We start from the raw sequence: 54,966 nt of genomic DNA, 5'->3' as shown, positions 1-54,966 counted from the left end.
AATGGATCAAATCATGACGTAGTTCAAATGTTTTTTTTTTTTTTTTTTGTTTGCTGAACTGAACTTGAAGTTTGTTTCAAGCTTCCTACGTACCCTTCATAATGATAGGGATCAAGTCATAATGTAGTTCAAAAAGAATATTTTTTTATGCACGACTAAACTTAAATTCTCTAAGTTACCTACGTACCCTTTATAATGACAGGAATCAAGTCGTAACATAGTTCGTACAAAGATTTTTTTTTTGGCGCATTGTTCACATTTTAAGCTCATGCGGGCTAGAAGCATCATGCAGTTTAGGCTCTTACAATGAGGAGCTTTTTCATTTAAACTTCAGAAGCTCTTATTTCAGCATGGTTTTGATCATTCTCTTCATTTGTAGGATTCGTCAATATGATGAGTTTTGGCTTCACTATCAAGGAACCTTATGTACTTATGTCAACAGAAAATTTCCACTTCTTGCGTGAAGGGACACGACTGTGAATCTTTTTGTCGTTGTTTTCTTCATGGAATGACGTCGCCATTAAGATTTTCATCCTTCCTTTATGTTGATCGCTTGTTGTTGTGAGAGGATCAAAAGAAGAAGCTGAAGGTCGATCTTTCTTTGATGTGGATATACTTAGCCTTTTGAAGGCTAAAGTTCGAGTAGAAGTAGTCGTTGGACATTGGTCTTCTTCTCCTACCATGGCCATACTCAATCTTTGAAAGACTGAAGATCGAGCACTTGAAGACTTGACACGATCAAAGACAAAGTTCTTTGCTTCATTTCTTCTAAGTTGTTGACTTCTTCGGCATCTATATGATTGTAATTGACTTCCACTATGCCGACAGTGTGATATCCAATAACTTCTGATACTTTCTCTGAATGATTATTTAGAAATCTTTTTTAGAGAAATTCTGCCAAAGTTACCGGCTGTCGAAGTTGAGGTCCCTGTCTTCTTTTTTAGCAGGTTTAGACTTCCATGTCATCTTTTTGCCTTTCTTTTTATGAGTCTTGTTCCTTCTTCTATAGTTTCGATAGGAGCACGACTCTTTTTTGGTGGAGTTTGGCTATCTTCTTTTTCTACAAGTCACAACTATCCACCCTTTGTCGTTATCTTCAAAAGACTCATCTTTCTTCTGAGAGTCTGTCGTTTGAATCTCTTCTTGGAACCAAACAGCTATACGGTGTTGGGACACTTGAAGTCATTACTACTGCCGCGTGATTTGTTTGAGCTATTTCATCAAGCTCCATCTCAATCTTCTTTTCATGAGCTAACTTTAGAATCAACTCCTTCAGCACGAAGCGCTTCTCAACTGGATGACTAACAACTCGATGATACTTACAGTAGTTAGGAACATTTACTTTTCTTGCTTGCTCTGGTCGTTTGCATTCCGGCAATTGAATAAGTTGCTTCTCTAGCAGTTGCTCCAACATGTCTGCCACATCAGAGTTGGGGAATGGATAAACCTTCTCATGTCTTTCTTGAAGAGTTGGACGACGCTTCTCGCCCTTATTGTGCCTTCTTTTAAATTTTGTTTGTTTTCCTTTGGAGGAAAATTTCAATGGGACTATAGATCCTTTTGTGGCACTATCCATGATCTTTTCAATGCCCTTGGCTTCATTCTTGTATTTTCTCTCTTTAGGGACTAGAAAATATTTAGTTCCCCTATTGGCGATGCTCAGCTCCATATTATCAGCGTTTGTTGCTAACTCCTCAAATGTACCAGGCTTTATCCCTTGTAAAATGTAGAGAAGTTCCCAATGTATGCCTTGGGTGCACATCTCCACTGTAGATAATTCAGTGAGTCTATCTTTGCAATCCATACTCAGAGCTCTCCATCGGTTGATGTAATCGATGACCGACTCTTCCTTCCACTGTTTTGTGTTCACCAACTCTATCATGCTAACGGTGCGCCTTATGCTATAAAAACGGTTGAGGAACTCTCTTTCTAACTGTTCCCAACTTTCAATCGCTTCAGGTTCTATATCAGTAAACCAATCAAAAGCATTTCCTTTCAAGGTATGAACGAACTGCTTAACTAGTTGGTCTTCTCTAGTTCCAGCATTTTTGCAGGTTTCAATGAAGTGAGTAACATGTTGTTTCAGATTTCCCTTTCCATCGAACATAGGTCGAGAGTGGGAACTAAGTTTCCGTCTGGGTATGCGTCCTTGGAAACAAAAAAGGGATCCGCCTCAAATCAAAACTCTTTCTCCTTAGTTGCTGGAACTTAGGAGGTTGATACCCAGTTGGCATTCTCAAGTTGTCGATTCTCTTGGTGTACGGCTTGGAGTACAAAAAAAAAGTTTGTGAGGTTCTCTATATTGAGCTCTTATGGAGTTTGTGATCATATCCTGCAGCTATTGAACTGACAGGGTGGCAACAGAGGTAAATTGTTGCGGCTAGTCTTTTTGCAAGACAGCCTTTGCTTTGTCATTGGCTTTTGTAGCTAGGGATTGACTCGACTTAGTAGTTTCTTGAGCTTGTATTTGATCTCTTAAAGCAGCGATTTCATGATCTCGCTTCTTTACGACCTTCATTAGAAGATTTATCTTCCTTTCCATATCTACCATGGCTAACTCAGTCGTTACATCAGCCATCATGACAGACACTACGTCAAGGTATGATTCTTCCTTCGATTGGTCAGAAGCAAAGGCAAACTTATCAAACTAGGGATTTTTTCTTATGATGATCTCGCCTTTAAAAGATTCCATCATCTGCTCCCAGATTTTCTCTGCGAAGACAAAACCTTGTTCTTGTCCTGCATGCTCTCCTTTGAATGGTTGCAGGTGACAAGTCCTGTGTAGGTGTTGCTTGCCGCAGTTGCTTTGGATGCAACTTTCTTTGGTGCCATTATTTTACTTGAATGTTGAGAGAGAGATAAGATGTAAAGAGGTCCCACCGGGCGTGCCAATCTGTTCGCACGAGATTTCAATAGAAATTTATTTTGTGGAACTTAAACTTTGTAGTTGTATTAATTTTGTGGAAAGTGAGTACAATCTCTAATACATAATATTTTGATGCTTTCAAAATAAACTATAGTCTTTAAGTTGATTGATCTTCATGAGTGATCAGCCTTTGCGCTTGTTGATCTTCTTGGATGATCGGCATTTGGGCTTGATGATCTTCTTAGACGATTGGCCTTTGGGTTGTTGATCTTCTTGGATGATCGGCCTTTGAGCTTGATGATCTTCTTGGATGATCGGCCTTTGGGCTTTTTGATCTTCTTGGATGATCGGCCTTTGGGCTTGATAATATTTTTGGATGATCGGCCTTTGGGCTTGACGATCTTCTTGGACGATCGGCCTTTGGGCTTTTTTATCTTTTTAGATGATCGGCCTTTGGGCTTGATGATCTTCTTGGACGATCGGCCTTTGGGCTTGATGATCTTCTTCGAGGATTAGTGTTATGAAACGGCCTTTGGACTTGTTGGTCTTCTAGGATGATCGACCTTCGGGCTTATTAAACTTCTTGGATGATCGGCCTTTGGGCTTAATGATTTTCTTAGACGATTGGCCTTTGGGTTGTTGATCTTCTTGGATGAACAGGCTTTGGGCTTGACGATCTTCTTGGACGATTGGCCTTTGGGCTTTTTGATCTTTTTAGATGATCGGCCTTTGGGCTTGATGATCTTCTTGGACGATCGGCCTTTGGGCTTGATGATCTTCTTCGAGGATTAGTGTTCACATGAGGTTTCGGAAGAAAGTTGTTTCGCGGAGTTGAACTTGAGTTGGTGTTGATGTTGATTTTGATTTGATGCAATGTGGTTCGATCTCTAGTACTTAATCCTCTGATTCTCTCTCAGTCGAATGCGTACGCTTGATTTGAGAAAGCGAAGCGCGGGATGATCTTGGAGTTGAAGTCTTGGAAGAATACTTGTATCTTTAAAGGACTTCGATCTTCAAAATGCTTGTATCTCCAAAGAATTTCAGTCTTCAAGCATGATCAGATTGCTTATATCTTCAGAGGACTTCGGTCTTCAGAACTTTGATATGTTTTCTGATCTTTAGAGCTTTGATATGTCTTCTAATCTTCAAAGCTTTAGTGTCTTTTGATCTTTAAAGCTTTGGAGGAGTTTTGTTCTTCAGATCCTTGAAGATTCAGACTTCAGATCTTCAGAGAAATTTTGCCTTTAATTCCTCCTCCCCAAATGAATAGATAGGGTCTCTATTTATAGAGGTTTCTCATGGGCCTTACATGAGCTTTGGCCTAATTACTTTATTGGGCCCAAATTGGGTTTGGGCTAAAGTTGGGCTTGGATCCATTTGTTGTTGGATTGAAATACTGGGCTTGAACTTAATCTTTAATTTTAACCCAAAATTTCACCATGAGTTTGAATTGGGTTGAGCCCGAGCGACTTTAATTATTTGGCATAATCCAACTTATAATTTTTCTGATAGGCTCGGACTTTCATTGATGATGTGGCAACTTATGATTCGCCAAAATTTCTCATTCAACAGTAAGTTTTCTCTTTTTTCCTTGAAATTGATGCTCAATCTACTGTTTTCTAGACTTTAATTTAAATCGAAAAGCGATCCTTCGCTTCCACTGTAGGAATCGAGAACCCATCATTGGTGCATAACCACTTGGCTAGGCTTGAAACATCATTTCAGAAACACGTTCTTGTACCTAAATCAAGATCAATTAGATTTAGACAACAAAATCAAAGCCAAAATTCTCAATCTCTATTAAAATTTATAAACATGGAGATCAATAGAGGCCGCAACAAGAAAAGTTATATCAATAATGCCAAAGACCCAAAACTTAAAGTAACAACTGAAACATATCACAGAGCAGTTCTCATTTCAAGAAGAAAAGAAAGGAACATATCACTTTAAGAAAGAATTATGTTATAGATGAATTATATTCTATAGAAAGAGAAAAATAAAAAGGCAACAAGGTCAACGAGTGCACATTATGCATTGCAAAATATCATTGAGATGCAGCAACTTATGTTTGAAGAATGAAAAACATAAGTGAAGCCACTCATTTGTCATCAATTTCAAACACTCATTTGAAACACCTTGGGAATGATGAACAAGTCTTCTATGAAAATTATAGCTCTTTGTTTGGTGATATTAAAAAAAACAAACACAAATATTTAAGTAACATAATTCTACCACAGGCTAATAGGCGAGAGTAAAGATGTTAAAGATGTCTAATGTGAGGGAAAATCCCCACCCTTCGAATTGTAAAAGAAAATAAAGTGTCTTTCACTATGTATTAAGATTATAATAAAAACAAGAACAAGGGAAAGTGGGAGCCATATTCTCAATCCACTACATGCATTTATTCTCTCTAAGAAGAAAAATTAAATATAGCTGCATAAATTATGTGCAGTCTTCCATTGGAATACAACTTACCTGAGACTTTGAAGTGGAAATTTATTAGCTAATAGACGACCTGTTGCTTAGCCAACAGACTCGCTCACATCCAAGGTGTCGTCGATTACCACTTGCAAGTCGAATTTGAAGGTGGTAATGGCAATAGTATTGTCTTTGGGACCTCTGCAAACAATAAGAATGAAGTTGAACCACTGGCTTTGAAGGCACTCTTCTAGACGTATTCATAGACAGAACCAACATTAGAATGCAAAAATATAGAAAATAATTCAAAATACAAAAGGGAAAGAAGGCATATTTTGGCGTTTCGGTCCCATCTCCAAGGTAGAATCGATGCCGCAGCGACCTTGCCTGAAGTGCTCTCTGGTTAGGACACCACGCATAGTGTCGTGCAATGCAGTGACACCCCCTTACTTTGGGCAAAGTAGCTCTTTTTCATCCCTCTTTTGAAGTTTCGGCCTCTTCTTGACTTCGTTCTTGTGCTCTAACTCTGAAAAACACTAGCAAACGTCATCAAATCTAATAAAATTTAGTGAAAATCATTCTAAATACAAGACAAATAATGCAGGTTTTAGGTGTATTTCATCACTAAAAACTTAGAAATATGCTAGTCTCGAGCAAAAATAAAACAAGACCATAGGGAAGTTCTAAATAAGTATGCAAATGATTCAAGCCTCAATATTAAATATAACATGTTAGATCCATAAGTAGAAACATTCAAGCACATCCCTTGTTAAGAAATTTCAATGTCAAATTTTTTCATCCGTCATGTGTGTGCAAGTCACATTTAATTCAAAACTCATAAACTAACTTTTAGACTTAACAGAGCTTCTCCAATTTTTCCCAAGCATCCAAATAACTCAAGAAGTTAACACACCAACTAAGATGCTTGAAATAACACTCCAAGGGCTCTAGACTTGCATTTCTTTTACCTAAGGACACTAGCTTTCACACATTTACCAAAGGAACTCCTACCCATAATTTTAATGGGTGTCCTAATTGATCATAACAAAAGCAGTTCTTTATACCCCTAATCATGCATACACCTTACAAGTTCATTTTTTTTCTCAAATTTCTTTCTTTTGATATTCTTTTTGTCTCATTTATGTACACACTACTCACTTTTAGCAGGCAAATAAAACTCTTTTTTCCCTTAGTATAACATTGCCAACTATCATGAACGTGCCAACCAAATTGACTCAAACTAACTTCTTTTTCAATTAACGTTTCTAAATTAAAGTGGCTACATGCTCAGAATATGAGAGACTCCAAAAGGGACTTAAATAGATCATAACTCAAGAGTATGCTATTTTATTTCCGTAACAAATCATCTAACATGCATATTTAAACTGCATCATAGACTATCATCATCAAAAGCATACATACAAATCTTTTCAACATATTATTTGACTCAAATCGAAAAAATTACTCCAAATTTCAACATATTAAATTAGCATGCATAACATTCATAACTGCTCATTAACATGCATAACAGGATAAAAAAACACAAAAGTACAAAGTATGTCTCCCACCCCAAACTTAGATTGACATATTGTCCCCAATGCATGAAAAAGATAGGAACAATCACTTAAAGAAAGTGATACAAACCTGGAAGCATGTGGGAGTGCACCAAGCAGGCTGGCGGAATGAGTACTTTATGTTGGATATTTCTCGGAAAATATTAACAACAATAAGAGTGGGCTCTATTTAAAATTAAAAAACAAAAAGAAAATGAAAATGAAAAAGAAAAAGAAAGCAATAAACATGGGTTGCCTCCCAAAAAGCGTTGATTTTAATGTCTTTCAGCTTGATGTGGCTTTCGCTTCATGTTGGATCCTAAGGTAGTATTGCTCAATCATCCTATCTATCACATCCTGGAATCAAATAATTAGCATAACCTTGCCCACAGGAAGCAACTACAATCAGAAATATCATCAATCAGCTCATAAGCATTAGGGTCAATGGAAGTAGACCCCTCTTCTTCTTCTTAGAAGGATCAACATATACAACAATGTTATGCTTGAAAGGAGTCTCATCTATACTATTAACACTATGATACATACGTACCTCATTTGAACTCTTAAAGGATCGATAAATGATGAAAATTACTTGTTTTTCATTGACCCTAATGGTCAACTTAGATTCCTCCACATTGATCAAGTTTCTTCTGGTGGCCAAGAATGGTCTTCCCAGGATGATGGAGACCTCATAATCTAGATGATTTGATTTTGAAAATAAAGGAAAACAATAGTACAAACAAGATTGGGATTCAAGAAACCAAGATATTTAAGGGTCTGTTGATTTTCTTATTTGTTTCATTAAGTCATGCAAAAGTTTCTACAGAATATTATATCAATAATATGTTTAACACTAGAAACTATTTTTCAGATTAATACCTTTCAACAACGATCTTTTCTTGTTATACTGATGGGCTTTGAGAAAATAAAAAACCTTATTGATTTGGGCTTTGCAAAAAGTAAAGTCTGGCCCGAAGAAGAAAACCACTTACTGCCTTTCAATCAGCTGGAAGCTAATACTTTGTGCTAAAAGCACAATCCACATGAAGGAGGATCTTGACCACACATGTTGACGACCACAATTAATCTCAAGCACTCATTGAAAATGGGATGATTTTGAAGACTAACAAAAGTTATTCTTTTCTTACAGAAACAAATCGAGAGAGAAGAAAATTAAGGAAGAATTGCCGAAATGCTGCAAGAATGGTGATGGAGCTAAAGATTTGGAGCAAGAAGATAAAGTAGATGAAGATAAGATGCAAGAACACCAAGGATTAACGTGGTTTGGCCCAAAATTAGCCTACATCCACGGAGAGAAGCTGATCATTAAGAGATAGAGAGCTTATGTTTCTTTACAGAGATGAGTTTCCTTACAGAGATGAGTTTCTTTCTTTTCTACTTTTCTGATGTAATTTTTCTAAGTACACAAGTAAAAAGTACAAAAGTATTTATAGACACTTTTATGTATAACTAAATCAACAAACTTTGAAGTTGATTTCACCTTCTTTTAATAACAATCTCCACCTTGAGAGAAAACTTCAAATAGTTTCTTCAGCTTCTCTTTGCTAACCCTCTTCTTCTTCAACATTTGTCTCTCAGCTCAAACCCTATAATATCAAGACATTTTTTAAGTTTGAGTTGAGTGACAGTCTTGGTTAACATATCGAAAGCATTCTCTAAGGTATGTACTTTTAACACTTCAATCTGTATATTTTCAATCTGTTCTCATATGAAATGAAATTTCACATCTATGTGCTTTGTTCTATTGTGATATTTAGGATGCTTAGACAAATGTATAGTACTTTGATTATCACAAAAAATCTTTACTGTATCTTACTTGATCCCAAAATCACGTAGGAGTCCTTTTAGCCATAGTCTCTCCTTTACTACTTCTGAAAGGGCAATGAATTCAGCTTCAGTAGTGGAGAGTGCTACTACTGACTGTAATGTAGCCTTCCAACTTAGAACACACCTTCCATATAGGAAGATATAACCTGATAGGGATCACCTCTTGTCTAAGTCTCCAGCATAGTCAAAGTCAACATACCCTACTAATTCCAGTTCTTTGTCTGATAATTGTTGATACAGTAGTCTGGCACTTGAAGTGCCTTTAAGGTACCTCATTATCCATTTAGTTGCCTCCCAATACCTCTTACCCAGATTAGCCTTGTACCTACTTACCAGACTTGTAGCATAAGCAATATCTGGCCTTGTGGATACGATTAGGTACATTAAACTTCCCACAACTTGGTAATGGGGAATAATTGACATTATCTTCAAGTGTTCAATGTCTGATTCTTTTAGTGAGTTCTCTGCTGAAAGTTTGAAATGATTTGCAATAGGAGTACAAACTAATTTAGCTTCTGTCATATGATATTTCTTGAGTAACGTTTGATAATATTGAGACTAATCAATGCTAAGTACGCATGATTTTCTGTTTCTGATTATGTCAATGCCTAATATTCTGTTTGCATTACCCATGTCCTTCATTTCAAATTCTGATTTGAGTAGATCTTTAACTTTATTTAAGTCTTGTATAGTTGTTCCTGATATCAACATATCATCCACATAGATAAGTAGATAGATAGGATGTGAGTATGTGTTAGTGTTTATATAAACTCAACTATCATAAGAACTCTTGGTAAAACCATTCTTTTGCACAAAATCACTGAATCTTCTGTTCCAACACCTAGGGGACTGTTTAAGGCCATATATTGACCTTTTAAGTAAGAAGAAATGATCTTCTTTCCCTCTGACTTCATACCCTTTAGGTTGACTCATGTAAATGACTTCATCTAGGAAACCATGTAGGAAAGTTGTTTTAACATCAAGTTGCTCCAGCTCTAGTTCATTCTAAGCCATAATAGACAATAAGAGTCTGATAGAAGTTTGCTTGGCCACAGGGGAAAATATCTCATTGTAGTCAACACTTGGTCTTTGAGTAAATCCTTTAGCTACCAACCTAGCCTTATATATAGGTCCTTGACCATCAGGGAATCCTTCCTTGTACTTATAAACCCATTTGGATGCAATTGGTTTGCACCCTTTAAGCAAGAGATCCAACTCCCAAGTGTCATTTTTAACAAGTGAATCAACTTCTTCATTCATTGCCTCTATCCACAATTTAGCTTTAGGACAGCTTATTGCTTCTTCAAAAGTAAAGGGTTCAGCTTCATTATTTAGGTCTGAAGCATTTAGAGCTAAATTGATATAGTCATCATATCTTGAAGGTGGTACAATAGTTCTTTTTTGCCTATCTCTTGCTAGGCTATAACCCCTTAGATCTGGTTCCTCTTGCTCTGGATCAGAAATAGCATCTTCTACATCTTCTTCATGATGAGGTAGTAGATCAAAATGTGATTCTAAGCTTGAGGGATCAGTAGTAGGGTTAAGAACTTGCTCCACCTCAATTGTATCATACTTTCCTTGAGGTGCTGTAACAGTTGGAGTAGATTTTTACATGAACATCTCAGTCTCCCTGAAAATAACATCTCTACTAGTAATACACCTTTTTTCTGTAGGATGCCACATTCTGAAACCCTTCACTCCTTTTGTGAAACCCAAGAACATACATTTCATAGTTCGGGCAGCCAACTTCCTCTTGTTCTGATAAACAAAACCTGTGCAACTAAACACCATTAGATTATTTAGGTTAGGAGGTTATTTGGTCCACTTTTCTTCTGGAGTTAGCAAATCAAGAGAGGCATGAGAGCATCTATTAAGAGTATAGACAGTGTAGAATGCTGCCTCAGCCCAAAACTTCTCAGGACGAATAGCATCTGACAAGAGACTTCTCACTCTTTCCATGATTGTTCTATTCAATCTCTCTGCCACCCCATTTTGCTGAGGTGTATACCTAACAGTCTCGTGTCTAATAATCCCCTGTTGTCTACAAAAAACATTAAACTTTTCTGCACATAACTCAAGCCCATTATAAATTCTAAGACATTTTATTTGGCTATTAGACAGTTTTTCAACCATAGTCTTCCATTCTTTGAATTTATCAAACACCAAGTCCTTAGATTTAAGGGAAAATATCCAAAATTTTCTAGAATAATCATCTACAAAGGTTAAAAAGTACCTGGTTCTACTCAAAGATTGGAAAGGTGAAAGACCCCATAGGTCCGAATGCATATAATCAAGGATGGCCTTGGTTGTATGCTGAGCCTTTACAAAACTCTGCCTTGTAGCTTTGCCTATCACATAATGCTCACAAAAAGATAGGCTTTGATGAATTCCCTTAGGTAGAATTCCTAGATTGGCAAGAGCTTGTAGATCTTTGGCACTAATATGAGAAAGTCTTTTGTGCCAAATATCTCCTTCAATAGGCTATTTGGAAGTCACAACTAAGGCTGAATGTAGTTTCTGAACTCCTTGAACAACATAGACCCTATTTATCTTGATCCTCTGAAAAATAGGCTTACTATTCTTCAAAACTTCACAGTAGCCTTCCTTTCCTCTATATTCACAGCCAATTGAGTCAAGCATGCCTAGTGAAATCAAATTTTCCATCAACTTAGGCACATGTCTGACATTTCTTATAATTTGACTGATCCATCTTTAAGCTTGAGTGACACAGAACCAATACCAACCACTGGACATGAGTTATTATTACCCATGTATACTGAGCCTCCATCCAGACCTCTGTATGTGCTGAACCTATCCTTATGGGGTGTCATATGAAAAGAACACCCTGAGTCTAGAACCCAATCTAGGTTCTTATCTGATCCTTCATCTGCCTTTAGATTTGATGTAGCTAGGGCATCTGAATAGAAATAAGAGTCCTTACAGACTAAGGCTTCTCCTGACTGACTTTGCTGATTTTTCTATTGAGGCTGTGATTGTGATTACTTATTCTTCTGTCCATTTTTCCATTTCAAGGTTCTACAATCCTTGATTAGATGTCCCAACTTCTTACAATATTTACATCTAATCTTGGTTTTTTCTTTACTTTTTTCTATTGAGTTTTGCTTCCCTTTTTCCTTGTTGCTCTGTTTAGACTTCCCTTTAACAAATAAATCCTCAGCACTGGGTTTATCTTCTTTGTTGGCTAGAAGCTCCATTTCTCTGATTTTAAGAGTTGAAATTATTATATCAGTTGTTAAAGAGTCTCTACCATACTTTAAGGCAGTCTTAACATCTTTATAAGAATTTGGTAATGAGTTAAGAAGCACAAAAGCTTCATTGTCGACTCCAATCTCTTCACCTTAAGTCTTAAATTTAGTTGTAATCCTCTTGAAGTCATCTAAATTTTCTGTTAAGGACTTTGAGGAGCTCATTTTGAAGGTGAAAAACCTTTCCCTCAGGAAAAGCTTGTTAGGCAGGTTCTTTGTCTCATACAACTCATTCAACTTAGTCCACATCTTGAATGTTGTTTCTTGGTCGATTACTTGTCTTAATACAATGTTTGAAAAATTAAGAACAAGAGTGCCATGAGCAATTAACTCCATATTCTCCCTTTCTTCTTTTGTTGTTGTAGTAGGTAGCTTGGTTGGATCTTCAAGAGTCTTTTGAGTCCTTTGTTGCCCCAAGATTACTTTGATCTTGGCTTTCCATAAGTCAAAATCTTCTTTCCCATCAAATTTTTCAATATCATATCTTGCTACTGCCATTTTTTTTCTCTTTGTTTTCGAAAAGCTCCAAGTTTCACTTTCTTTTAGTTCTTGATTAATCTTGAAGTTTTCTTGCAGGCTCTGATACCACTTGTTACACTGATGGGCTTTAAGAAAATAAAAAAACCTGATTGATTTGGGCTTTGCAAAAAGTAAAGTCCGGCACGAAGAAGAAAATCACTTATTGCCTTTCAATCAGCTAGAAGCTAATACCTTGTGCTAAAAGAAAAATCCACGTGAAGGAGGATCTTGACCACACACGTTGACGACCACAATTAATCTCAAGCACTCACTAAAAATGGGATGATTTTGAAGACTAACAAAAGTTATTCTTTTCTTATAGAAACAAACCAAGAGAGAAAAGAAAATTAAGGAAGAATTGTCGAAATGCTGCAAGAATGGCGATGGAGCTGAAGATATGGAGCAAGAAGATAAAGTAGATGAAGATAAGATGCAAGAACACCAAGGATTGACATGGTTCGATCCAAAATTAGCCGACATCCACGTAGAGAAGCTGATCATTAAGAGATGGAGAGCTTATGTTTCTTTACAGAGATGAGTTTCTTTCTTTTCTACTTTTCTGATGTAATTTTTCCAAGTACACAAGTAAAAATTACAAAAGTATTTATAGACAATTCTGTGTATAACTGAATCAACAAACTTTGAAGTTGATTTCACCTTCTTTTAATAACATTTCTCATGCAAACATAACTGATTGCTAATATCTTCAAATCAAATTAAGAAGCATGACATTAGGCATAGTCATGATCAACTTTCATTTTCAACCTAACTATTTTCAGGTCCAATTAAATAAACAATCTTTTTTATTGAATACTTAATCTAACATGCATTGATGATCAATCAATATAAGAAGCACAATAATATTGGAAAGTATCAAAACCACAACATCCATAGAAATTGTTAAACATTAACTTAAATTCATAAAGAAGTTTATCAATACCTTAGAACTAAAACATTTAGCCACTCATTGTCATAACAAATATATTTCATACATTGCAATAGCTATGAAAAATGGAAAGCAAAGGAAAATAGGAAACCACTATTGGGATTTATGTCCTAAATCTCATAGTTTGTAAATTGTAAACAAATTATTGCATAAATAAAGTATTATTTATTTTCATAAATAAAGTGTTATTTATTATTTGAATAACTCAAATCTAATAAATTAAGATCCAATGTTATTTGTTGTAACGTGAATAGTGAGTAGTTGACATACAAGTGGATTGTATTCAAGTAATAACCTAAAAGGTCTATAGTATATGGATAAGGTTATGTATCTTATCCTGGTAATAATATGGATATGGCCCACTTTATAAGTGTTATAAACGTTGTAATTGTTACAAACGACTTGATCCAAATCGTTCATGTGGAGACATGTGAAAGGAGGTATCTTATACAATGAGATTGTATGAGACTGGACCACGAAAATATATAATCTCTCTTTGTAACACCGTTAACTGAAGAGATTAATATTTCAAATGATAACCATGTAACTCGATCTGAACCCTAGGTGAGTTATGAACTTCTTCTCATGAGGATCGCCCTTTGATTTGTATGGGTGGAGTGGCCCGAGTCGTCGACCAAATAAGTCTACCATTTTGGGAAGATACTGAATGAGAAGCTAAGAACATAGCTTCACAAGATGAAACTCACTTCTTCTTGCCTTTAGGTTAAGTAGATAAGTTATTCCCTTAAGTGCTGTCTCCGGGACTTGAAAAATTAGGCCTCACCCTCTCACTAGCTGAGAGGGACTTTGTTTATGGTAGGACCATAAATAGATTATTCATTAAAGAACTAGTGGTACTTAAGGAGCAAGAGGTAATTATAGGGGTAAAATGGTAATTTGACCCAACTGTAATTACGAACAACTTGTAAATGATTGACTTACGTAAAATGGTTGAATCAATGGACATATAAATATTCTACAGTTCATAAAAGTGCAACTATGAATCTTTAGTGGAGTGCTTCATAGTTAATAGATGTTGATTAATTTAATTAACGAGTTTAATTAATTAATCTAGCTTATAACTGAAGGTCCATTAAGTCTCTCTGCTAGCTCACAATGGATCAAAAAAGGATATTTAGTGTTGAAATAATTTGACGTATTCAAATTATTTTTAATGGAATTAATGTTAATTGTATATGATAATATTAATATAATGTGTATATAGATACATTATAATATAAATTTAATACTGAATTATTTTCAAATTTAAACTTTACAAAATGAAAGAATTAATATTTGAATAAGATTCAAATATTAAATTAATGTGAATAAGATTCATTTTAAAACTATAGGTTATAGGAGAATATGTATGTTAGAATATAATTCATTTATACATAATGTTAAATATATGATATTTAATGAAATATTTAAATAATTTGATTAATTAAATAAATAAATAATTTAATTATATTTTAATATAATTAAATTAGATAACTGTGGGCTCTCCCCTATAGTTATAGGGGACTGGAGAAGGAGTGGAGTGGGGGAGTTAACTCCACTCACATATCTCTTAAGACTAATGTGATTTGCACTACAATGATTTTTTATTTTCTTCACTCTTTGTATTTGGTGAAAAGATCACTAAGAAGGAAAAACTCTCCATCTCTCTCGGTATTCTTAAATTTCAACAGAGAAGAGTTATCTATGACATTAAAAATTCTCTATTACTTGTATTGGATCCCACAATCCATCTTTGTCTCAGATGATAATAGAGAAGACTTTTTTTGGTCGTGTCTTGCTCATGATATTTGTTCATGCAGTGTTGAGCATTTTCTTTTACAAGACCAAGAGAAGATTTGTTGAAGAGTTCTTCAAAGGTAATTGTCTTTCCACCTAATAACTACCGTGAATGCATGCTTAACTTTAGTTATGTTCCTGTTTTGTATGAAATTCTTGTAACAAAATTAGGGCAAAAAGCGATCACATGCTTTCACTCAGGAATTCGATTCCTTCAAACACTACTGTCGTCATGAATCTCGTCAATGGAAAACATTAGAAACTCCTTAATCTTTATACCGGAATCAATGAACGGCTTCCAAACAAATCCCTCACTTCCTCTCACTTTTCTATAGCTTAAACACCCTCTAAGGCTCTAATATTTTATGAAGAGACCAACTAAAAACCCGAAATTAAATAGACAAAAAATTTCTAAAAGTTGAATTGTTTTTCCTGAAATACCTCGTCGTCGTGGCGCCACAGAACAACTCTGTGTCTCCCTTGCTTAGTGTCACATCACTATGGTCTGGTGTCTGCGCGCACAACATCACAACGCTATAGCATTGACTTCAACGCTGCAGTGCCCTTGCTTGAGATGCTCTTTGTTTAAGGCACGCACGTAGCATCGCAGTGTCCCCTACTTTGGATAAAATAGCTCTTTTTCATCTCTCTTTTGGAGTTCTAGCCTCTTCTTGACTTTTTTGGTCAAAATTGGTCCATTTTAACTCTTTTTTTACTTTGAATTTCGTTCGTGTGCTCTAACTCTAACAAAACACTTGCAAACGACATCAAATCTAATAAAATCAAGTGAAAATCATTCTAAAACAAGCAAATAACCCATTTTGTAGGTGCATTTCAGTGCTACCTGTAAGTAGTCGTCATGGTGCTTTCCTATATCTTAAAGCAAGAGTTAGATTATTGTAGGATGTGATTCTTTCCTAATTAGAACTATTCGTTTAATTAGGATGGGAGCATTCATGTAATGAATTAGGATGTTTAACTTGATGCTTCCGCATTAAGTAGGTTGCATGCTTCAGTAACGAATTGCATTATCATGAGTTCCTATGATCAAGTTTCGCTACAGTGACCTCTCTTCATCTAGGCTACATCACTTGGTTTGATTATATGACCTTTTTATAGCACCAAAAATGTGTTATCTCCCTCTCCTTAATTCGAGATCGTTCGGCTATTTAATGAGTTTAATTGATTTTTTTATAGGTCTCGTGTGTACAAGTGGTTGAAGAAAGCGTTCAGTGTGAAAAGACGATAAAATAGCCAAGTTTAGAGCTAAATTGCACAAAAAGGAAAGAAAGCTTAGAAATTACCATTATGCCCCTAATCGAAGCATTGCACAATGCTCAAAGCAGTAGCCTTACATTCTCGCAAAGACAGGGCAATGTTACAACGCTACATACTACAAACTTTGATAGAGGTGTGTCGCTGTCTTACACAGCGTTACGACACTCTTGCGTAGCGCTGTCACGTTGCGACACCTGCTTTATAACGCATTTCAGTCCGAAATGTTTAGGTTATCACACCGTCTTTTTCATTTTTTTCACTTTTTTTCTTCTCCTCTCGAGCGTAAACACTAATTCCTTACCCTTTTTATCATCTTGGAGCTTGATTATTGTCATTTTAGAGGATGATTTGTGGCTAAGATGCAAGTGTTTAGCTTGGGTCTTGTAGTTTATTTCCATTCCTTCTTCATTCTTGAGACTTGATTTGTATTCTTGTTGGGATTATTCTGAATTTTAGAGGTTTCATCTTGAATTTATTCTTCAATTTATCTTGCATGGGATAATCGGACAAACTATCCATGTTGGTATGATTGATTGCTTTTGATTAGCCCTAATTTATAATCATTAGGTAGTTAATCACCTAGAAGCAAAGATTAAGTAAGTTTGTGAAGTCAATTTGGAATTCCATTTGATAAACATACTTTCTAATCAAATAAATCTCACTTGAATAGTTGGTTAAACGATGGAAATCGATTATTCGACTTAGCATGCCCAACTTAATGCATGTTATTTTATCGATTAGTGGAGGATTCTCGCTCAAACTATAAATTAACTTGATCCTAAGGACTACCGGTTAGTATTATAAGCGAGTAGGCTAAGTGGTGTGATGATGCGCTAGATCGTATCGCATCCCAAATTAATTTATGTGTCTTACTTTACTAAGTATAGCAAGGGAAGTACGGAGTCGATGCCATATAGCCGACTAGATTTCTTAACTTCAAAACTTATAGAATGTAACGGAGGAGGGAGGTGTTGTGAAGATGGTTAATGTAAATTGCATGAAAATTGAAATGCACGGAGTGAATTGAGTGAATTTTGTGTAAAAATAATCTATTAAACAAAATACTTAGCTTGGGTCGTTCTAATTTATTTCATTCACTTTTATATCTATCATAGACTTAGTCATAAAATTAGTGTGAGATTTTTTTAATTAAAACTTAGCCTACTCGTTTAGAATCCTAACCGATAGTCCGTCAAATCAAATTAAAAAAAAAGAAAAGTGAGAATCCTCCACTAATCAATAAAACAACAAGCATTAAGATTAAGGGCAATGCTAAGCTAAACAATTGATTTCCATCGTCTAATCAACTGTTCGAGTGAGATTTATCTAGATTAGAAAGTAATACTTATCAAATGGAATCCCAATTTGACTTCAAAAACTTACTTAACCCTTGCTCCTAGGTGATTATTACCTAACGATTACAAACTAGGGCCAAACAAAGCAATCAATCACACTAATATAGCCAATGTATCAGAATATCCCATGCAAGGTAGATTGTAGATTAAATTCAAGATAAAGTCTCATAAAATTTAGAACAATCTCAGCAAAATTACAACCTAAATCTCAAGAGTAAAGAAGGAAGGAGATAAACTACAAGACCCAATCTAAATACTTACCTCTTAACCAAAAATCATGCTCAAAAACCAATGATCAAGCTCTATGATGCTAAAAATGGCAAGAAATTACAGTATTCAATGGGAGGGAGAAGGAAAACAAGCCCAAAAATGGAAAAAGGCATTATAACCTAAGCTTTGGACAAAAAAACAAATTTATATCAGGTGTCGCAGCATTGCAACGCTGTGCATGGCCATCGCATTGTTGCGCAAGTCATCCAGCACACCTCTGTCTCAAGTTTGTAGCGTTGCAACATTGTCCTGTTTCTTCAAGAAATAGGTAGCTTTTGTCTCTTAGCGTTACGCAACACTCCGGCTGGACAGATTTGCAATTCTCTTGGCCTTCTTTCTCTTTTTGTGCAATTTAGCTCCTATCTTGGCCTTCTTAGTCTTTTCACCCCGAACGCTTCATTTGACCCTTTGTACACTTAAGACCTATAAAGATATCAATTAAACACATTAAATAGCTTAACGATCCCAAATTAAGTAGGGGGAGATAGCACATTTTCGGTGTTATCAAACACCCCCCACCTTAGCTCTTAATCGTCCTCAAGTAAGGTAGAACAAGTAAGCACGCATAAATGATCAGTTTGCCAAGCTACAATTTTCCCTACTCAAGCCTCAACAGTCGACTAGAATCATACATACATTTGATTAGGCAATCAAAAGACATTCAACCAATTTAAGAAAAATTTGGAAAATCATTTCATATTTTGTCATACATGCATAAGCACAAAGTTATCTAAAGCAGACCCGGAATAGCCTTATGAACCCTCGGTTTTTTTTCCTCCTACTCTGGCTCGAAAGATCCGACATTAAGTTTCCTAAGCTTAAAGTGGCAATGTCATTCAATCGGAATGGTCAAAATCAATTTACTCATCACCCTTATTACATGTTTTCTTTTCTCTTCCTCTTTTTTTTCTTCAAATAGAGGCTTTCGTTTTGGCTTTCCCAAACGGGTTACGTGAAAGACATCCAACTATAGGTCGACTTCCTTACAAAAGTGCCTAAGCTTACTGATGACTAAAATTTAGGGTGAATGCAATATGCGATGCATGTCTTAGGTTATGTGTTGGTTCACATGCGTCGGTGGTCATGCGTTGATCTCATATGCAATGACCATGCATTCCTGTCATAAGTTTTCTTGCGCTCTCGCCAAGTATAACGAGGACGCAAGTTTCTCGGGTGATCCAAGGTCGAACTCAGGGACTTGTAGCTAAAGGGTATGTGGTGATGTGTTTGTGACGGATGAATAAAAGAATGATGGGGGTGATAAGCTAAGCACTACTCCTACTCCTAACTAACAGACAAAGCAGTGGAAATACGCATGAGAGGTAGAGACACAGCAACTATTGACGAGTAGTAAAATGCATGGAAAAATAGATAAAATGGTGAGGATGTCTTCATCACAACCCTAAGCTTGACCGCAAGGGCAACCCCAGCCATCACAAGCTATGCAATCATGCTACACACACTTGTGCCTAATTCTAGGACGCATGCAATGAATTTGCAATAGTGTCGAGAAGCCTATTTCTAAGCCTCCATAACCAGCTCACGCGCTCTCACACATAAGCGAGATGACTGCATACCACCGTATCCTACTTCTGGATGCATGCAATATCCTATACGTAGGGTGCATACGCTGTGTAATAGCAAACGGAGCTTATCTCTAAGTTTCCCATTCTTGCTTATGCGATCCAATCCGCTCTCTCGAGTCTTAGATCTAGTTTTTAGACTACTCTCCCAAGTATGCCTAAATGATGAATGATGCGCTCATTCGACAAGGTAATTGCATACACTTAGCTGACGTAAGATTATTCCTATCTCTAGTGAACACTTGCGTACATTGCTTAATGCGACCAACCACTTACCCTCTCAGGCAGTTAGTTACTATTGACTTTACTCATAAACAAGCATTGCGTCCGCCTATAGACAAGCGTTGCTACAGCTTCACACTAAGCAGATAAGGTTTTCTCGCAACACTCGCGCAACGCACACCTCCCGTGGTTTGCTACATGTTTCATATTCCTATACCACATGATTAAGTATACGATACTCTAACAGTCTCACTCAGTGATGCAATGAAAGTTATGGATGCTAAGTAAAAGAAGATGGAGATGGAATTGAAAGAAATATAAAAATGCATTGATCACAAAATGTATTAATTCCTTAAGCCAAAATGTAATACAATACAAGAAAAGAAGAGAAATGGAAGGATCAACTGGAAGCAATGTCTTTCTTCCAGTAGATGTGTGTCAAGGCTGCCGGTGGTGCCATGGATGGGCGGTGGAGCAGACTCTCTCTCGAGCTCTAACTCTGACGAAGGCTCTGGTCGTCACTTGGAATGGACGAAAGAGATAAAGAACTCTCAAGCTATCTTCTCACACTTTAGTCTGGATCACAAGGATCCGCCCTAAGGCGAGAAGCCTCAGGCGAAAAACCTTGGATGAATTGAAATTCTGCTCAAAGGCTTCTATTTATAGGGCTGGATCGCCGGCAGCATTAATGGACCTGCTCTGATTTTGACATTCGCAGTGCGATGGTCCTTTTCTGAATCTCGACTGCTAACGACGTGGTAGGTGAAATGTCAACATCATCTTTTGATTCTCCCAAGGTATGTGTTCATGTTTGCATTCCACCTACCTTGCGTTCATCCTTTTATTATGGTTATCATTATGTAGCCACAACTTCTCTGGGATGACCACATTCGCTTGACGGCCCCAACTTCTCGGCAATGACCTCATTTGCTTAACGACTGCAACTTCTATGCGATAGACGCATGCGGTTGATGATCACAACATCCATGCATCAAACGTATGTGTTCGCCTCTGCGATGGAGAGATTCCCCGCATACGATCGTCTTTGAGATAGCCTGGCTTCCGCACATGCGATCGCTTCCTGCATTAGCTACAAAGATAGACAATTGAACGCATAATAATGCATAGTAGTGGGTTAGCCGAGATTCTTAATGCTGATCGACGCAAACTCGTTTTCTCGTGAATTCCTAACATATTCATCGCATATTCTACTTAAAAGCCCTCATAATTCTAAATAAAAGACCTATAATGATGTGCATTTCTGTCCGTCATCACTTACTCATTTCTCTAGGGTACTTTAGCTCAGAGGGAAACTACATGTGTCATAGTCACCTCAGGTTAGTCATACCCTTGAAGGAGAGGAGTAAACCCCTCCTTATTCCTACTTCTTTCTTTTTTCTCTCTCCTTTTTTTAATTTTTTCTTCATTCTTTTAAGGTGAATGGTGATGTCAATTGGCTACATCTCAAAACATACATTACTAAATTGAACTTAGAAAGACTAATGTCTATCACTGAGGCCTTTCGCAAAGACAACAAACCTATGGCCTCATAATTTAATTCTAAGAAAGCAAGAGTCAAGATAATATGCAAAGGTCTTGAAGATGCATGAAAAAAATCAAGCAAAATTTTCACAAGTGCCTAGAAAATTATGAATCCTTTCATCCGACCTATTCTTATGCAAAAACAATTCATACGAGTGCATCATAGACTGGTCATAGCAAGGAACAAACAGCAAAGGAAACAACAAACAAGCAAGCATCATCATCAAACATAGTCCAAGCACAATGTTCAAGGACCACAAATAGTATTATCACGAAAAGAAAAGTTCTATTCCAAAATCCGAACACCCACCCCCAACTTTTAAAGAATACATTGTCCCCAATGTGATTGAAAATAAAGCACGAGGAATCCGAAAACTTCCCTGAACAACGGAGTGAATGAAGAATCTGGGACACTCGAATCAACTCTTCTCTACCACCAGTCCTAGTAATTCAAGAATGATAGAAAGAATTAAGCTTAATGAGAAAGGAAAAATTATAGAAATGAAATCTAATCTAGGAAAGAAAGTAAATTTAAAGCTGACTGCCTTTAGAAAGCGCAAATTTTTAGTGTCGATTGCTCGACCGTGGTGGCTCATTGTAAAATGTAAACTAGCGAGTCCAACCGGTAGGTGATGTCAAAGCAGTCTAAAGACTCGCCATCATGAAGGACCTTTAACCTATGCTCGTTCACTTTTAAAATTTTTCCTGTCTCAAGATTTATAATGTCTATTGCACCATAAGGGTAAACGTAAGCAATGCCAAATGGCCCAACCACTTAGATCTGAGTTTTCTAGGCATAAATTTCAAACGAGAATTATGTAAAAGAATCTTTTGCCCTACCTGGAACTCCTTAGGTGCGATCATTCAGTCATGAAATCTTTTCGTCCTTTCTTTGTAAATCAGAGAGTTGTCAAAGGATTCCAACCTGAGCTCTTCCAATTCTTAAAGCTGCAAAAGTGTGGCCTCATCAGTTGCCTCATGGTTTCGGTTACACTGTTTTACTGCCCAATACGCCTTATTTTGAACTCAACTAGAAGGTGGCAAGTTTTTTCGTAGACCATCCTATAGGGAGACATCCCAATAAGGGTCTTGAAGGTCGTTCTATAGGCCCACAAAGCATCGTTAAGACAAAGGCTCCAATCTTTCCTTCTCGGGTTGACCACTGTCTCCAAAATAGTCTTCACCTCCCTGTTCGACACCTTCGCCTGCCCGTTCGTTTGAGGGTGGTACAAGGTGGCAATATGATGTTGTACACCATAATTTTTCAGTAAGGAAGCAATGACTCGATTACAAAAATATGATCCTCGATTGCTGATGATTTCCTTGGGGAAGTCCTATCTACATAAGATGTTAGACTTCAAGAACCCTGCAACAACCTTAGCATCATCAGTAATAGTGACCTTTGCTTCCACTCATTTGGAAACATAGTATACTGCCAATAAAATGTACTTAAACCCACAAGATGAAGGAAATGGTCCCATAAAATCTATCCTCTATACATCAAATATATCACAGAAAGAATTGGGACTTGTGGCATTTCATTCCTATGGGACAAACCTCCTAATTTTTTACAACGTTCACAAGTATTACAGAGAAAATATGCATCCCTAAACAAAGTATCCCAATATAAACCAGAATCCAAGACCTTTTTTGCGGTTCATTTGGGACTAAAGTGTCCACCACGTGCATGCTTATGATAGAATTCTAAAACAGAAAAGAATTCGTCATTAGGGACACACCTCCTAACAACCTTATCTGAACAGAATTTCCATAAATAAGGTTCTTTCCAGACATAATATTTTGACTCACTTTTGATTTTATCACTTCTATGCTTAGTCTATGCTTATTCATTCCATAAGGGAACTCATATGTGGTTAAATAATTAACGAGGTCAGCATACCAGAGAGTCATGGAAATACCGTCTGCCTACATCAGTGAATGGTCAAGGAAGTCTCCATCAGAACTGAGACAACCACCTTCTGCTACAAATATGCTCAAGTGATCTGTGACAGCATTTTCACATCCCTTTTTGTCTTGAAGCTTTAGGTTAAACTCCTGGAGAAGAAGAACCCACATCAATAATCTGGGCTTGGACTTCTTCTTAGACATCAAATAGCGCAAAGCTACATGATCAAAAAAACAACTACTTCAGATCCAACAATATAAAAAAAAGATTTTTCAAGAGCAAAGACAACCGTTAAAAACTCCTTTTCCTTCGTGGTGTAGCCTCATTGAGCCGGGTTCAGGATCTTTGAAGCATAGTAGATCACATGTTGTTTCTTATCAACCTTGTGGCCCAAAACCACTCCAATAGCATGGTCGCTTGCGTCGCACATGATCTCGAAGGGAAGATCCCAACGAGGAGCCTGAATAACTGGAACACACGACAAGGCGTTCTTTAGCACGTCAAAGCTTGCCTTGCATTCATCATTAAACTCGAAAGCCACGTCCTTGTGAAGAAGAGAGGTCATCGGTTGAGCAATTTTGCTGAAATCTTTGATAAACCTACGGTAGAAACCTGCATGCCCAAGAAAAAATCAAATCTCCCTCATGTTTGTAGGGTAAGGGAGCTTAGGAATAACATTAACTTAGCATGATCAACCTCTATACCATGCTCATAAATAATATGTCCAAGTACAATCCCATGCGAGGCCATAAAATGACGTTTTTCAAAATTAAGCATAAGGTTAGACTCAATACATCGCTCTAGCACCCTAGACAAGTTTGACAAACAGTCATGAAATGAGGCCCCATAAACATTGAAGCCATCCATAAACACCTTCATACAATTCTCAATAAATTTAGAGAAGATACTCATCATGCAGTGCTGGAAAGTACATGGAGCGTTACATAGCCCAAACAGCATCCTTCTGAAAGTAAAGGTGCCATAAAGACATGTAAAGGTCATCTTCTATTGATCTTCCTAGTTAATCAAGATCTGATAGAAACCTGAAAACCCAACAAGAAAACAGAACAAAGGCTTTCTAGCTCGCCTCTCAAGAATTTGATCTATGAATAGGATGAGGAAGTGATCTTTCCTAGTGACTACATTTAACCTTCTAAAATCAAAACACATTCTCCACCATTTTGAATTCTAACAGGAATTGAACTTCCCACCTCACTTTTAACTATAAAACCTATTTTCTTAGGCACTACGTATATAGGATTGACCCATTCACTATCAGCAATAGGGTAGATAATACCTTGATCAAGAAGTTTAAAAACCTCTTTCATAATAACCTCCTTCAAAATAGGGTTCAAAAACCGTTGGGGTTGCTAACAAGGTTTAGCTCCTTTTTCCAGAGAAATCTGATGCATACACACAACAGGGCTAATACCTTTTATGTTGGCCAACTTCCACCCAAATGGCTAGCTTGTATTTTTGCAACACTTCTACCAACTGTTCCTCTTGCTCATCAGTCACGTTCTTTGAAATAACCACGAGCAATGTTTCAACTTCTCCCAAATAGGCATACTTCAGATGGTTAGGAAGCTCCTTCGGCCCCACTTTAGGTGCCTGCATAACAGAAGGAAGCACCTTTTCAATTGAATCATTATTAGACAAGAAGGCATACATACCGGTTCTGTCATGGATAAAGTAGTAAGTTTCTCGAGTGAGATCAAATTGCCTGAATCATCCTCGACATCATCATAGACTCCCACATTACTTCCTGCTCTAGACAATCAAACACGTCAATCTGGCACAAAGAATGCACATGCCCAATAGTGGGAGATCTCATAGCACCAAAAATATTAAATTTAACTACTTCACCATCAAACTCAACAGACAAAGTACCTTCATCCATATCGATCTTGGTTTTGGTTGTTTTCATGAAAGGTCGGCCAAGCAAGATTGATGCAGACGAAATGGATGTAGGTTCTTCCATTTTAAGAATGTAAAAGTCAGTAGGGAAAAAAAGATCATTAACTTACATAATGACATCTTCTATAATTCCTAACAGATGAATAAAAGATCTATCAGCTAAATGAATTACTAATTTTGTCTCAGTTAGGTCTTTTAATTTTAATTCTCGGTATATCTGGCATTACGTTAATGGATGCACCAATATCTAACATCGCTCTCTATTTTTATCTTCCCGATCACACAAGGTAGAGAGAACATACTTGGATCCTTTTGTTTTTTAGGCAAGTTCTTTTGAAGGATCGCAGACACAAATTAACTTACCACCATCTTCTCTTTTTCTTTAACTTTTCTCTTCCTCATGCATAGTTCCTTGAGAAATTTGGCATACTTTGGAATTTGTTTTACAACATCAAGGAAGGAAATGTTGATTTCCACCCTCTTGAACATCTCCAATAGTTCTTTATCCTTGTCTCCCACGAGCTCCTTTGGCCTTGCAAGCTTGGAAGGAAAAGGTGTTTTAGGCACATAAGCATTTAATAGAGGAAGAGGGTTAAAGGATATTAATATTCCATTTCTCTTATCTTGTTGTGTTTTCATTGCGGAGCCTGAAGAAGTGCTTTCTTGTTCTTTCAACTTTTGCTTTTTCGTTGTTTCAATTCGTGGGTCCAACTCTTTACCAAATCTAAGCGTTATTGCTCTCACATTCTCCCTAGGGTTTAATTTTAATTAAGATGGGTGCTTTTTAGACTATCTCTCCAACTTGCTCAGTGAGGTGGCTAGCTGAGAGACTTGGGTCCCCAAAGCGTCAAGGGCATTCTTTATGTCCTACTGAAATTTAATAGAATGGTCAACTACACTTTTCTCAATATCTTCCATGGACATACCGAAGGTAGATGAAGCTCCATGACTAGGTTGAGCTTGCTCGTTCTGTCCGCCCCATTTGAAATTTGGGTGATCTCACCACCCAGGATTGTATGTTTGACTAAATGGGTCTCGCGTCTATCTTGTCCATTGAAATTATATCTTCCAATAGCATTTACTTCAGGTATCGTCCCTTGTTGAGTGCTTGGGAAAATATCAACTGTATGTCTCGCTCCATGACACATTTGGAAAACCACGGTAGGTTGTCCCTTTTCTATCTTTGCTAACTGTTTCACAATAAAAACTAAATCAGATACTTCCTTGTGAAGGTCACTTACCTCATTGGCTAATTTTACACTGACTGAAACTCTAGTGCCAAACTGTTGAGAGTTGGCAACCATGGTTGCTATCAGTTTCATCGCCTCAGTAGGGGTTTTGTTGATTAAGGCTCCTCCTACAACTACATCAATGTTGCTCTTGTCAATCTACATTAGACCCTCATAGAAATACTGAATCAGTAGCTGGTCTAAAATCTGATGGTGGGGAAATTTTGCACAGGTCTTCTTGAAACGTTCCCAATACTCATGAAGTGTCTCCCCATCAAACTATATTATACTGTAAATCTCTTTTCTGATGCTAGTAGCTTGAGATTCTGGGAAAAATTTCTCCAAGAACTACCTCTACAACTCCTCCAAAAATGTAATACTCATTGGTAGAAGGATGTAAAGCCACTCCTTGGTGTATTCCTTCAACGAGAAGGGGAATGCCATCATGTTGATTTGCTCTTATGTAACCCAGTTCGGTCTCATGCCATCGCACACAACACAGAATTCCTTCAGGTGCTTGTGCGGGTCTTCACCTGGTAGACCAGAAAAGAAAAGGAGTAAGTGAATTAATCCAAATTAGTTCAGATAGGCAATGCAAAGAGGCTATTGAGTGAAATCAGGTGTTGCGAGCTCCCTAAGCGTTTTTTCACGTTCAACCATGATTGGTGGTGTGTTTTCAAGAACACCTTCTTTTTCAGACTCTTCTTCTGGAGTGTCTTCAACAAATATATTTCTTTCAAGCACAGCTTGTTCTCTTCTCTCTCTTCTGATTCTTCACTCCTCTCGATAAATTTCTACAAAATAGAATAGTCTAGACCCCTTGAGAGGGTCGATCATGCATCAAAAAAAGAAAACAAATTAGCAAGGAAGGAACTATAAGCCCTAAAAAATTAAGAATTTGTTGGCTCCCTAGCAATGGCACCAAATTTGGTGTGATGATGCGCTAGGTCGTATCACACCCCAAATTAATTTTTGTGCCTTACTTTACTAAATATAGCAAGGGAAGTACGGAGTCGATTCACAGAAAGCCGATATAGATTTCTTAACTTTGAAACTTATAGAATGTAACCGAGGGGGTTTGTGAAGATGGTTAATGTAAATTGCATGAAAATTGAAATGCACGGAGTGAATTGAGTGAATTTTGTGTAAAAATAATCAATTGAACAAAATACTTAGCTTGGATCGCTCTAATTTATTTCATTCCCTTTCAAATCTATCATAGACTTACTCATACAATTAGTGTGAGATTTTTGAATTAAAATTTAGCCTACTCGTTTAGAATCCTAACCGGTAGTCCGTAAAATCAAATTAAATTAAAGAAAAGTGAGAATCCTCTACTAATCAATAAAACAACAAGCATTAAGATTAAGGGCAATGCTAAGCCAAACAATTGATTTCTATCGTTTAATCAATTGTTCGAGCGAGATTTATCTAGATTAGAAAGTAATGCTTATCAAATGGAATCCCAATTTGACTTCAAATACTTACTTAACCCTTGCTTCTAGGTGATTACTACCTAACAATTACAAATTAAGGTTAACCAAAGCAATCAATCACACTAATATAGCCAATTTATCAGATTATCCCATGCAAGATAGATTGTAGATTAAATTCAAGATAAAGTCTCATAAAATTCAGAACAATCTCAGCAGAATTACAACTTAAATCTCAAGAGTGGAAAAAAAATGGAGATAAACTACAAGACCCAAGCTAAGTATTTACCTCTTAGCCACAATTCATACTCTAAAACCAATAATCAAGCTCTATGATGCTAAAAATGGCAAGAAATTCCAGTATTATGTGGAAGGGAGAAGGAAAACAAAAATGGCAAAACAGCGTTATAACCTAAGCTTCAAATAGAAAAATCAATTTATATCAGACATCGGAACATTGTAACGTTGCGCATGGGCGTTGCAGCACTGTGCAAGTTATCCAACGTGCCCCCATCTCAAGTTCGTAGCATTACAACGCTATATAGAGCGTTGCAACGCTGTCCTGTTTCTTCATGAAATAGGCAGCTTCTGTCTCTTAGCGTTGCGCAATGCTCTTTTCGAGCGTTGCAACTCTCTGGCTAGGCAGATTTGCAATTCTCTTGGCTTTTTTTCTCTTTTTGTGCAATTTAGTTCCTATCTTGGCCTCCTTATCATCTTTTTGCCCCAAACACTTCATTCCACCCCTTGTACACTCGAGACCTATAAAGATATCGATTTAACACATTAAATAGTTTAACGATCCTGAATTAAGTAGAGGGAGATGGCACATTTTCGGTGTTATCCTTAAGTTTTAGTGGAAAAATCTCACACTAATTTTATGATTAAGTCCATGATAGAATTAAAATAAATGGGATAAACTATTCCGACCCAAGCTAAGTGTTTTGTTTCGATTGATAAATTTTCACACTAAAATTCACTCAATTCATTTCGTGCATTTAATTTACTTCGCATCATTTTCATTTTCATGCAATTTACGCTAATTAGTTTCGCAACCCCCCCACCCCCCAGTTTACACTTTATAAATTTCGAGGTTAAGAAATCTTAATCGGCTCTCTAAGTATGACTCCCTACTTACCTTGCTGTATTTAGTAGAGTAAGGCACGAAAATTAATTTGGTGCAATAAACCTAATGTTTACCACCTTTATCCTTTACTTTCATATATTTATTTTTCTGCATTTTCTCTTTCCACACTAAATCCCTTCACTTCACCCCATTTTTCGCTTTAATTAGAGAATTGATCTGCACAAAACTACCCTAGGTTTCCTTGTGCTTTGATGTAGTCTTACCACTAATACTACCAAGTTTTACAAGATATTGATCATCAGTTTATAAATTCCATTTGAGTCTAGACCCCTAAATTTATCCAAAATTTTATTTCATCATTTTTATTTTATGCAATTTTGTATCTTTTTCATAATTTATAATTCACCAACTTTTAAGAAAAATAAACAAAAAATAAGTTTCATTTCCTTCTCTTTCTTTAAATAAATAAAATAAAAGATTTCTTTTTTATATCTTTGCATTTATCTTTGCATTTTAGGGAGGATGAAATTTTGAAATTTAAATTTTCATATTTTGTAAGATGAAATAAGGATTTTTTGTGTAGGGAGAATATGAATGTTCAATTTTTTTTTTTTTTTTTTTAATGAAAATTGTATTTAATCAACTTTGGAATGACCAAATTATGTCAAACATTTTTCTAAATCAATCAAATAATCCTCATTTAGTTTTCTTTTAATTTCTTCTCATTTATTTTTTTTTTAATTTCTTTCTTTTAAATTTGATTTAATTTATTTTTTTCCTAATCAAGAAAGATTTGGAATTTCTATAAATGGGAGGTTCTCGGACACATACCCAATGAAAATTTCGGTCGAAATGTCGAATTTCAAATTTTCGCGCAGAGAATTTCAATTTTCTCCCAATTTCTCAAAATTTTGAAATTTCCATCGATATTTTGAGTTTTTTTTTATTGTTTTTTTTTAATTAGCTATGCTAGCTCAATGTAAGTTTTTTCTCTTATAAAAATTTTTCATTTTCAAGAAACCACATTTATTTTTAACTTCATTCAAAAAAAAATTCGTTGAATTTTTACATCATTTCACTTTAAAATTGAATTGGAGTGAGTTTTGTTTCTTTTACCATCCAAAGCTTTCATCTTCAAGAAATCAAAATTAAGAAAAATCACATATATTTATTTTTCACTTCATTCAAACCTTTTCTATTGAATTTTCATACCATTTCACCTCAAAATTGAATTAACGTGAGTTTTTTCTTCTTTTACCATCCAAAACTTTCATTTCCAAGAAATTAAAATTTTCACTTCATTCAAGTCTTTTTCATTCAATTTTTACATCATTTCACCTCAAACTTTAAATGACATGAGTTTTCTAATATTCATCTCATTTTCTCTCGAGCTCTATCTACTTGTAGAGTTTTCTTTTTCTACTTTATTTTCTATTATGTTATATTATGTTTAATGTTATGCTTTTTGTATCCCTCATATATTTAATGTTATCATTTTTATATCTTTATTATGTTATGTTAGGTAAGTTTATTGCTATAATTTTCCAATTTTTTTATCCACTTCCTTGTATAATAAACAATTTACAATTATTTTGTATGTAAATATTTTGTATCTTTTAATTTTGTAATTAGATACCAATATTTGATATTATTTTATAATTTTTTTATTTCTTTTTTAAATTTCTGCTCTTGCATCAACATTTACATTAATATTCCGCAATATACATCAATACTATCTTACTTTATAGAAATAATGATTAAAAATGGTTAATAATAGTCTAGTTTAGCAACAATCAAAGTTTCATTAATTACAATACCTTTAAGGTTCAAACTATCGACCTCGAGGTTTAAGGTTTGATTCCCCCAACCCACACTTTAATTACAATGCTTTTCAAAAAAAAAAAAAGTTTCATTAACAAAGCCTAACAATTCTCATCAATTTTCATAAAATTTTCCAAAATTTTCATCAATATTTCCATAAAGTTGGAACCTTGATATTTCCATCAACATTGATTTTTTGAATTTTGCACATACTCCCAATACCTAAAAAAAACAAAACAAAACAAAACCCCAAAAAATATTTTTTAGTGGTTTTTTTCACAATTGTTTTCCTCTCACATTTTCTCTCTCTTGATATTTTTTTATAGCCTCTCTCTTGATATTTTTTGTAGCCTCTCTCTTTTTCTCCTCCAACAATCCATCGACCTCTTAACTTCTCTCCACCTTTTCTCTTGCTTTTTTCCTTCTTCTCTCTCTCCACATTCCTCTCCATAAACCAAAAATCTATCTCAGAATCTTTTCTTTTCCTCTCATTCTCAATTTTTTGAACAATAATTCTTTTTTCACAGTTTGTTTTCTCATCTTCATATTGTCTCCAATTCCTTCAAAGACGTTGTTTTATTTCTTAGTATTTTTGTTTCTTTTATTTAATATGCTAGCATGTTTAAATCTATGTTAATATGTGCTTCTTTATCTTTTTAAATCTTCAAGTAAGATACTTCTTTGAATATTGATCATAAAACACTTTTTTATATGTATTTAATCATATGTCCATATTAAGTTTGTTAAATCTCAAGTATATTTGACTTATGTGTTTGTTGTGTGTTAACCTTTAAATTGTTTTATTTCCTGAAAACCACTTGAAAAGTATTTTCTTTGCTTCTTATTTTGAGGTCTTTTTGTTAGATTGTATGTGTTTGCTGGTGTTTTTCAATTAAAAGGCAAGAAAACAAGATTCGGGAGTCAAAAGAATCAAATCGGACCAAATCCCCTAAAAAAGAGATGAAATTTTGAAAATTGGCAAAAAAAAAGGAGTGAGAGCGCCGCGAGCTACAGAAACAAAGCCCTCGAAGTTTTGTCGCAGCACACGGCGACCTAGAGTGTCACAATGCTACCTTTCCTAATGTGATTTTCTACATTTTTGGAAAGTTTTTCCTATAAATTCAAATGTTCATCAGCCGTCCAAATTATGAAGTTTCATTCCTAAAGTGAGTTTTCCTACAAAAAAGAGTAACAAGTGTGATGGGAAGAGTTGGAGGTCGTTCAAGATCCCAAGGTAAAAATCAAGACAAGATTGATGAATTTTGACGATAGAGAATCACTTCGACAGTAGCGTTTTCTTGTTCTTTCATGTTTTCTTGTTCTTTTCATTCTCTTTGTTGTGTATGTTTGTCAACTTGTATGAAAATATATGTTGGACGACTACGAATGGCTAAACTCTATAGTTTTAAGGTGTTGATGAATTTACTTATGAAGTTAAGTTGATGCTTAGTACCTTTATGGATATTGTAGAATGATATGTTTTTCAACGTTATTATACTTATGTTTTTGTTTATTGGTCATCAACGCATGTTCAGTTAGATGTATAACTGAGAGATTGCATGTCTAATCGGATCTATAGCCACTATAAGAAATAATACATTTTATAGCCTTTAACTATACTGATGGCTCTCAAAAAGAGCTATTATTCCTAGCTTAATTTGGGCTCATTATTGGATTTTATGTGTTTATTTTTCTATTTTTGTAGGTATTGAGCAACTAAGAGGTAGAATTGACAATTTGGAGTTGAATGGGGTTAATTTGAATCAATTTGGAGGTGATTGGAGCATTCGGGCTTCAAAGGAGTCAAAAAGACCAAAAGGCCCCTGCTTCAGCGCCGCGACGCGCGTAAATTGCATTGACCTGATGCTCGCCCAATGCTGTAAGACAGAATACGTAGCATTGCAATGCTCACAAACAACGTTGCAACACTACGATGTTGAAGGTTGGGAAACCCTCACATGCGCGCAAGTGAGTGTCAGCCTACTATTGGACTTCTGTGCCTGACGCTCGAAACCAGCTGCAACAGTGTTGCACTGCTCCACATAGCATCGTGACGCTGTCCCTTTTTCTATAAATATATTCTTCCGATTTAGGTTAAAAGGAGAGTCAAAAATTAATAGGGATAGGCTGAATTTCGATGGAGGCTGAGGAGAGATTCTATTTTCTTCCTTTCTCTCTTTATTTTTAGTATCATTAGGATAGTTTTTAGTTTGGTTTTGGATTATGAACATGTATTGGATCGTATCTCATTGGTTTATCTATGAATCGGTGAAGTAATCTTTCTATCTAGTTTTTGGATCGAGCATTAATGTAAATTATTGAGTTTTCTGCCCAACTTTGTGTTTTAATTCAGAATTGTGTTTTCTTTGAATCTTGCTTGATTTTGAATTGCATTTGTGTGTTGGATTGATGCCCCTATCATGATTGCAATTTTATTGCTAGTTAATCTCAAGCTCGCATGTATCCTAGTAGTTCGCCCATGCTTTGAGTTTATTCTAGTAGCATCGATTAAATGTGTATGCTTAAGTTTATAGGTTGACCTTGAATGTTCGCAATTGCATGTTTAACTTAGAGTTGAAGAATATATGGTTAATTGAACATGGTTTTTCCTGACAATTAATTGACATAGTTGAATCCTAAAGCTTAATGCATGTGTTTCTAGTTCTTTATGACCTCTAGGAACCCAATTGAATCTAGAAGCATGTAGGTTAGTTAGGGCACGGTCTTTCCAGCCTTAATTATTTAATTAGGAGGCTTGATTGGTTTTGAATTAATTGATTGTCGGCCTTTGTAGAGATTAGTTCATTCGCATCAATTGGGTAGCTATGCACGCATAATTCGATGACATGATTCGTTGGCAGAAATCGATTTTAAATTATATTGAATGGCTACTTGATTCAAAAACTAGATGAACCAATTATTGTTTTATTTATCCTTGCAATTTATCTTTCTTGCATTTTTTCAAATTTCAACTAAAAACAAAAATCCCCTTTTATTGTTTTTCCAAAGTCAATTTTAACTTAAAAGAAATTAAGTCTCGCTTCTCTGTGGATCGACCTTGTACTTACCATTGTTCCTACGTTTTAGTAGTAATAGGAGTAGTTTGGTGTATACAAATTTTCTTTTGTTTCAGTTTGGAGTCGAATCAACGACATCAATTCTCAAGCCGAACAAAAATGGTGCCATTGTTGGAGAGCACTCCAATTAATATCTTTTAGTTAAAATTGACTGTTAAAACTTAAAAATCCAAAAATATTTTTCTTTTCTTGTGTCTACTTGTTTTTTCATGGCAAATAACATGAACATCTATCATGCTCTCCCAACGGCACAACGAGAAACACAAGAAGTAAGGGAGATTAGTGAGCTTAGAAATCAAGTATCCAATCTAACCTCTATTGTTCAAGATATGGCTACTATACAGATACAGAATTCGCGTGGACCTGAGCGCGAATATTATTCTCCTTGGGAGATGCCTAGCTAAATGTCGTTGTCGATGCCATTTCTGTCTGCTAATACAGGTATTTCTTTAGAGGATATAGTTAGAGAACTTTCTAATCGCTCTGGTGAGTTTGTGCAGAAATGTCCCTACTGTTATCAAACACCTCTGAGTTTCCAACAAGATAACTTCTATTCTGGACATGAAGTTATAGTTGAGCTTCGGAGTCTGAGTGACTGCATTGCACAGATTACTGAGTTAGTTAAGAGTCTTGGGAACCATCATCTTTTGAGGATGCCAAGTTGAGCAGTGGAGATATTCGCATCGGTTAGTCTGCTGAGTAGCTGGTTCCTAGAATTTGACGAAGGTAAGACGTTGGATTTCTTAATGTGTTAACGTGCTAATGATTTTTCTGAATGTGAGCAAGAGTCTATTGGGTTTCACCTTGAAACTCAAGCCCCCATGCTGACGTCAGAAAATCATTCAGAGCCTTCCCACTTCTGTGGCACCGAGGTCGACCTTATGAAAGAGTTCGCATGGATGGGACGTGTTTCGTCAATGCCCATCTATATTCATTCCAAGGGTAGTGAAGGGGTTTTACCAAGGCAACCTGCATGAAATGGAAGATGCGGTAATCATTGATGGCAAGGTCGTGCCATTCAGCACCCAGGACATCAATCAACTCTATAAGTCAAAAGACTTTTCAGGAGCACCCGGCAATAGGTTGATTGATAGTCCTAATGATGAACATTTGGAAGACACACTGAGAATATTGGCGTAACCTGGCACCCAGTGGACCATCTCTTTGACCGGCATCCAAATGCTTGCATCCAACCGTCTACTACCTGAAGCGCACCTTTGGCTCTATTTGGTGAAGAAAAGACTCCTCCCAACAATGCACAATAAAACCATCTCAAGGGGCAGAGTCATGCCCGCATACTACATTGCGTGCGACATTTCTATTGATGTTGGACGCCTGATTGCAAGGCAAATATGAGGGTATGTTGGGAGGATTCGTGGACAGTTTTTTTTTTCCATGGACTATCACAATTTTGTGCCTTTCAGTGGGTTATGGAATTGAAGACGTACCCATGGCTGAAGTCCATGGCCTAATCAACACAAAGATTTTGCGAATCCTGTTGAAGGATTCGCCATACTGCCCATAGCCTCCACCCAAGCGTCCCATCATCGATCTGAATGCACACAACCTCCTCGACCCATAAGGGAAAGGAGGTTGTGCAAAGAAGTTTTGAGCGCAACCTCCCTGATGAGCCCACTGATCAATCTTCACCTTTGGTCATCCTCCCTCCTAGCCCAACTATCCCTTTATCCCCTCTCCCTGAAGCTCTCACAAATATCCTTCTCATCCCTGACTCAGATCCCTAATCACCAACAATTTCACCCCACTAACAATCACCAACCCACTCCTCACAGCGTACTTTGCCTAATGTTAATGACCCACACGATTTGAGTGCTGGTCCCTCGACTCAGCCCCAAAACGATGCTAGCGAGACATCAAAAGCATCCCCACCCCATCACCCTTCCATCGAATCCTTAGTTGTTGTCGTTGATGAGACACAAGCCCTTCTATCCCACGAGTTCTCCTTCTTCTGAAAATCACTTATGGAGTTATGCACCAACAATGATATGTTGCGTTAGGCGCTGGTCAACGTACAACGCAACCTCTTTACTATTCGACAGAACCAGCAAAGTACAACGCCAAGTTGAGTCCGTGGAACTGAAAAACTTTGAGTAAAGGAAGATCGAAATTCATCAGGGACGCAAGTTTTAGGAATCATAGAATCTTCAACTTTTCTCTACTACTCTGAACTTTCATTTCACTATATCTTTTCAGTTCTTTATCTATATGCTATTCAAAAAAAAAATGTTTCGTTTAAAATCATTTGACCCTCTCACTGTTTTTCTTGCAACGATCGAGGCGCAGGATTGCGGAGGTGATACACGAAGAAGCAACTTATCTATTTCGTCATCGCAATCCAAATAAGATAAATCGTCGCAAAGAAGGATGCATCAACATACAATGCGGGCGATAACGCAAATTTGGGGGTTGTGTTCTTCCTTAACTTTATTTCAAATTTTGCACTATCGCATCGCATTTTTCGCATTTTGATTTTAAAAGTTTTATCACCGCATCCTCTTTAACTACTGCAATCACTTAATATTAATAAATTTAGTGAGTCGCCGCATGAGTTCTTTGTCAATTATGATTTCAATGATGAAACACATGCTTCTATTTTTTTTCATATATACTAGAATCAACTTAATCTTAGAAAAGTCACCTAATAAAATATTTCTAGAAGTTAGAGGTCTGCTAGCTTTCTTTAAAACTCTCTTTACGTAGCATCCTAAGAACATTGCATGACTTCTTTCAATCTTTTGGCAATGAGAACATTTTCGCATTTTAAATTTGGGGGTGAGGTATTTATTTTTGACCTTGCTATTTTTAGCTTTAAAAAAATATATTGAGAATAACAACTCTACTGTCAACGCAATGGAAAAACCCATGTTGATAAGAGTTAAGTTGTGAAGGGAACTTACCCATAGTTGAATGTCTGCATGACATACGTGGGGGCAAGCCAAAATGAAAGTAAGTCGCAAGGATCAACGCATAAATACAATGACCTAACTCTGCTGCCAAGAAGGTATGAGTTTAGTCTGAGAAAGAGCGCCTTGCTCGAAGTTGGATGTCCGCATAACCACGTGGGGGCAAGCCAAAACGAAGGCAAGGCACTTAGATCAGCGCAAGGTCAGAAAAAAATAATAATATCAAGAAATATGCAAGGATAAAAATCATTTGACACCCCGATGGAAAAGTTTTCTTTTTGAAATAAATCATGCAATGTCCCGGAAGTTAATAAAGTCCTTTTGAAGGTTAAGCTTGCGGTCCCTAGGTCTTAGAAATATTTTCATAGGAGACTTGAATAAGACTTGAGAAAATTTTGGTGTATAGGATTAGAATGAAGTATCCTTGAGAAATCTAGGAAAAGAAAATTGTGGTCGACTTGCTAAAGGAAATCTTTAGCTTATGCTTGAGGACAAGCATTGTTTAAATTTGGGGGTGTGATAACAGGCAGAAATTCACGTTATTACAGTGTTAAGTTCTTAAATAATGTTGGCTTACATTGATAAAATATGTTAGATTGTGTCCAAAAAGCATTTAAGTTTATAACATTGCGGTCGCATGCGTTCATCGCATAAGAACAGTTCATTTTTGTATTTTTTATGCAGAATATGCATTACCGCAATGCGAAAAGCACGATTACAAGAGATCACGGACGAGCGTAGCATTACTGCAAGGCTTTGCGGAGATTTATGTTCGAGAACATCTGCTCAAGAAGGATTGCCGCATGGAGTCGGCACAAGTTGGTGGGCGAATCTGGGTGAAAGGCATAATTAATCACGATGGGACAGAAAGTTGATGACGGTCGAATCTGAATTAAGTTGACAGTAGCTAACGATAACAAGTACATTCAACTTTTCGGTGACAAATATTTAGTGCATCAGTTGGGGAATTAAAGCCATCCCATTTGTGCAATCATAAGAGAGAAGCCGCCCTTCACCCCGGAGCTCTATAAATACCAAAGGTATCCTTCAGAAAAGGGGTTAACAAGTTCACCTGCTCACCAATTTAGGAGCTTTAGCCATGTTCATAGTTTTCTTTTATTTTTAAGGCGGAGCAAGGGAAGAGTAGAGACATCGGAAGATCGCTCAGGGAAACTCGATACAGAACCCGAAGGCGTAAAAGCAGAGAGTGGACCGACTCTTGCGAGAGCTAGATTATCTTTTGAACAAGAATAGAAAAACCGTGTAAAAGTCTGGGAAGCAAGAGATTGCTACCAGGCTCTTTATACTCTTCTTACATGGTTATTTTGTACTTCATCTTTATATTTATACAATGGAAGTTCTTATTCTACATCTATTCACTCTCTTTGCACGCATGAGTAGCTAAATTTGTCGAATGGATTGAGAAGAACTAAGATAACATGACCTAAGATGTTCATTGCTAATGATTATCTTGTGTCATGCTATGCCGAACATCCTTTTAGAGCTACTCGAGAGAGAGTCTAAAGAAAGAACCTAAGACTTGAGAGAGCTAGGTTAGAATCTAGATTCGAGAGAGCAAGATTTGAATTGCATAAACAAGAGATAGAGACTTAGAGATGAGCTCTGTTTGCCAACCTGCATCGCATGCATCCTAGAGATAGGAATGATATTATGTGGTCGCCTTATTTTTGTGTGTGTCATTTTGTCATCACATAAATAAGAATAGAGGCTTATGTGTAGGTCCTATAGACTTATCACATATATCGCATGCGTTCTAGCATTAGAAGCTGTAGCATTCGCATCGAGAGATGGTTTACTATGGTATGTGTGTTGCATGATCGCATAGCATGAACGCATCCTAGGAAGTGTTAGCCGAAACCCTTCTCAACCTGTTCACCACATATTCATCGTATCTTCCATTTTATCAAACTCCGCCGCATTCATTTATTTTCATTACCGCAACAAACAAAACCAACAACTATTTGAGTCACCGGTTACCGCAAAGTCTTCTGAAAAATTACCACCGCAACCTGTTTTCCCAAGTCCCTGAGTTCGACCCTGGACTTACCAGGAAACTCAGTGGGGTTTACACTTGGATTCCACTGAGAAACCTTAAGTGCTCAACACATTTTCATCATCGCATTTCATCCATAATTTCACATCATAAAATAATGCATCAAGCACCATGTTGTTATTCTTTATTCTCAGTCTCTGATCACTCTCTCTCCAATCCTCGTGGTTTTTAGAGATGCGATCCAAGATGTTCTTAGCCTCATCATACGTCTTGTCTAGCAGACCACCAGCGGCTGCTGCATTGGCAACGGTCTGCGAAGTGGGATTTAAACCGTGATAAAAGATTTCCATCTGAAGGTAGCCTGGCAATCCATTGTGTGGACAGTCCCTGACCAACCTCTTAAACCTCGCCCAGGCATCATTGAGCGATTCATCCATGTCTTGTTCAAAATTGGTGATTAGTTTCCTTCGTCGAGCATTCTCAGTAGATGGAAAGTATTTCTTCATAAATTTCTCTACGACCTATTCTCATGAAGTGATCTCTCCTGGCTCCAGGGAATACGCCCATTTTCTTGCCTAATCACACAGAGAAAATGGAAACAGAGTTAGTCGAACTTCTTTGGCAGAGATGTTCGGGAACACAAAAGTATTGCAGATTTCTATAAAGCTACAGAGGTGGGCGTGCGGGTCCTCGCCACGCCTTCCTTCGAATTATCCTGCAGTCTGGATCATCTGCAGCATCACCGGTTTCATTTCGAATCGGCTTCCATCAAGGGAATGCCTCATGATTCCTGGGGAGAAATCATAGAGGTTTGGCGATGCATAGTCCCTAATGGCCCTATTACGATCGTTTTCCAAGAGGATTGGATTCACCATGACGTTGTTTTCGTTTGGTGCACCGTTTCCAAGCTGCTCCGCCATATCTTTTTTATCTAGTTGTTGTTGTCGGCGGTCTCTTAATCTTCTTCTGAACGTCCTCTCAATCTCTGGATCGTAATTATCCAGAGATTGAGAGTCTGCAAAGTAATCAGAAAAATTACCGTTAGCACTCTGCTTTGCCGAAGTCCCCGGCAACGGCGCCAAAAACTTAGTGTGTTATTTTATCATGTGGAATTATGGATGAAATGCGGTGATAGTAATGCGTTGAGTACTCAAGTTTTCTCAGTGGAATCCAAGTGTAAATCCCACTGAGTTTCCTGGTAAGTTTAGGGTCGAACTCAGGGACTTGGGAAAACAATATGCGATGGTAATTTTCAGAAGACTTTGCGGTAACCAAATAAATCAAGTAGTTGTTGGAAATGTTGTTTGCAGTAATAAAATAAACAAATGCGGCGGAATTCGAAAAAAGTTGATAAATAGAAGATGCGATGAGTATGCGGTGAACGGGTTGAGAAGGGTTTCGGCTAACACTTCTTAGGATGCGTTCATGCTATGCGATCATGCAACACACATACAATAGTAAACTATCTCTCGATGCGAATGCTACGGCTTCTAACGCTAGAATGTATGCGATATATGCGATAAGTCTATAGGACCTACATATAACCCTCTATTCTTATTTATGCAATGACCAAATGACACACACAAACAAGGCGACCACATAATACCATACCTATCTCTAGGATGCATGCGATGCAAGTTGACAAATAGAGTTTCTCTCTAAGTCCCTATCTCTTGTTTATGCAGATCTAATCTTGCTCTCTTAAGTCTACATTCTAACCTAGCTTTCTAGGTTCTTTCTTTAGACTCTCTCTCGAGTAGCTCTAAAGGGATGTTAGGCATAGCATAGAACAAGATAATCGCATGTGATGAAGATCCTAGGTCATGTTAGCTTAGTTCTTCTCAACCCATTCGATAAGTTTAGCTACTTATGCGTGCTAAGAGAGTGAACAAATGTAGAATAAGAACTTCCATTGTATAAATATAAAGTTGAAGTACAAAATAACAATGCAAGAAAAGAATAAAGAGCCTAGTAGCAATCTCTTGCTTCCCAGACTTTTACACTTGTTTTTCTACTCGTGTTCAAAAGATAATCTCGCTCTCGCGAGAGTCGGCCCGCTCTCTGCTTTCTACGCCTCCGAGTTCTCTCTCGAGTTGCTCTGAGCAATCTTCTGGCGTCTCGGCTCTTCTCTTCCTCCGCCTTAAAATAAAAAGGAAAACTATGTACAAGGCTAAACTATGGAGAAATTTATCTAAGTATCCGAACTTGCTGAACCCGTGAACCTTTTTCTGAAGGATGCCTTCAGTTTTTATAGAGCTTTAGGGTGAAAGGCGGCTTCTCTCTTATGATTGCACAGATGGGATGGCTTTAATTCTCTGGCTGATGCGTCGAATATTTTTCACCGAAAAGCTGAATGTACTTGTTATCGTTAGCGGCTTGTCAACTTAATTCGGATTCGACCATCATCAGCTTTCTGTTCCATCGTGATTAATTATGCCTTTCACCCAGATGCACCCACCAAGTTGCACCGACTCTATGTGGCAATCCTTCTTAAGCAGATGTATGCGAACACAAATCACCGCAAAGCCTTGCGGTAATGTTGCTCTCGTCCGTTGATTTCTTGTGATCGCGTTTTTCGCCTTGCGTCAATGCATATTCTACATAAAAATACAAAAATTAACTATTTCTATACGATGAACGCATGCAACCGCAATGTTATGAACTTAATGCTTTTTTGACGCAATCTAACATATTTTATCAACACAAGCCAGCATTGTTTAAGAACTTAGCACTATAATAACGTGCATTTCTACCCGTTATCAGATATCTTCCAGCTTTGTAATCTTTATAAATTTTTCCATGACTATGAAATTTCTTCAATATGTATATTTGGCCTTATGAATTATTTTCTCGTGAAATTCATTCTTTCCATTTGTTCTTTTGTGTTGATAGTTTCGCAGTTATGATGATATCTATGTAATCAGTTAACAAATCTTCTTTTACATCGCATGTTTCCTGTTCATCTTAGAACCTTCTTCATTTTGACTAAGTGTGTTTCCTATCCCCTTCAACAGTGCAACGAGGACCTTGAACACCTCAAAAATTTAGGGGTGGGAGAGGTATGAGAAGATGCATTCAACCAGGAATTTGCAAAATCATCTCTATTAAATAATCTCAAAATAATAATAATAATAATAATAATAATAATATAAAACTTTGTTGTCAGTACAAAGGAAAAATCCTAACCTGATAAGAGTTAAGGTGAGAAAGGAACTTGCCCATAGTTGGATACTTTGCATGACACTCATGCAGGTATGCCAAAACGAAGGTAAGTCACCAAGATCAATGCAATTTAAATAATAAAGGAAAAGACAACTCTACTGTCTGGTTGAAGTAAAGGCTTAGCTAAAATATAAGAGTTGAGTTGAGCTTGGAACACAACCGTAGTTTGATGTTCGCAAGACACCCATGGAAGCCAAAACGAAGGTGTAACCACGATCAGTGTTCTTTAAGACAAATTGCAAACCATGCTCCCCTATAAGTAATGCATCCTATTTTAAAAAAGGAAAGGAAAGCAATAAGATTGTAAAAATAAGTAAAGAACTTTTGAACAGAAATTTGTCAAAACTTAGACTAAGAAAGACCTTTTTGAAGAAGCATCCAAGTGCTAAAAGGAACAAATGATCCTAAAGAGATTGGTTAAAGTAGAAGCATTCTGAGCAGCTAGTTGGCGCATTATAATGATTTAGGTTGAGTTTGAATTTCCTAAGTATAGGATATGCTTGAGGACAAGCATAACTCTAAATTTGAGAGTGTGATAACTTGTATAAATACAAGTTATTTGTGCTCCATTTTTATACTATGCAACAATAAAAGGAAGAAAATGCACCAGTCATGGTTAAGTTTATACAAAAAAAACCAAAGTTGCGCTAAGATACTTCGAATGCACCCGCTGACTGTTGGGTTTTATATCCTAAAACTCGCAGTTTGTAAAATGATAAACATTTTCTATAATCAATGAACTTATTATTGATTTTATAAATTATATATATGAAACTCTAAATCCAATAAACTAAGACCCATGACTATTACATGAGTACTTGAACTTTATGTGGAGACATAAGAGTGGATAGGTTCGAGTAAATAGTCAAAATGATATATAGTACATGAATAAGGTTGGATACCTTATTCTGGTAACACTATTGGATGCGGCCTACTCTGTAATTGTTACAAAGAGTTGTAAAGTGCTACATACGATGTGATCCTAATTCGTACATGTTATGACATAAGGAGTGGGGGCACCTATACAATGAGTTTGGACCAAAGAAATAAGTCACTCTTACTTTATAACGTTGTTTACTGTATAAGACTGATTATTTCACTTAAATGACCTAGGCAACTCGATCTTAATCCTGAGCTAACTATGAACTTCTGGTTATTCGGGATTATTCTTAGATTTGCATAGGTAAGGGTTGGCTCAACAACTTCGGCTCAATAAGCCTCCCATTTTAGGGGTAAGACCTAATAGATAGCTTGGGACATAAGGTGCAAGACGGAGTTCACGCCTACCCGATTTAAGAATAGGAAAAAGGTTGTTCTCTTAAGTACTGAATCCAAGTCTTGAATAAAGGGCCCCACCCTCTCACTGGTCTGAGGGAGTTTGGTTTAGTTATTGGATCACAAACTAGTTGTTCATTAGAGAATCAGTAGAAATTTGAGGAATAAGACGTAATATCAGGGGTAAAACATATATTTGACCCAGTCGTTATTACAAAAAACCTGCGAAGGGTCGACTTGCTGATTATGATTAAATCATGTGGACATAATATATCTACAGTGAGGGGAGTGCAATTATGGGCTTTAATAGAGTGACCCAATAGTTAATGAATGGGGATTAATCTGGTCTAATGAGTTTAGTCAATTAATCTCGGATTGTTGGAGCCTACGATGTGTAGGTCCACGAGGTCCCCCTACTAGCTCATAATTGGATTAGCTCTAGAGTAACGTGATAAATTAATTTGAAACGTTCAAATTAGAACGAAGAGAATTAGTAGTTATATGAGATATAATTACTTGTTTAATTTGAGAATTAAACGAAATATGAGAATTTATATTTAAATATGATTTAAATATATAAAGATGGATATGTGTAAAAATTAATTTATATTTGATATTAAATTAATTAAGTTTTATTTTAAAAATTAATTTATGAAATTAATTTTATAAAATTAAATTTTTCAGTTTTAAAATCAAAATGGATTTTAAATATCAAGTTTTGATTTTGAGATAAATTGGAAATTGGAAAAACCCATGCATAAATGGAATATTGAGATATTCCATTATCCATTTTCTTCATGCTCACGCAATACCCATTTCCTCTTCTTCATTAACTCCAAGCATGAGTTGTGCAACTCTCTTCCTTGCATGATGATCTACAATATATTGAAGAGATTGGAGTAAATTTGAGGCATGCAATCAAGAGAATTTTAGCTGAAAATTCGTGCTGAAGAAAGGGTTCTTCAATAAGATTGTTGCTGTGAGCAATTCTCCATAATCTATTAATTCAAGCTTGTTTTGAGCCCCACAACTCAATCTAGAATACCAAGAGAATAGTGGGGAATATCTTGAGGTGGTCTGCAATGAGATTCAGAGAAGATTGCAGCTAGAGATCGAGCTTTGAAGAAGTTCAACAAAGGTATGTCATAAAACTCACTTGTTTCTGCAAAAGCATGCTTTATTTTTTGCCAAATTTAATGAATTAGAGTGCTTAATGATCCTTGTTGCTTCCGTTGTTGCTGATATAATCCTACATTGACCGCATTCATTGGCAAAGTGTGCCAAAGGTTGCGTCTTGCAGGAAAACAAGGATCATCGCATGCACCAATCCTTCAAAAGAAATACTCAAACAACGCATGCCTCAGGGATTTCTGAAATCATACAGTAAATATTCTAACGTATGTCCTGATCGTTGACCATGATGCAGCATTGACATTCTCACCTACCTCGAAAAATGATAGAAATTAATCAGAGCGAGAGTTTCAAGCCTAACTATGCAGGGAACCTTCAATTCCAAAATTCCCAATCCTTTTATAGAAAACCACTGGAGAATCAACCTATGAAGGAAGTTCACCACTCCATTCCACTCGTCGCATCAAACCGGCAAAATTTCAACATCAATCTTTTATGTCAAGAGATCAACAATGATCACACAGCCATTCCAATTTATCTATGTTATTGTGTTGTAGAACGTCATTAGCTAAGACATTAGCTAATTTGTATCTGAACTATTTACTATCTTAATATTATCGCCATGTTCATCTCTATTCTTATCCATATTCATCCATCTTTCATTTCTTCACTTATGAGTCACTAAACCCTTAGGGTAAGGGAGAAGGTTAATCTCATGATTTAACCCACATATTAAAATGCTATCGTGTTTGCTTAATATATGTTGGAAGGTATACTCACCTGCAAAAGCAAGGATGAGTATGATGATCAACATTTCGAAAGAGAAAGATGATAGAACTTGTTAAACAAAGCAAAAAGTACTTCTAGAGATAGAAATAACCTTGCTTTCCACATCACTTCCTTGATCACATCATAGAAATATGACCAATAAGGTAACCACTGAGAGGTGTGCTCCAATTGGAAGTAGGAACCATGATGGTATCTTCAGTGTGGTTTATTGATTTTTAAACCGCCTTCCCCCTAACTCGTCCATGTTCATAGAATCTGTTCATTAGTTTGCTGCATCATTCATCCATTTACCTCTTACATTTATCAAGTTTTTTGAGACTTAACATTTTATTAACACATTTTAATTATCGTATCACCAAATCAACGCATCTTTTGACATCATCGGATGATTTACTATCTTTCAACACTATCGCATCAAAGCCCCGTGTTCGACCTTAGGTCATCCTAAGATACTCGTTGTTAGGTTATACTTGGCTTACTAACGAGAAAACTTGTGATAAGTGCATGACCCTTGAGATTGATTTCACACAATTGTTATCACATAGACTTGTTAACTTCAAGATTAAAAGCATCTATTTATAGAACAACAAACGATGTTTACTATTTAAGAATAACTATTTCACAACGATGACCTAGGTAACTTGACCTTAATCCTGAGCTAACTATGAACTCTTGTTTATTTGGGATTATCCTTAGATTTGCATAGGTGAGGGTTGGCTCAACAGCCTCGGCTCGATAAGCCTCCCATTTCAGGGGTAAGACTGGGTAGATAGTTGGGGACATAAGGTGCAAGATGGAATTCATTCGTACCCGCTTATAGGGATAGTAGAGAGGTCATTCCCTTAAGTGCTGACTCCAGGTCTTGAACAAGGGGATCAACCCTCTCGTTGGCCTGAGAGGGACTCGGTTTGATGGTCGAATCACAAACCAATTGTTCATTAGAGGATCAGTGAGACTGAAGGAATAAGAGGTAATCTCCAGGGTAAAATAGCCTTTTGACCCAGCCATTATTACGATCAACCTGTGAAGGGTTAACTTACTAATTATGATTATATCGAGTGGACACAATATATCTACAGTGAGGGGAGTGCAACTACTGGGCTTTAGTGGAGTGATCCAGTAGTTAACAAATGGGGGTTAATTCGGTGTAAAGAGTTTAGCCAATTAATCTCAAATTGTTGGAGCTCATGATCTGTAGGTTCATTAGGTCCTCTTACTAGCTCACAAATGGATAAACCTTAGAATAGCATGATAAGTTAATTTGAATCGTTCAAATTCGAATTAAGAAATTAGTAATTATATGTGATATAATTACACGGTTAATTTTGGAATTAAACAGAATTGGAGAATTGATTAATATTTAAATATGATTTAAATATTAATTTCATGAATAGGGATTCTTGGTAGTGGAACTCGTGATTAATTAATTTAATATTTGATATTAAATTAATTAGAATTAATTAAATTATTTAATTAATTATTAATTTTATTAGAAAAATTAATTCTGAATTAATTTTTAATAAATTTTCAGTTTTAGTTATGAAATTAAAAATTTTGAAAATGACATTTGATTTTAAAAATGGATTCGAAATTAATTGAAAAATGAAAAATTGGAAAATGGAAAAGCCCACCAAAAGTGGAATTTTTCCACTTTCTAACCAAGCACCTTATTCACTTCTCATTACCAAAAATTGGAGTTGAAGCTGGCAGAATTTGATACAATTGGATTGCATGATATTCCAGGATATATCACATAAGTTTCAGCTGAAAGACTCCCATGCAATTGACTGAATTTGCTGAGAAATTTTGGAGGTTAAAGAGGTCTTCAAGCTTGGTAAATAAGTGACCTTTCTATTTTTCCCTAATTCAAGCTTGTTTTGAGTCCCACAACTCAATCTAAGGCTCCAAGAGAATAGCAGAGAAGACCTTGTGGTAGTTCACAACCAAAGAAAATGGAGATTGTAGCTGAAGATCAAGATTCAAAAGGTTTTTCAAAGGTATGTGTTGAAACCCTCTTCATTCTCTGTGAACATGATTATTTTGATGTCAAAATTAATGAATTAGAATGCTTAATGATCTTGTTTTCTTCCGCTGCATGTATCTGTAAACCAACATTTTGTGCTTTGATAAGGGAACAGGTCACATAGAGCAACCGATGTTAAAAATTTGTGCTTCCTAAAAGCAACCAGGTTTTAAATTTTTTTCCTTTTTTTTTCTTATTTTTTATTTTTAGTTTACATTTTTAGTTAGTTTTTCTTTTCTTTCCTTTAGGATAGATTTTTAATTCAAAAAAAAATTAGGACACAATGTTGCAACGCTACAACGATTGCAGCGTTGCGAGGCAGAATTGCATTAAAGTGCAGTTCTGCAGCAGCCTCTTCACTTTCTTCTCCACTTTTCTCTTCACTTCTAACTCCTCTTCTCCCATTCTCTCCAATTTTCTTTACATTTCTTTCACCTAAATCACAATTTCCCCTACCTTTTCTTCTAGATCTTCAAGTTTCTCCCTAATTCATCGTTAATTTTGCGATTTTTTCTCCCAAATTCGAAATCTAGGCAAGTTTTTGGGCATTTTGAGATTTCTCCATCTAAGGTAAGATTTTTGCCATTCTTTGTTTATTATTTCATATATTTGCTGAATGGTTGTAAGATTTCTCGATTTGCATGATTTTCTTGCTTGTTTTGCATGGGTTTAAAGATTTGTGAATGGTGAACATTGAATGTATGAATAAGATGTTGGGATTTTTCTATGTGCAAGTGAATTTGAGTATGGTTGTTGAAAAATTTGGAGTGATTTTGGGTAGGATTGAGAGGAGTGTGTGAAATTTTTCCTAGAAAATTGTGAACTTTCCTTTAGAAAATCTTTGTAATAGGTCCTAAGAGAGCAGGAAGAAGAGAGGTTAGCACTATTAAGAGTGGGCAACACCCTAAACCAGTTTTCTAGCACCTTAGGCTTAGCTCACAGTGGGATTTGGATAGATATCAATACGTAGTTTCCAATAGGAAGCTAGTCCCCGAGAGAGCCTTAACCCTAGAGGCCGACTTTTACCTGCACATCATTGATGCCATACAGCAAAGAGGTGGGAGTCTTTGGAAGCCCGTCTTGGAGGCGGTGGTCCCACTAGTTAGGGAGTTTTATGCCAACATCGATGAAGGTAGGGACTTTTCGTTGGTGAGGGGTATTTGTTGGGGTTGATGCCCTAAATCTCGTAGGGTCCTGTAGTTTGTAAACACTTGTATGAAAAACACTTTGTGATTTATAATATATGATATTCACTTTAGTCTACGAAATATTTGATATTTTAGTTGCATTAACCACAAACCAAAAAACTAAGATCCATGGTTATCGTTGTAACTTAAGCATGTATGTGGAGACATACAAGTGGATTGTGCTTCAAGTGATAACCTAAATGGTCTGTAGTATATGGATAAGAAGGGATACCTTATCCTGGTGACACTATGAGTGTGGCCCGCTTTGTAGCTGTTACAAATATTGTAAAGTGCTAGAAATGATCTAATCCTGATCATTCATGTATTAGAGATGTGAGCGTGGATATTCTATATAAGGGAGTTTGTATAAGACCAGACCATGAAATGTTTAGTCTCGTTACATAACATCATTCATAATTGAGACTTTCATTTCACTAGGATGACCATAGGTAACATGACCTTAATCCTGAGTGGGTTGTGAACTCCTGCCAATGAGGGCGGCCCTTTGATTTGCATGGGTGAGAGTGGCCAGATCGCCAACTCAACAAGCCTACTATTTTGGGGATTCGTCTAATTGGGGAGTTGGGAACTCAGCTACACAAGATGGAATTCACTTCTTCCCCGAAACAAGAGTAAGTAGATAAATTGCTCCCTTAAGGGCTGATTCCGGGGCTTGAACAATGTGGCGCAACACCTTCTCTTGGCCCAAAAAGTGTTTAGTCATAGTGAGACTATAATCTATTATTCATTAGAGGAATCAGTGGTACTTAAAGAGTTAGATGTAACTACAGGGGCAAAACGGTAAATTGGCCCAGTGTACTTACGAGCAATTTATGAAGGGTCATCGTACTGTTGATTGGTTATATCCAATGGACACAGAAATATATTTGTAGTGCGAATAGTGCAGTTGTCGGTCTTTAATGGAGTGTCTGATAGTTAATGGATGGTGGATAATATGATTAAAGAGTTTAGTCAGTTATTCATGTACCATTGGAGCTACAGGTCCATAAGGTCCCCTTGGTAGCTCAATGGATTCAAGTTGAGAATCAGTTTTTTGGTTAGTTTGAAATGTTCAAATTAACAAAAGGGAATTTGATTATATATGATATAATTCAATTAATTCAATTATATATGATATAATTGATATGATGTATTTGATACATTATTATTGATTGAACTAATATAAATATGATTTATGTTAAATGCCATAAAATAGAACAAGAACTATAGTTTATATGTTGAATATGATGCAATATTAAAACTATAGGTTACAAATATAATATAATAAGTTAGTTATTATATTTATTTATAATTTATTAATTATATGATAATTGATATTTCTTTTTCTCAATATCTGACATTAGTGGGTGGTTATACACCGTTTTGTGGCAACTGTAAGATAAAGGGAAATTAAATTTCAAAATCTTACACAACGAAACGCGTTATCAAATACTATAGAGTGACTAAACATAAGGATCGAGTTTACTATACGATGGCACTCGTTTCTAAACGATCGAGTATCAAGTCTATACGATAGACTTCTTCTTCTATACGATTGTTCATCGCTTACTCGATCGTTTACTCCAATCTTTCCCTCAATCCAAAATAAGCCAGAGCCTACAACTCTTGGATTCTCATGCCGAGAATACCAAGGTAATCTTGTGGTGGTATCTAGTTCTGTTCGAGGATCGAGTTTTACTCGCTAGTGTTCGAGAAAGTTCTAGTTACTCGTTGCGTTCGAGTTTGATCGACGGAAACACTTGAAGAAAAGGTTATTCAAATGTATTATTTCTCTTATCCCTTGTATTTGATTCGAAACATGCAGTAATTTATTGATTAATGCATAATCTGTTTAGTATGATTGTAAATGTTTGAGTTTTTTCACAATGGAGTTTGGAACGATCCATTTCCGCTTAAAGATTCACTATAATTAGAGTTCCTTCAATATGAGGGTCACCTTTTCACCGTCTCACATCAATGAAGTCTATAATTTACGTGACTTCAACGATGAGTACAGTGGGTTCTATTCTCAGCAGTTCCTCAAGGAGGAGGTACTAGAGGCCTTATGTGGTCCGGGAGTTCAGTAGGCCAGATCCAAAAGGGTGGATGTAAGATTTAGGGAGACAGACATATCCATCACTAGCCAAATCTGGCATGCTTTTGTATGTTCTAGATTAATGTCGGTTTTACGTCTCATAGATGTCACCATGGAGCAGGCCAAACTTCTATACTACCTAGTCCAAGGGATGTCCACCAATGTCGATCAAGTCATTGGGGCTTCGATCCGTCATTGTGGATAGTGTTCCACAACAGGTAGCTTAGGGAACCCTAGCTTAATTACAAATCTGTGTTGTAAGTCTGGGATGGAGATTCCCGACGACAAGGAGAGGATGGCACATCGAGCCGCCATTGATAGGTCGTCAGTTTCTGTCTTTCGCAGGCGAGGTGCGGAAGGGCATAATTAAGACAATGAAGGGGATGACGAGGATGTTCTAGCAACTGAACAGCTTCCTGATGTTGGTCCCCATGATTAGTATGAGATTCTAGTGGCAGAGGAATCTTATGGGGCGGAGGCCTTAAGGATAGCCACTAAGGCGCTCAGGGTAGCCACTGAGTCACTTCAAGTGAGTCGAGAGGCTACGCATCAGGCGAGGAGAATGAAAAGGACATTCAACTTCATTTCTGGATAGAACTGCCTCTATTACGAAGACATCGGGTTCTAGAGTAGTCTTCAAAGAGACCCGGACTCTCCTGACTCCAACTGAGGCTAGCTTTCCTTTCCTATTTTATGCCCTCGATTTTTATTTTTATTTTTCTTTTCTTTTTTATTTTTTATTATTACTTTGTAGTTTTTATTTTTCTTCTTTTTAGTTTTGCTAACTTTTTGTTTGTTTTGTAGGTTTTCTTTTGTAGTTTTTCTTCTATTTTTTTTTTTTTGTAGGCCTCTCCAGATCTTAATTGAGTGAAGAAAAGATGCCCAACACCACCATCCCATGCACAACCACATTTTCAGGGGAGGTTTTCTGTTCCCTTGTCTCTTTTTTATCCAGCTATACCTGAGATATATTGGGGACAATGTATTATTTTAAGTTGGGGGTGGGGTGCACGTTCGGTAGTTTTTATTAACTTAGGGTCCTTAAGCGCTATGCTCAGACAATGTTGTGTGCTTAATTGCTTTGTTGTTTGCTCTGTTATTATCATGATAGTTTATGACGCACTCATCCTGTGATGAAATTTGCATGAAAGAACGTTAAGAATGCATGATCATGATTTTTTTAGCCTTAGTTTAAAAAAAATTCTTGTCTCTTGCATCTTTAAGTTATTGCTTTTTTGAAATTAAAGCTTTGAATGCTTAGAATTAGGTTATCTAGTTTATACTTCTATTGTCACCTTGAAAGGTCCACCTTTGACTTAGGAGTAACTACACTTGTTTTAGAGCAAAACTAGATAAAGTGGATAAAATAGGGCCTACTGTGAACTGAAAAAAAAAAAAAACAAAAAAAGATTTTTTTTAAAAAAAAAAGTGAATTAGTTGCAATTCTGAAAGGAAAAAAAAATATAAAATGCATAAGAAGAGGCATTAGTTGATGTGCCTACAAAAAAAATAAAAAACGTGTGTGTGCATGGATAGAGATGAAAAGAGCTACCTCCGCCGTGTCTAGTAAGGGCCCCATGAGAAAAGAGTGGATAGGTTCCTAGCGGTGGGGTGTGAAAGCTAGCCCTCTAGGTAAAATAAATGCCCTTTATGTTTTTTTTGTGTGTGTGTTTGGGCACCCTTGTTTAAGTGTTGCCCTCTTTTTTGCAAGTGTGATACGTTCAAGATTGATAACCGAACCAGAGTAGGGAAAAACAAAATGAGGATCCTTTAAAAAAATTTCGAGCTGTGCAAGCTTAATTAGCAAAACTCTAGGCTCACTCATGCATGAATAGATTAAGAATCATTCTTAATTTGTGCTTCATCGATTTATCATAATTGATTTTCGTTATTGATTACACATTTCATTCTAATTGACTGTTGAGATTGGAGTAACAACTTTGTATCTAGAGTTAACATATCTTCAATTATCTTATGTTCTATTTTATTGTGTGTTTCTGCCTTACTTAAGACGAGCAAGAATTAAGTTGGGGGTATTAAATAGGGCCTACTGTGAACTGAAAAAAAATAAAAGAAAGAAAAACAAATTATTTGCAATTCTGAAAGAAAAAAATATGAAGTACATAAAAAGAGACATTAGTCAACGTGCCTCCAAAAAAACATAAAAAGTGTGTATGTGCATAGTTAAATTTATACATATATTTTTAAGTAGTAATAGCTATGGAAAGTTGGACATATCACGCACACTTATACATAAATTTTAAAGTAAAAAAATTTGAGCTCCCACCTAATTGAGATACTTCAATTTCATTTCCCTCCTCCAAGGATAATCTTCGGAAAAATTCACGAAATGACCTGAAACCCAAAAACTTTTCTACCAATGACCTCTTCCTAAAAACTTTTCTACCACTGGCCTTTTCCCCATGCGAAATTTTAAAATTACTCCCAGTTTTTAAAAAGCCTTCAGACCGCATGGTGAACACGTCTCTACGAATACTTTAAGCGATCAAGAGATATTACTAAGCAATCAGATAGATATTACTAAGCGATCGAAGAGATATTACTAAGCGATTGAAGAATATTACTAAGCGATCATTTAGCTAAATGTTACGCGATCGTTTAGATATCTGTTATGCAATCGTTTGGTCAACTGTTACACGATCGTTTAGTTTTTATTATACGATCATTTAGGTTTTGTTATGCGATCGTGTAAAGAATACTAAGTGATCGTTTAGCTATCCACTATAGTTTTTATTAAATGATCGTTTAGATATCAACTATAATTTTTATTAAATGATCGTTTAGCTAACTATTCCGCGATCGTTTAGATATCCATTATGCGATCATTTGGCTAATACTAAGCGATCGTCTAGGTTTTATTATGTGATCGTTTAGATAATACTAAGCGATCGTTTAGCTAATTATTACGCGATCGTTTAAATATCCATTATGCGATCGTGTAGTAATTTATAAAGCGGTCGTTTGGCTAATATTAAGCGATCGTTTAGGTTTTGTTATGCGATCATTTAGATAATACTAATTAATCGTTTAGCTAACTGTTACGCGTCGTTTAGATAAATTTGTGCTAAATTTGTAGAATACAATTGGTGTTGTACATTTAACTAAACAAATAAATAACTAAGCGATCGTTTAGTTAAATTTGTACTAAAATTACATATTGTACAGTATAATTGGTGTTGTATAGAAAATAATTGGTGTTAAAATTACATATTGTATAGTGTAAATTTGTACAGTATAATTGGTGCTAAAATTACATATTGTATAGTATAATTGAATTTGTACAGTATAATTGGTGTTAAATTACATATTGTATAGTATAATTTGTGTTGTACAGAAAAATCGAAGCGAAAGTGAAAATTACATATTGTTTAGTCTAGATGGGCCAGTGCCAGGTGTTATCAACGTTTGTCTGCACATTTTCTTGTTATGTCCTGTCTGACCACATCGTGTACACCTGTGTATTTATCATGGCTCCTCTCCAATTGAAGGTATCCTGATGGTTTGATGTCGACCTACACTTACTACCTTTTACCGTGGTTGGTTCAAAATCTCCAACCCATTCTTGACTGTGTCCGATTGGGAAGATTGGTTCGGCGTAAGCAGCATGCACACACTCAACTGTAAACCATTTTGCACATAATGTTTGAACATTAATGTTTCTCAAGGTCGCTGCAGATATTGCATGGGAGCATGGGATCTCGGGGCAATTAAACTCCATACACGTACATGTCCGTGAACGAAGATCAACCAACCCCCCCAAATATCCATCGTCCACATTAATTGTATGCTATCCACTGGAGAAACACAATCGTGTAGTAAATTATAAATTACTACACGATCGTTTAGTAAATTATAAACGATCGTGTAGTAAATTATAAATGATCGTGTAGTAATTTAATGCTAAACGACACTTATTAGGAAAGCAATCTGAGAGAAGAAATCGTACATTGAATAAAGGACTGAAGAAACCGTTGAAGGAAGAAGAAATGTGGACTGAATCCGAGGATGAAAGCTACGAGAGAAAGCTACCAGGTAATCCGAAGATGTTGGGCTGAAACTCTGAGAGAAAGCTACGAGAGAACAATGAGAGAATTTCGTGGGGAGTTCGACGATAGAAAGTGAATAATGAGAGAGACGTTTCATTCTCTTCAGAATATTAGTTGAGAATAAATGTTTTGGTTGAATGTTGGTGGTGTATTGAATGCACATTGAATGAAGGGCTAAGGAAATAAGAAATGTGGCGGTCTGAAGGCGTTTTAAAAATTAGGAGTAATTTTGATATTTCGCATAGAGAAAGGTCAATGGTAGAAAAGTTTTTAGAAATGGATAATTGGTAGAAAATTTTTTGGATTTTG

General features: G+C 36.3%; 1 long non-coding RNA gene across 1 annotated transcript; it reads left to right on the top strand.

Annotated features, from left to right (window-relative positions):
* The first annotated feature begins 31,187 nt into the window (after positions 1-31,187).
* On the top strand, positions 31,188-33,142 carry LOC120083489 (uncharacterized). The gene is made up of 2 exons (XR_005483436.2): positions 31,188-32,140; positions 32,559-33,142. It is a non-coding gene; the product is annotated as an uncharacterized LOC120083489 (long non-coding RNA).
* The last annotated feature ends 21,824 nt before the right edge of the window (positions 33,143-54,966 follow it).

The sequence above is a fragment of the Benincasa hispida genome, chromosome 8, assembly GCF_027475165.1.
Source record: "Benincasa hispida cultivar pf3 chromosome 8, pf3_genome.v1.1, whole genome shotgun sequence".
In the NCBI taxonomy this organism is placed as follows: domain Eukaryota; kingdom Viridiplantae; phylum Streptophyta; class Magnoliopsida; order Cucurbitales; family Cucurbitaceae; genus Benincasa; species Benincasa hispida.
This window is presented reverse-complemented; position numbering and strand designations above follow the sequence as displayed.